The 72,089-nt window shown below is 38.4% G+C and overlaps 1 protein-coding gene across 2 annotated transcripts; it reads right to left on the reverse strand.

Annotated features, from left to right (window-relative positions):
- Positions 1–1,435: 1,435 nt before the first annotated feature.
- HPGD (15-hydroxyprostaglandin dehydrogenase) lies at positions 1,436–33,390 on the reverse strand. Of its 2 annotated transcripts, XM_045880118.3 has the most exons (7): positions 32,775–33,387; positions 32,357–32,480; positions 28,882–28,988; positions 20,689–20,785; positions 8,450–8,526; positions 5,552–5,715; positions 1,436–3,687 (listed from the first exon to the last, which is right to left on the reverse strand). In XM_045880118.3, exons 1-7 carry the CDS (start codon positions 32,865–32,867, stop codon positions 3,549–3,551), a joined length of 801 nt encoding a protein of 266 aa, XP_045736074.2. In that variant the 5' UTR covers positions 32,868–33,387; the 3' UTR covers positions 1,436–3,548. The 2 variants fall into 2 exon arrangements, with proteins under 2 accessions (XP_045736074.2, XP_045736075.1); XM_045880119.3 differs by lacking the exons at positions 1,436–3,687; positions 5,552–5,715 and having other exon boundaries at positions 7,983–10,073; positions 32,775–33,390.
- Between the last annotated feature and the right edge of the window lie 38,699 nt (positions 33,391–72,089).

The raw sequence follows: 72,089 nt of genomic DNA on the forward strand, positions 1-72,089 counted from the left end.
CTGCCCCTCCGCCTGCTTGTGCTATCTTTGTGTGTCTCTAAAAAAAAAATCTGTTAAAATTTAGTGTAACTATATGTTGATGATGAAATTTTAGTAAGAATTAGAGGTGGTGCTGAAACATTTGAATGGAACCATAGAATTAAAATGGTAGTATAGTCAGAAATTCAAAAATAAAGTCTAAGGGCAATGATTGTAGTCTATTTATTTATTTATTTATTTATTTATTTATTTATTTATTTATTTATTTTTAAGATTTTATTTATTTGACAGAGAGAGACACACCGAGAGAGGGAACACAAGCAGGGAGAGTGGGAGGTGCAGAAGCAGGCTTCCCGCAGAGCAGGGAGCCCGATGTGGGGCTGGATCCCAGAACCCTGGGATCATGACCTGAGCCGAAGGCAGACGCTTAACGACTGAGCCACCCAGGTGCCCCTGTAGTCAATTTATTAAATTAGCTTTTGAACCTTTTTGAACCTTATTGTGATTCACAATAGTAAAGATCTTAGATTGAGAATGAGTACAGTTATATATGCATGCGATAACTGCTGTATTTTCTACTCACTTTCTTCCCTTCTCTTTCATCACATCTTATTCAATGTGACACAGAGTTTTGAAACATGGTTTAGGTATGTTAGAGGAACCATAATAGTCTTCGCAAATTTATCCAAGAGATTAAGATATTACTAATCCTCGCTCACTCTGTCTTCCACTATAGTGGCTATCTATTGCTTTTGTTAGCTCAGTATGTTCACCCATGTGCTGGTAATGGCAGCATAATTTTCCTCTTGGAATTATTCCTTTCCTTGTCTTAGTCCAGAGGGTTCAGGTCAACTTCCCGCCCACCTCTCCTGTCCCCCACCACTTTTTTCACTACCTCTGGGGGAGGCATGTCATCTGGTTCTGGTCAAGGAGAATGATCTTTGAACACAAGGACCATCTCGGTACTTAGTACATAACCTAAGCAAAGCCAATGAGCTCTGCTGTCAGCGCCTGGATGGCTCAGTCGTTTAAGCATCTGCCTTCGGCTCAGTTCTTGATCTCAGGGTCCTAGGATCAAGCCCCATGTGGGGATCCCTGTTCAGTGGGGACTCTATTTCTCCCTCTCCCTCTGCGCCTCACCCCCCCACCCCCTGGCACATGCTCTCTCTCTCTCAAATAAATAAATAAAATCTTTAAAAAAAAAAAGAAAAGAAAGAAACAAGTTCTTTTGCCAGACTGGAAGCTGGTGAAAATCAGCCTGTTGATCCCAAAGCCATCGTATGGACAGAGCTGCCTAGGAGGGAAGCTAACAAAAGGAAAGAGATGGAAGACTTAGGCCAGACTTTGTGACCCTGAAGCCAGTCACCTTTTCCCGTGCACGAGTAATTTCACCTTTAGAAATTCAAATGTAAGAAAGAAGCTCCACTTCAAATGATAGTATATGAAATGACTTGAATTTTATTAAAAATTTACATTATTCAGACCTCTTCAGTATCCTAAACTTATGAACAGATAGAACAAAAATAGAAATCATCACATAATCACTTACATTTTAAATGGCACAAGTGTCTAAAATTATTTGGATACAAAATTTAAGTTTGTTGGACATTTCAATGCCATTGTCAAGTCTTAATCTTATTTCAGTGTCCACATACTTTTAGTTTGGCTGTTCTGGGAGCCCCCCCCCCCCAATTATTAAGAAAAGAACATTTGAAAAAAAAATATTATTTACATTAGGATTTTCACTGAAAAAATGCAATTAAAGAAATTAAAGCTTCCTCTCCCCCAAATTTAATGTTTATTTTTTTCCCAACCAGTATACAGAGATATCGTATAACATTATAGATTTATTTAAAGCTATTTATAGCAGATACATTTTAATGTAAGATAAACTTTTACAATGTAGGTCACTTTTTTTCAGTTCTACTCAATATTTGATTTTAAATGTCTTCAGAGTTCACTGATTTGAAACAAATTCCACTCAAAGCACAAAGTATACTGAAGGCTGCCAGTTTACAAAAAATGATCCATAAATGAGAAGTTTTAGCTACAGCATTGAACATTACAGTAGGAAAATATGTAAGATAAGTGACATTTCCACATGCCTGTATTATTCCCCGACTAGTTACTGCTGCAATGTATGAACAAGTTGGTGCACGATTACAACTCTTCTCTATCAGACATTCACAGATGCTCATTTCTTGTTGTTTTTCAAATACGTTATGTGAAACTCTGGACAAGAATTATTCATATTAAAATTATTCCTTAAAAGTGAAGGCAATAGTTCTCTATGGCAGAATTAAAACAGAGCAAGATATAACACTCCAGTGTCTCTAGAAAGATCCTCATCAATCTCTCACATGGATGGCATTTGCTCCAAGCTGGGAGCTTTGGACTTAGCAGGCAGAGTGAATCACTTATACAATATTCTACGAAAAAATGATTGATTTGGAAATCTTGTGCTTTCACTATCAGTGGCATTAATTATTGCTTGCAAATAATGTTACCCAAAGCAGTTGCATTTACTGATCCTATCTTAAAACACTTGACAGGGAAAATAGCAAAACATCACAGGCTAACTTTACCTCTTGTTATTACGACTTTGCGCACACAGAAACATTTACAACTGAGGCTGTGACAAAACTAGTTTTTGTCCTCAATAGCTATACATAGAACACTAAATAAATTCTGGAGATTAGAAAAAGAAAAGTTTTATTAAAAACCAGGCACTATGGAAATTGGTACAAATGAAGTAACCTGAAAAATGTTATATTTGTATTTTTTTTCCTTAATGAGGTGATCTTAAATATAATATTTTAGGAACACTATCATTTTTGCTATAACTGTTAAATGTTTCATTCCTGAGATTTCTGGAGGAAATTAAATTTCTTAAAATAAGCAAAAAAGAAAGAAATGGCTTTCCTAGATGGGAGGCTGAACTATGGATCAATATCTCAGTCAGTTACTTTCTGTCATTTTCCCATACATCAGATTTTTCATTTGGGATATAGTCACACTGTAGTTTATTCTTTTAACTACTGGCCCCAAAATATGCCACATCTTTAAAGAGCTGAAATGTTCAGCTGAAAGATGGCATATAAGTAAAAGTTATTGTTACTAAAAATTTGCCATTGTAGGTAGCTTCTCTTTTTTCAAGTGAGAACATAAAAACAAAATGAGATTTTTACATCTGGTTTGATTTAAATAACAATTCAAGTATCTCCTTTAATATGATATTCTGAAAAACATTAATATTTATGTACCACAAATTTAAATACATTTTTCTGAAAGGCAGAATATTCCTTGAATATCCTTTGTTTTAATCATTACATAGACTATAAAGATCAAAAGTTAGCTTTGGTTCACATCCCTGTTTTTGATAGTTCCTGATCGTTTTTATCCAAATACCTAACTAATCATTTAGAGATAAAGTTAATATCAAATGCATGGAGGAAAGCTTCAGACAATAACACAATTACATTTGGTTTAAAAAGCTATATTCAAATGAAGATATGGTCTAATAGAAGTCATTTGTTCTTATTTTCAGTTATAGTTGATATATAAGATGTTCACTGAGTTTCTGCATGAAATGGAGTTGTTTCATAGTCTTGAAAATGAATTCCCTTAGAAGTTGTGATCTTCATAATAGCACCATTCAAAGCATCATCTTCAATGAGTGTTATTAATCCACTTGCAATCATTGGTGGGCTAAAAATAAAGGAAACATTGGTTTTTTAAAACTAAATATGAGGCATAATTATCACTACACTTTGAATTGTTTTTGAAAAATCTATTACCTTTACATGTTAGTAATAGGGAAATGGATATCATGAAGCTATGGCTACTTCCATATTTTAGTCAGTTAGATATCAACTAAATCATATGTCATTCTGACAGGAAGAATTTATGAATTTATATTTATTGTTCAGGAAATGATTATCTTCTCATCTTTATCTTACAGTAGATCTTAGACTCACCAGATAAAAACTGTATTAAAGTAGAAATGTGAGGAATTACAGATAAAGTTTACTGAACATCTATTATCTACTTGTTGCTGTTTTAAGAACCTTCCACGTAGCAATGTATTCATGGACTTTCCAAAAACCCTATTTTAGCATTATTTCTATTTTACAGGTGAGAAAATTGAGGTACCCAAAGGTTGACAGATAAGTTTATGGTCAGGGGTAGAGGCAGGATTTGATCCCAAGTGGTCTGATTCCTTCGTCATGACGGTTATGTCTCTGGGCTGTGAGACCAACTGCTTGAACTCAAACACTGTTCACCAACCATGTGTGTTGATCAACTGTTTCTTATGAAAACGGTCGAAGCTACGGGGCCATATGAAATTTTGCAAAAGGTAAATGTGAATATCGCTTGGAATTTAGTCAAATTAGGTATCATAGTTTCCACTAACTAAACACCACGTTTTAAAAAAAAAAAAAATCTGATGATTTTTTCTGATCTGATGCACTGCTTCTCAGAATTCATAATGTATAAACATTCTATCTGGAAACCCAGAAAAAAATATTTTTTTAGAGAGTTTGCCAAAATGTCCACAACAGCCAAACTATGGAAAGGGCCAAGATGTCCATCGACAGATGAATGGATAAAGAAGATGTGGTATATATATATACAATGGAATATTATGCAGCCATCAAAAGGAATGAAATCTTGCCATTTGCAAAGACGTGGATGGAACTGGAGGGTATTATGCTGAGCGAAATAAGTCAGAGAAAGACATGTATCATATGATCTCACTGATATGAGGAATTCTTAATCTCAGGAAACAAACAGAGGGTTACTGGAGTGGTGGGGGGTGGGAGGGATGGGGTGGCTGGGTGATAGACATTGGGGAGGGTATGTGCTACGGTGAGCACTGTGAATTGTGTAAGACTGCTGAATCACAGACCTCTACCTCTGAAACAAATAATACATTATATGTTAAAAAAAAAAAAGAAGAAGAAGAAGAAAATAGCAGGAAGGGAAAAATGAAGGGGGGGAATCAGAGGGGGAGACAAACCATGAGAGACTATGGACTCTGAGAAACAAACTGAGGGTTCTAGAGGGGAGGGGGGTGGGAGGATGGGTTAGCCTGGTGATGGGTATTAAAGAAGGCACGTACTGAATGGAGTGTTATACGCAAACAACGAATCATGGAACACTACATCAAAAATTAATGATGTAGGGCGTCTGGGTGGCTCAGTTGGTTAAGCGATTGCCTTCGGCTCAGGTCATGATCCTGGAGTCCCTGGATCGAGTCCCGCATCGGGCTCCCTGCTCACCAGGGGGTCTGCTTCTCCCTCTGACCCTCCCCCCTCTCATGCTCACTCTATCTCATTCTTTCTCTCAAATAAATAAATAAAATCTTTAAAAAAAAATTAATGATGTAATGTATGGTGATTAACATAACATGATAAAATAAAAAAAAATGAGAAAGAGAGAGTCTGCTAAACCAACACTTTGAAGCACCCTTAGTTTCTCAAATTTAAAGGGTTTTTTCCCTTTTTATGACTTATGTTTAGATAGTACTTTGCTCCATCCTATAAAGGAAGATCAGTATAGTTTTACTTACTCCAAAATTCCATAGAACTTCATCATATCCTTAATATGATCCTTATATTCTATATATTGTCCCATGTTTTCTTCTTTCTCAATGGATTCGAGGATGGGTGTATTAACAAAGCCTGGGCAAATGGCATTCAGTCTAACACCACTGTTCATGAGATTAGCTGCCATCTGTGGATTAGAAGTAGAAGGTTGCAGGTTTCAGTTGCTTTGTAAATGTATACCATGGGACACACTGATAATTAAAACCATTTCAAAGACTCTGGTGTGAAAAATACTAGTCAGATATCCTTCTAGTGATCTAACAATGACAATGTTAAGGTTGACTGGTAGCAGAAAATGAAAGAATAGGGCGCCTGGGTGGCTCAGTCGTTAAGCGTCTGCCTTCAGCTCAGGTCATGATCCCAGGGTCCTGGGATTGAGCCCCGCATTGGGCTCCCTGCCCAGCAGGAAGGCTGTTTCTCCCTCTCCCACTCCCCCTGCTTGTGTTCCTGCTCTCGCTATCCCTCTCTCTGTCAAATAAATAAATAAAATCTTAAAAAAAAAAAAAAAGAAAAAAGAAAAGAAAAGAATACATACCTAAAGTATCAAATTAATTCTGGAAAGCCTCAGCTAATTAATTCTTTAAAAATCAATATTGCTGGGAAACTCCTGAAAATACTTGATTATCTAAGCTGCTCTTATCTACTGAACTCTGCAGGAAGCTAAACGTAAAAAGCCGAGGCTCAGAATCAATATCTCTCAAGTTTGCTTTTAAAGATTAGGATTGTATATCAAGAGACTATTTCTTTAAAAAATACTGTTAGTGGAACGTTTGGGACTCTGATTGATTATAAAGATACTCTTGATAATATGCACTATGTGGAAGGCAATTTAAGTATTTTCAGACTAGCATTCTTTGGCATAATTTCAATCTATTGATTTTATTTGAACTGTTTATAAAACAAAATGTAGTCAATTATTTTTGGATTCCATTAACTTACTGCTAAAGTTCATTTGTAACCCCCAAAATCAACAATCATGGATCTTTTGTGGTCATTTATGGACAAGCACAGAGCAAATGTTCCAATTAAGATCAAAAAGATGTTCTTGTTTCAGCTCTTATACTATAAACAAATGTCCTCTTCGTGATATATTTAGTCTATGTTTTTCCCATTTTTGTGCCTTTTGTTGGTGACTTTGCTATGTAAAACACCTCCCAAGCATAGTGGTGAAGTGCTGTTCAGTGTTCCTAAGTGAGGGAAGGCTGTGATGTACCTTACAGAGAAAATTCATATATTAGATAAGCTTCATGCAGGCATGAGGTGTAAATGCTGTTGGTCATGTTAATACATATCAAATACAATACATATTAAATGGGCTGTCTTTACATAGAAATATATATAAGACTAGACTATGTATGGATTGGTTGCTCAAAATGCTGTAACCAGAGGCTCAAAAGAACTAAACCCCGTATTTCCCCGAGGAGCAACAGTTCAATATTCTCTACTGCAGTGTTGGCAAGTGATTTGATAGAGCTAACTACCACAAATAATGAGAATTGACTGTACAGATTTACATTCTTGTCATTGTAAATAGGAGATTTTTGGTATTTAAAAATTATTTATTTTTTTTATTTAAATTCAATTAGCCAACGTATGGTAGATCATTAGTTTTTGGTGTAATGTTCAATGATTCATTAGTTGCATATAACCCTCAGTGTTCATCAGAATTATTTTGTTTTGTAATAGCTTTATGTGTTCCTTAAAAGTTGAATTAAAGATTAAATCTCTGCAAAGTAAATAAAAATTTCCAATCAACTTGAATTAAGAGCATGAGAGCTGCTTATCTTCCTTTTTGACTGAACATTTACCGTTCATGCATCTACTTTCTTTCTCCCCATCTCTTCTCTATCTTTTTCTGTCTGGTCCCTCTCTTTGTCTCACCTAGATTAATCACAGCAGAGATTCCCCCAACTCTTTTATCCCCTTCTACACCTGTCCTCTCTAATACATTCTCTTAACAGCAGCCAGAATGGTCTTCTGAAAATGGAAACCTGATCTTGTCACTCCTTTGCATAAAAGACCCACTGATGCTTGCATTTCGAATCAAAGCTCATTTCTGGGGCCCATAAGCTGCTTTTTGTCTGGCTCTGGCTTCTGACTTTCCCCTTGCTCCTCAGGTTCCATTCAGAATGCCTCCTTTCGGTTAATAAAAAGGCAAGCATTCCTCTGTACACCTGTCACCCGAGGCCCCGTGGAGACGTCATCCTTGACTACTCTCTCTGGTAAATTCTGGTCCCATCCCTCTGTGCTCGCCTTTTTATGATATCTCCAGTGATAAGGGATACCTAAAACACACTACATGTTCTACTCAAGGAGGCCTAAAGTTAATAAATTTTTAAATTTGGAGTCAATTTTAAAAATAAAGAATGTCTTACCCCCCCCTTTTTTTTTACCCTTAGGATATTTTTCCATAATGCATCTGTGTTTAGGACCAACTTAATTTTTACTTATTTTTATTTTTTAAGATTTTATTTATTTGACAGAGAGAGACACAGCGAGAGAGAGGGAACACAGGCAGGGGGATTGGGAGAGAGAGAAACAGGCTTCCCGCGGAGCAGGGAGCCCGATGCGGGGCTCGATCCCAGGACCCCGGGATCATGACCCGAGCCGAAGGCAGACGCTTAACGACTGAGCCACCCAGGCGCCCCTTCCAACTTCATTTTTAAAAGATCTCTTCTTCACTTGCTCCTTGATGTGATCTGAAAACCATCTTTTATAACAAAGATTAAAGGAAAATGTACTTTTCTCTCTTTAACCCAGATGTACGGAATTCTGAATTTCTTCCCCTCTGCTTTATAGAACTCATGTTTCATATATGCACCGAAAGAAAACAAGAGATACTGTGGTTGTTAGGTCCTCACCGCTGCTGAGCGTGTGAATCCAATTATGCCGTGCTTTGAAGCACAATAAACAGGCTGTTGGGCCACAGGCATGAGCCCTGAAACAAACAAAACATTTACACAATTTCACTAAAAAGTAAGCAGATAAAAATCCAATAATTGCTATGCGACTGAGCAATTCAGGCCTATTCCATTTGAAGCTTATTCTACAAAATACACTACGATAATTACCAGACATTTTTCCTTCCATGATCTCTACTATACTGGCCAGAATTGATGTTATGTGAGTTACAGCCCAGGAATGAAGCCGAGAGTGATATGTAAGTCCTTCTGTCTCCCTGACCCTCTGTCAAGAGAAGTAAATATTATCTGGAACATAAACAGAATCACCTTTAAACCCAGTAAGTTACCACCAATTTTCAGTTGTTAAGTCTTGATTTTAAAAAGTGTCTAGTCTTCATTTTGTAAGACTTCCAAATGGCTTCCAAGTTTCTGAAGGGAGTCTTGGAGATGACTTGTCTTTGCTATAAATTAGTATGCGTTTCCCCATCGCCTATTGTACTGAATGGTGCCTCTAAAGTGTTTAAGAAAAGTCAAAGTAACTTCTTTTGATTTTGAGCTGTAGGAGATGCCTAGATCTTCCTGCCCATGACTTAGGTAAAGAAAGCCAGAAATTAAAAAAAGAAAAGAAAAGAAAACCAGAAATAAGAATGTATGATCCTATTTTATTTCATTTCATAATTATGTACTCTAACAGAATTCAAGCAATTTTAGAATTGGTTTAATTTTCCACATATACACAATAGTAACTGCTCGGATGTATGATTAAATTCATGGCTTGCAGAAACACTAGTATTGTAGTACACACAGCATCTTTTCTCCCCTACCTCCTGGCCCAACCCCCCAAAAGAAACAAAACAACAGGAAAAACCTTTTACTGAACTGTTACTATCAAGTTCATTTCTCATCATTATCAATTCTCTAATCAACAGTGACACTTTAAACCAGAGCCATGCGTATATTTCAGTTTTTAACAAATTTCCCCCATTAACTCATTTTAACATTTTTTAAATTTGTGATATCTGAGTCAAGCAACAGTGATCTCTGATTACTATAATGTTATTAATATCAAATGTCATGTTAATAATACTAAATTATTCTGCTGAGACACGTTCATCTCCACCCAGCTAACTAGTCCCAGAGCACCACCAATCAGTCGAGCGTGTTGTGCCAAAGTTCAGCAATACATGCAGACCTTAACCACTCCCTGGGTGCCTGCCAGGTCTCAATTTATAAAGTATGTTTGCTCAAGAGCAGTTTAAATCCCTGAGGATGGTAGATCACACATAGTGCGTCCACCCGGTGATTTCAAAGTACTGTACCGTGTGGCTCTCTTGTTGTTGTCGTGCTTGTTGTTTCTTAGCTTAAGTAAAATGTGTAAGTTAATTAAGTTCATCGGTGTCAGTCAACAAGAATTTATGATGCCTCCACAGGGTACACAGGTGTGTTAGGGGTTGGGGACAAAGGGAATAAGTAGGTGCAGCCAGACATTGCTGCTGCTTGCTCTTCTAAGTTAGTCGTTGCTTTGCCTCTCCTTAAAGGTTTACGAGACACAGGCAGTTGGTTGGAGGATGGTGTTCACGGACTGCAGGAAATGCAGAATGAACCTTAGTTAGAGATAAGCTGACGCAGCCACAGAAACAACAAAGCACAAGGACACCGTTCATAAATGTTGTCAAAGATGAATTCGGAATGAATTTCTGTCACTTGTGCGAAGGTACTGAACTTCTGAACCCAAGCTAGTTCAAAGTGTCACAGAAGTGAAATAAATCAAATAGTGTTAGGTCGGTTCCATCTAAGAAGCAAGCACAAAACACAGACGTTCCTCTAAAGACACAATTGTAAAGGCGACCAGAATGTGAAAAATTTGTTTGCATTTTTAAAGTGGCATTCGGTTTTATGAATCTTGTTAACATTATAATGACATTTTCACTGCTATCCTGCAAAATGTCTGTTTATGCATTGCTTTCACTTTCTGATATTAGATCAAAGCCTGTATAAATCAGTATCAGACATTCAGAAATCGTGTCCTTTTCTATTTTTTTACAGCTTTATTGAGGTATAACGGACACACAATAAACCACATATATTTAAAGCGTACAGTTTGATAAGTTCTGACATATGTATACACCCATGAAACCATGACCACAATCAAGATAATGAACATATCCATCACCTAAAAGTCTCCTCGTGCCCCTTTGTCATCTCTTCCTTCTGCTTTTCCCCTCCCTCTAGGCAAACACTGATCTGCTTTGTGTCACTGTAGTTTGCCTTTTCTAGAAGTTTATACAAATGTAATCATATATTGTAAACTCTTTTGGTCTGACTTCTTTCACTCGGGATAATTATCATGAGCTTTATCCATGCTGTAGTGTGTATCAATAGCTCATTTTTCCTTTCTTTTTTTTCTGAATAGTATTCCACTGTACGGATATACCCATCAGTTACATATACATTCACCTGTTGATAGATACCTGGATTGTTTCCACTTTTAGGGTATTACAGATTAAGGGAATTCTTTTTTTTCAATTACTTAAGCAAGTCGTAGTTAACTTAGTTAAATACAGATTTTTTTCTTTGTCTTCCCATACATATAGATTTTCACTGTTGCTTCTTATGTTTCAAACAGGTAGGGTGGGTTAGTGATCCGCACTGCTTTCCCCCCAGCTTGCCAATGGACAGTCCAGGTGGAAATTTACTATCTGTAGCTCAGCTTGCTATTGTGAAAAGAAGACTAAATGGGTAGAGAAAGGCTTTTTTTTTTTTTTTAAGGCTTTTGTTTTTCTTCTTAACAATGATTTTGTTCTGAATATTTCAGAAATCCAACATTTTCTACTGGATCTCAAAAGCCACTTTTCTTTTACACACAATGCTATTGCTATTGTGGTCCAGCTTCAGCATTTTTAGCTGTACTTCTGTTACTTACCTTAGCCCTAAAACACTAATATATGTTGTTTCTGTGTGTTTCAAATAAAAATGTATATTCTGAGGCTGGGAATCAGGGTCAGCAGGTAGAATTGTGCAGGGTGTGTACGTTATGACTCTGGAAACACCATTAACAGGGTAGTGTAAATTCTGCCCTTCCCCGCCCCCAAATTCCTGCAGTTTACAACCTGCACAACCAGACATGGCAGCCGTCTCTGGTAGAGGAGGACGACCAAACAAAAGAGACTGCGAAGGAAGAGCCAGTAGAGGTAGGAAGAAGACAAGCTAAGCACTGTATCATAGAAACTAAAGGTAGTATTCTAAGAAGCCTACAGTGGTCACTGTGATCAAGTGCAGAATCAAATGAGAATCATTCCTCTTGAGATATGAACATGTCTCAGTATCACTTATCTAAAAGTAATACCCTTGGTCTCACATTTTCCTCCAGCTACAATTCCCTATCTCTTGACAACACAAAGTACTGAGAAGAGTTACTCTATTCACGATCTCAACTCTCCTTGCTTCCCATTTGCTGAACAACTCACTCTACTTGGGCTTCCATCTCACTGCTCCAATCAAACATCTCATGACCAACACTTTCTTATACTATTTAACCACTCAAAATGTCCTTTTAATCAGAGTGGTCAAGAGGGATGATATACCATAGTAGTTTGGACTTTGGGTGCCGTGATGGCTGAATTAAAAAAAAAAAAATTTTTTTTTTCAGGGAGGACTTTTTTTTAAATCTTTTTAAAAATTTATTTGAGAAACAGAATGCGTGCAAGCACAAGCAGGGGGGCGGCAGAGGGAGAGGAAGAGGCAGACTCCCTGCTGAGCAGGGAGCCTGATGCGGGGCTCGATCCCAGGACCCCGGGATCATGAGCTGAGGTGAAGGCAGACCCTTAACTGACTGAGCCACCCAAGCGCCCCCCGAGTTCAAATTTTGAATCCACCACAATGAGCTATGTGACCTTTGAAGAAGTGCTGGCTACCAAGGTGTTTTTCTTCTGTGAACCAGAGCCATCAGAGTAACTGCTGAGTCTCCAATGAGCTAATTTACATAAAATACTTCAAGTAGCGCCTGGCACATAATAAACTCTACTATTTGCTATTATTTTATGTAAATATTTTCCTTAAGAGGAAACATCCCCAAATCTTGTTTTATAGACTTATTTATCCACATTATGTCTTTTTGTGAGAATGTACATTTTGAACTAAAATGCCACAAATCTGGTCCAGTGTCCTAACTTTCTTTGGTTTCTGAACTGTGGCAAACTGTGGGCTATTAATCCTAATTGAAGAGGATTTACAGAAGTACATTCATTTAAGATCTGTGTGTTTAGTACCTTTCAAGTACAAGGTATAGGGAAGTAGTCTTTAAAATATACTCTATTGAGGGGCACCTGGGTGGCTCAGTTGGTTAAGCGTCTGCCTTCGGCTCAGGTCATGATCCCAGCGTCCTGGGATCGAGCCCCTCATTGGGCTCCCTGCTCAGTGGGGAGCCTGCTTCTCCCTCTGCCTCTGCCCCTGCTTGTGTTCACTCACTCTCTCTCTCAAATAAATAAAATAATATATACTCTATTGAAACGTGTCAGACTAATGGGAAGACCCCTGGTGCAGTGGGAGAGTAGAAATTCATTGGCTGAACTGCTAGATCAGTGCCCGTCATCCAACTTCAAGGGACTTTTGCCTGTATTAGGACTACAGGACCAGCTGCTGTACTTAATTTGGGTTTTTAACATCTTGCAAATTAATACCTATATGCAAAGGGTCTTCATGTTAAAGGACTTAAGAACAACAACAAAACAAAGGATTGTGGCAACGAGACGGCAGTCTCCAAAGAAATGACATTTTGTTTAATATTGTGAGACATTTCTTATTAGTGTTTAAAAATGGATACCTTATATTTAAAATTTAAGGTCAAGAATAGAGTTTTTATCTCTAAAACTCTCTACCTCTAAACCCTCTAAAACTTTTATCTCTAATACTCTAGACCCAGCATGGTGCAAAGTTCACTTACAGAATCCCAAAATGACTTTCTCTAAAATATAACATGTCTAGTTAGTTACAGGATTATGTTTATCATAACAATAGATTTAGAAAAAAAATCAATAGGAGAAATTCTAGCCACAAAATAGAGAAATCGTTCCTACAACTGCTCAGGATAATACCACCAAATAGCCACTGACTGATGAGATAATTACAAAGAAAAATTTAAATACCTGAAAATTACATATGCAATTACAGAACATACAAGGAAGTCATTTAGAAAAATATAATTTCCATTTCCACATTTGTTCTTCCATCTTTAATATTCTTTCTGGCCATATTTGCAACAGATAGCTTTAATCTCTACATCTTGTAGGATGTAAAAAAATCCAAAAGGATTTTGTGCAAAAAACTGAAATCTGTTCGGACAGGAATTGTACTGGATCCCCAAACCGATTTTCTTTTAAGTGGATAGAAGCCATATGAAATAGATTACAGAGAAGCACTAAAGAAATTCAACTTAGGAAAATAAATTGAGAATCTAAGGATACCAATCTTTGTATGATAAATTGTAGTTCAGCAGCTATGCCAAAAAGCAGGAATCTGAACCCCTCGCATTTTCTTTACAATCAAAAAGGAAACCATGTACCCACCTTTCTGTTTTTAACTATCACATCTCTAAGACAAAGGAAAAGGGAGAACTAGTGAGAAATCTGTTTATCTATATTTGTGCAGAAAGCTGACCAAAGTAATGGAGGCACTTCCTCATTATGTGATGTTCCACATAACAGAACACCTTATCTGATGCTGCTTTTTTCCCCCTAGGTATCATGTTTACCATTAACAAATCATGTTTTATTTATTTACCTATTTTATTTATTTTATTTTATTTTGTTTTTTTAAAGATTTTTTATTTATTTATCTGAGAGAGAGAATGGGAGACAGAGAGCATGAGAGGGGGAGGAACAGAGGGAGAAGCAGACTCCCCACTGAGCAGGGAGTCCGATGCGGGACTCGATCCCGGGACTCCAGGATCATGACCTGAGCTGAAGGCAGTTGCTTAACCGACTGAGCCACCCAGGTGCCCTGTATTTTACTTATTTTAAAGATTTATTTATTTACTTTAGAAAGAGAGAGAGAGCACGAGCAAGGAGGGGGAGGGGGAGAGGGGGAGAGGTGGAGGGAGAAGGAGGGGAAAGAATCCCAAGCAGACTCCCAGCTCAGCGGGGAGCCCTCCGCGGGAGTCGACTTCACCAGTCGAAGATCATGACCTGAGCTGAAATCAAGAGGCAGATGCTTAACCGATTGACACACCCAGGCACCCCCAAATCATGTTTTAAAGTGTGACATGACATAAAAAGTGGTCTAAGCCCTCCTAAAACCATGACATCTTCTATAATAAAAATCTTTCCAGAAAGGTAATTTTGTTTGTTAAGAATTAACTTTATTAATTCTTAGAAAGTGGCTTCTAAAGTTGCACCAAAATTCTCCTTCCTAAAAGTTCAGGCATTGCCTGTGCTGTGATCAAAAGAAACAGAGATGGGCTTCTGTAGCCACTCAGTGAATCTCCCTCTGCAAACTGGAAGCTAGCTGCTCAAAGTGTGGTCCAAGGACCAGCACCACAATTTCAGGACCCCTCCCAGACCTACTGAGTTGGAATTTACATCTAAACAAAATCCCTAGGTAATATCTATGCATATTAGATTCCAGAAGACTTATTCATTTCCTAATCTGGCTAGGAAGCCCTAAGTCTTTTTATCCATTCCTCAAAAGGCCAACTTATCAATATTTCATCTTTCTTATTGATCCTTCTAGTCTGTGCCTTCTTAATAATTTTAAGCCATAAGACAGCAAAATGGACACCATGAAGAACGTTGCCAGTACAAAACGAGAAATGTGGCTCACATATTCCTAACAGCTGACATCTGACCAATAAAGATCCAGATACTGTAGGATCACCTAATCTATGACATACACTAATAACGGCAAAATAAAAGTTGTTGTTATTACTACTGCTAATTCTCACCACATTTTCCAAGTTATATATAGTTGTTCGACTATAAGTTGTAGGGACTTGGTAAAAGGTAAATGTGACATCATATAGCCAATAGTTGAGCACAATGCCTGTGACTTGGAAGTTGCTAAATATGTTAGGCCCCCTTCCTTGTATCAGGAATACTTGCAGAAGGTGGTACCACGTGATTCTTTTTACTTTCAGCCTAGAGATGAAAGAAGGTGATGAATATTTTAGCTCATCTGAAATTTCTGCTCTCTTGTGACATTCCAGTCCAACTACCGTTCTTCAGGCCATGGGAGACCCAGTGCCTTGAAATTCAGTATCATGTTTCTGTTTAAAAAGTCTATGTCACGCTAACCATTTGGTTCTGCCATGCTGATAAGAGATACTGATGTACAGCTCTTCAGGTAGAAATTTTGCCTAGTTACATCCATATCCCCCTTTTCCTTTCTGTACATGCTCAATGTATGCTTGATTAAGTTGAATCTGTTAGTTAAAGCGGTATCTTTAGGACATCCACCTTAACACAAACTACGAGCTAATTATATCAGCTTAGATGAAACATATAGCTCAAGTAAGTATGATCCTGGGTTGATATTTAAGACATGCTAAAAAAAAAATCTATGATTGTTTTCTTGAGACCCTACTGTTTTCAGAAAATAAGTTTTCTTATATACGGTTTTTAATCTCAGTAAATAAGACCCTAATGGGATCTCTCACAAAATGCCCCTGAGTGCCTGTCTCGGAGGCACAGAGAATGCTCCCAGTGAACACCAGGACCTCAGCAGCTGGGTATGTAGGCAGGTAGAGGCAGGATTAGCAGGCAGATTGCTTTTCCTGTGACAACTACTTCGTCCTTCCCACTGTTTGAAGGAACGAACTATATAAGAAGCACACTTGACTCTCACCGGATGTCTTGTGCTCAGAGCACAGCTGTTGAATGACCCGCCTTAAACCAGGCTTCATGCTGATCTGTTGTTGTTTCTCTCAACTATTTTTTTTAATAGTTAAGGATGAATATGTCAACACGAGCACAGCTTTATATACTGTGTTTATAGACAGAAACTCCTAGAGAAGAGTCTAGGTTGTTAACAGTGCTCAGAACATCTTCTGGAGCTCCCAGCTGGCGCACACCCTTCCCTCAATACGCGGAGGAATCACTCTCTGCTTGACTCCTGTTTGTTAAACTTATTAATTGCATTTGATACTTGGTCTGCGTCAGTGGTCATTACTCATTAACTTCTCTGCCCAAACCAGTGTTTCAACTTAAGGTTTTACTGACAGTGAAGGACTCCAGTGAATCTACGTAAGAGATCGTGAGGGAAGGCTGGTGGAGTTCAACAGCACCCACAGCTAGTCCTTTAATAGAGGGACCAGGAGGGGGGAGATAGGAACAAATCTGAGCGAAGGAAGTTCGGAAAACACCTCTGGAAAACACAGAGGAAGCAAGCATTAGAAATATCTTTCCTAGATTTTGTCCTTTATACCTCAATAAAGCTGGGGGAAAAATACTTTGACTCTGGTAACTCCTCAAAGACTTTTTTGGTCATCTGGCCTCTCCCAACAGGCCATGACTTCAAGGGTTTAAAACTGTTGGTAACATTTCTGAGGAAAATGTGAAGCCAGAGAGGTTCTCACTGATCTTTTTCTACTATTACAAAATCCCAAGTGTTTATCAAACCAATCTTATTGTGGGAAGAAGAGACGCTCTTGGGGACTGGATCGAATACAAGGCAATGCATCTTCATCCTCTTTGTGAGATGAAAGGACATAAGTGCCAAAGCCCAGGGTGGGAAGAGAGGTGGCAGGGCCTGCCTAGGTTGGCCAGTGACAGCAAAGAAACAGTACAAAGGCATCAGGTATAGAGGTCAGGCATTATGGAGGGAGGGTACGTCTCTACATAAGGATGAAGGCACCACATTAAACAGAATGGACAAAGATGAGCTACGTAACCATTATACGTAGAGTTACCCTGCTGGTTGGGAGGAATGTCAGGTGGAGAAGCAGCCTGGAATGCTATGATATTCATTAAATTGTAAGAGTGCCAGAAAGGTAATTTGAGACCAAAACGATCTTATCACTGAATTTGTATTTATTCACCGTTTCATCTGCATGATTAGAGAAAGATCCACATACGGTTCCAAATGTTGACTCTGAAACAGGTAAGAAGAGAATGAATACCCAGGGGTGGGTAGTGTGATAAAGCAAGCTCTTAGCCAAGAAAGCAAAGTGGACGTCTAATTGTAATCCTTAAATTGTGCTTCTCAATGACGTGTTTTGACTTGTGACTTTGGTAACCTCCTCGGACATTTTCAGGGCTTTACTCTGTGTGTCAAATGGGGCAAAAGCTTAAGATATCACTGAGGTTTAGTTATGTGGTCTTGAGATTAAAGCGGTGCCCAGAAGGCCTGAAGATAACTAGCACATTTCACTGGTTTCATGGAGTTATAGGAAGTCAGTTTCTTTTACCTCACAGTTGGGCTAAACTAGTCACGGATGGAGAGCCAGATTAACAATCTCACGGACAGAAGAGTTAGATCACCTGGTGATTAAGACAGAAGAGGTCCTGTATCAGGTTGCTTGCATGGGAATTTCAGCTTTACTGCTGCCTTGCTGTGTAAGCTTGTGCAAGATACTCAAATTCTCCTACCCTGATTTCCTTCTCTGTGAAATGGAGATTACAGAATCTACTTCATGGGGTGGTTGTATTAAATGAGGTAATATACACACGATGCTTAAAATAGTATTGTGTAAACAGTAAGTGCTCAATGAATGTTGAGTGTGATGACATCTTTAAATATTTTTATTGGCCAAAAGGCAGTAGTACATTGCATTTTTTAATTATGCTCTGAGGCAAGTAAGCCCCCCGCCTTTTTTTTAAGCCTCCTCTTATGGTACAGAATGTCTCAAACAGAGTCCAAAATTGATCTAGCCCTAAGGCTTCCAGACTTCCTGGGAATGAAAGAAATGCCTCCAGTGACAGAAGGGCAAGGGGCCCCCTGGGCAGGGTTCATGCTTCTTCAATCCTTGTTAGCCCTTTAGCTTCAAGACACAACCCATGGGATTATCTCTTGATCACCACCCCACGTTTTTCTACATTTCTACTTTTATTAAGATATCAAATATTTCTTGTTAATTCTCCAATCATTTATGTATTTTTTCCCTTGTAATTTCATTTCAAAATGGTGCAGATATAGCCTTGGCAATTTGCCTCTAGGGTTTCAGACTCCCAGAATCTACAATGTGGCTCTCTCTTGGGCCAAATATCTAAGCCTTGCCCATGCTCTCACCTTTTACCACATCCTCAGAATTGAAATGTTATCATTTATAAGTAGACGTAACATTAGGAAAAATAACCAAGTTACCGTGAAAAACTTGTAGAATTGGTTCTATAATAACTTTAGGGATGTCATTTTGTCTTTAAGCAACCCAGAAACCAAAATGCTAGTCTGTTTTCTGAGAACCTCTCAAGAAGGAGATTTCTAAGCCTCCCTTGGTTTGAAGAGTTTAAAGAGGATCATCTGACAATGAAGCCCAGAGGAAGGAGAAAGAACAAAGCTGAGAATCAGAGCTCTGATGTGGTCACAGGTGCTTGCACACCTGACCCCTGAAATACAACTGGAACTGGGAGGTGGGGCACAGGGGAGAGGTGGGGAACACCTGTTCTGAACACCTGTTCTGAAATTACGACGTGACCGAAACCAGATAATGTAAGGAAGTCTCCCTACTTTGGGACGTGCAGAGTTTAGACGACTCACTGTCAATACCAGTCAGACTTCGAAAACTTCATAATTTCATTTGAACTACTGAAGAAGCACTGGTGATTTTTTTTTTTCCCCCTAGAATTTTAGAAGTCAAGTCATCTGGTTAAGTTGCTCCAAAAGTTTCTGCCAAAGATTTATAGCCACTATTGAGTAATATGGTACCGGGTGGTATTAAATCCTACTGCCCTGAACAAAACAGAGTTTGGATTACACGTTGTGGCAAAGACTGTTAGCCGTCTAGGAATCCATTCTTTCCTTAGGCACAGAGCTAGGTGACATTCTCAGACCCTCTTGTAGTTAGGTGAGCCATGAGGTCAAATTCTGTTCTGGAACCTGAACACAAGTGAGGCTGGGGGTAGAGGGGTTTAGAAAGGCAGCTTTGCCCCCCTACCCCGTGCTCTCTATTTTTGTTGCAGAGAAAGGAGTCCCCACCCCATCGTACCCCACCCCCACCAGCATAACTATGGAAGCTCCATGTCAAAGAGCTCAGACAGCTAGTTTTCCCAATGACTGCATGTAGAAGAGGCTCCTGGCAACAAGGATCTTGCCCGGGACTGATATATGAGTGAGAAATAAGCTTATACTATATTTAGGCCATTACATGTTTGGCTGTAAACTGTCAATGCAGGTTAGCATTGAAGGGTGGCAGAATAGGTCACCCCAAAATGTGTCATTTTGGCATAAGAATTATTTGGAGCTAAAGGCACTTGAAAAACAGCAGGTACAAGAAGGGCACTCCGACCTCTCCTTTTCCTCCTGAAAGCAGGTGATAAAACTTCCATGTAAAATATGTCCTTCCTATACCGGTAGGAAAGAAACATTCTTATCACCAGAGATGGGGAGTTGAGGCCAACGGAAATCTGTACAGACCTTGTTAAAATAACTCTCATCTTCCTTTAGGCCCCCTAAATATTTTAGTGGCTTTCCCACAATTACCTCTCTTTGTTCAACCTTGTTTATAAACGCTTAGGCCTAGCCATTCTTGGGGCTTGGTTTTCCTATGGGGGCTCTCACATACACGTAAAAATCTATACCCTTTTTTCCTGTTCATCTGTCTTATGTCGATTTAATTCTCAGGCCCAGCCAGAGACCCTAAGAAACTATAGGTAAAGCCTGGCCTCCCCTACAACAGATCCCAACTACTATATATGCCATATTTTTAAATTATATACTCCTTCTAAAATCACATGGGAGTAGAGATACCGTACTGTGTTTTAGCACTTTTTTACTTTGTCAAAGATGCTTTCATATGCATTACTGCTCAGTGCCACAGTAAGGGAGCTTAAAAAGTCACAATTTAAAGTAATAGAAGTAAACATATACTTCAAACTTCTGATATTATGCAATAGAAAATTCCACAGAGGCAGTAAAAACAAAACAAAACAAAGCAACTAAATGAATTTTCAATTCCCAACCTGAGTTGATAATAAATATACTCAGAAGATTTACCTTTGTGGTCCAAATTACCAATAGGAAATTGTTATGAATGTCATACTTGTCCTTACCTGCTAAAGAGGACATATTGATAATGATGCCGCCTTCACCTCCATTTTGCTTACTCATATAGTCCAAGCCAAGGTAGGTCCCACTGATAACAGAAACCTAAGCCAGAAGCATAAACAGGAAAAACAACATAGCCGTTATACTTTATGATATATCCCAGAGTGAAGCTTTTATGGCGATTGCAGACACCCAGGGAGATTTCTGCAAATACTATCACCGAAAGGCTTTCAAGCAGCTGCCTGCTTTTTTTTAAAGCGAGTCATTGACTAGCTTCTCTTTTGTTTGCCTACAGTTGCAGAGCTCTCACATCTCTGCAAAACTTCACTTAGTTGCCCAATCTGAGACTTCATGAAAAAAAGTTGTATTCCTACAGTGTTTGTCACTTGACCTCAAATCTCGGCATCTTAGAGAATTGTCCATGCAGTATTCTTTTTCTTCTCTAAATATTGGGTAAAAACTTATTTACCCTCCTTAGCATATGGTTCTCAGATCCAGGTCTTTCACATTTTAATTCTCTTGGATCTTGGAATATATAAAAGTGGAAACCCTTGATTTCCTACACGGTTTTCATGTCCCTTTTTTTTTTTTTTTTAATTTCTAATAAAAAGTCTATTTGGCATTTGTATCTACTTCTTCCCCAAGTAACTCATGGGGAAGGTGATCTCCCCAGGTTTAGTGTGGACACTGATTAATTTCATTCCGTCACAGAAATCCCATTCTCTTTGCTAGTGACTGGTTTAGGAGGCCGCATGTGACCCATTGCCAGCCAGTGAGACCTGAGGAGCAGTCAGCTAGAGGGGGTCCGGGTCAGGGCAGGGCAGTGGAAGAGGATGTGGCCGGAAAGACTGTTGCTTTTAAGAAAACCAGAAAGAAATGATTACATTAGTCCTTTTCCATCCCTCTGTATGGGTGTGGTGGCTGGAATACACAGTTACACTGCCAGGACCCTTAAGATGAAAGCTCCGTGAAGGAAGGCAGACCGGAGAGATGAAAAGAAACTGGGTTCTGGGGTCACAGTGTGGCAGTATCATGCTCTCATGACCTCTGTGTTGTGTGAGATCACGTAATTCTCTTACTCAGTTTCAGGACCCCGACTTTCCGGCCAGTTGGACACAGGGTCTTCTGTAATATCTGTCACTTAATCTTGTTCATCACTCTCGCACTGTCTTTTTGAGACTTTACTCTGATTGGTTACTCACCTCCCTGCGTAGGCAACTTTTTTGTTGTATTCTTTTTTTTTTTTTTTTTTAAGATTTTATTTGTTTATTTGTCAGAGAGAAAGAGAGAGAGCACAAGCAGGGGGAGCGGCAGGCAGAGCAAGAAGCTGAGCGAGGAGCCTGATACGAGGCTCGATCCCAGGACCCTGGGACCATGACCTGAGCCGAAGGCAGATGCTTCACCGACTGAGCCGCCCAGGCGTCCCTGTTGTATTCTAACATTGGAGAATTTGCCACTACCAAAAACAACCTGTGGTACAGAACTTCTACTTGAAGCCTTATTTTCCCTTTTAGATTTAAGAACTCCTCTCCCTTCCAACTCAGACTTTGAGAAGGTGAACATTTTCTTTTGATATCTTAATTCCTACTTTTTGCATTCTTTACGATACTGCAAAGAAAATGACACAACAGTCATGAGTCTGAAACGGAGAGCATATAGTGGTGGTTACCTTCTTTTTATTTTAAAAAGTCCATTTGGAGTTTTCTTGACACACATTCAACGTTGCCACTCTACCTAATAGTAGTTCTAGAACAAAAAAGTAAATTGAAGATTCTATTCACTTAAGCCATGTGTCAGTTTGATATTAAGTAGGCTTAGGGAGAATGAGGAAAATCTCCACATGATTCCCTTTACAAAGAAAAAATACAAAACATTAAATGGTTTATATAAGAAGGAAAAAATGTACATGGCTGAAATAACTGAAGTCAGTTAGATTCTGGTAGTTTCTGCCTAAGTCTCTAGCAAGTCTGGACAGAATTTCTGTTTATGCATATTGGTGCTATGCTTTTATTCTCAGGTATTTATAGCTTTGCTGACACCCTGCTTTTGTGTTTTCAACATCTACTAGATGCCGCCAGATAGAAAGTTTGGGAATATTTAAGCTTTAATTTTTTAAAAAAGGAAGATTTATTTCCAGGTCTTTGGTGGAGGAGGACAAAAGATTATTTTCCCATCCATTACCAAGTTAAGAACTGAGGAACTTTTCAAATGAAAGTGTTCTCAGAATAAATCTACAAAACAGGGTTTAATGCTTTGGCTGGGGCATATGTCGTCCTCTCCTACAACAATCTCTTCCTTATCCCAGGTAATAGATGCAAGGAAATGTTAAGAAACCACAGAATAAAATGTTTTTGTTAATATTCTATTTCTTGTCTCTTGGCAATATTTATGTATCACATAGAGTGAGTGGGTCACTAAAATATCAAGCATCTAGGGGAAGAAAATGAAAATTATAGACGTATTCTAGCTACAAACACAGAATAGCAGGGATCCATAGTATTATTTTAGTCTATCACAAAGGTACTCTCAATTTTGTATTTGCCCTTCAAAAGATGGTGTACTCGACTCTCAAAAGAGAAAAAGAAAATCCCATGGCTAATTTCACATAGTGCAAGTAAAAATCCACTTACTGACAAAATGATCTAATTAACACATGCTTACTCAATAGTTTTGGTTATGAATAATATTTATATGTAATACCAAAATTATAACTGTGCTGTATTCCAAATCTTAAATTAGTTTTTTCCACAGATTAAAGTACCTTATAAGTTAAAAACCACTCAAATTCCCCTGTCCTGGGAATAATTCTTAAGTAGCAAAGATAAATAGATAAATGGTAATAGCGTATTTGTTTAACTCTTATCAGGCATCATGTCTTCTTACTGTATATATGTAATATAATATATATTATTATATATAATATACAATATGTTATATATCATATATATTTCCATAACCTATATACAAAAAGCACACATGCATGTATTCCTTACTGAAATTTCCTAATCTGTCATTTTCCTTATCTTATCTTCCTCCCCTCTGAGGTTCCTTTTAGTTTCTGGTTCTTGTGCTACACTCTAATTTTAAAAATCCTGTCATCTAAATTATGAAACGTTGCCTTTCAGGTTTCTTGTCTTTTCTCCAGCCCAATTCTCGAGGACCACTTTTTTTTTCTGAAATCCTTTTCTATCTTTTGTTTCTCTGTGTTCAGTCTTTTCCCATTTTTGCTTGTTTATGTGATGAATATTATTGTATTCCCCCTTGCGAAGCTACTTAAAATTTGGCAAGTTCTGCCTAACATAACAGTTCAACTAGATCTTTAAATATTATGGAGTGGGAGTAACAAAACAGAGAGAAGTTACTAATTTAATTTGTAATCAACATCCTTGGGAGCCAAGAAAAGGGCGTACATTTGACAACATTTCTACCCATCTCCACAACTCTTCCTTATAGGCAGAGTAGGGCAGAAGAATCCACTTCATATAGAAATGAGATTGTGAGAATGAAAAAATGTAAGTTTTGACATTCTGGATGAGAAATGTAATTTATTGAGTGATACTATGTAGTAGCACTATGCTGGATACTTCATGGAAGTTAGGCTTTATTTAAGCTTAACCATTCTTCCAGGTAAGGAAATTATCTTCATCCTTTTACAACTGGGAAATTCAAGACCAGAGAAATGAAATAAAAGTTCATGCATTCTAAATTCAGGACTGTCATCTAGTTTTGATGGAATCTAAATGTATATCCTTACCAGTGCAAATCTTTAGTGAACCCTTGTATTTCTGAAAAAAATAATCAACCACAATAAGCCATCTATTTTTTTAGTTTTTATTTGAGTACACTAAGGGATTCAATATGTTATTTACATGTCCAAATTAGATTATAAATCCCACCTGAATGGGAATGAATTATTTAGTCTTATTAAAGATCAGAAAGTAAAAGAAGTATATTACAGAATGGCCTTATCAATATTCAAAGTTAAGTCTACCTCCACCCGCCGAGTTGCCAGAGGAACCTTTGACAGCTATTCAAAGATTCAGTCTTTCCTGAACATTCCTAATGAGCTCTGGGTAGCTATAAATAAAGCTACTGCAGTTGGTTTCAGACTAAGGAGGAAGCACAGAATAGCCTAATGGAAACAAAAGAATGGGAAGAGGTTTAATGTATCTCTTGTGTGGGAAGAATGGTGAGATCTGCTGAGTTAAGGATAAGGAAATGGTAAGTTTGGTAAGGAGTAAAAGTAGGACAGATGATACAGCTTGGCAACACTGATGTATTTGGAAATAATCCAAACATTGTATTAAAACACAAAAATGAATATCCATGTATGTAAAATATCATAGAATGGCAGTTTATGTATCCAATAAATATAAATTGAACATCTACTCTGTACACAAAACAAAAATTTTATGCCTTGAAAGAGCTTATAGCATACTGGCATAAATTGCACAGGTCTAAAAATAATTCTAATATAATTTTAAAATTTGTAAGCCCTATAAGAATGGTATCATTATGATATACAAGATTCCAGAAGAGGAAAAAATATGTGGTGAGGTCCTTTAACTAGGTGGTTACTCTGATAGGGACAGGAACATAGAAGAACATGCATGGTATCATAAAAGGAGGCAAATTACATCCAGAGTATAAAAAATATATAAACCAAACACAAATATTTGCATTATACTAACAGAGATAATCAAGTCGGAAGGATAGTGATAGGTCAGACTCTAATCTACTCTTGAACTGAACTGGGTGTTGCAGGGAGGAGGGGAAGTAACATGTTTTCAACTTATATATAGGTAATAAAGTTAGAGCTTGCTCTCTAGATGTAAAATTAAATAAATGTCATTAGTTCCTGAGTTAAGCTAAGGAGTGGCCTACGTCAGCAGAGTCCAAAGAAAAATAAAGGCCAGATAATTTCAATGAGGAAGGATCTAAGAGAGTGAGTTGTAACCAAAGGAGTCAAATAAAATTCTCCTGGTCTTCTAGAATTTTCTATTTGCAGTAAGAATTTCTAGCCTGCAGCAAGTGTTTACTCGCCCAGGCCATGTGAAAGCAAACATGCCCTCTCAGCCAGCCTGGCGAAAATTGATAATTCTAATCCTATTACCTTTGTGATAATCTTGTCATTATTTTTATGTTCTTAAAATTAACTCTAATCATTGCACAGTTTTCTGAGAGCTGATTTCTGTCTTTTTTTTTTTTTTAAGATTTTATTTATTTATTTCAGAGGGAGAGAGAGAGCATGAGTGCAGAGAGGGGCAGTGGGAGGGGGGAGAAGCAGACTCCCCGCTGAGCAGGGAGCCCAATGCGGGGCTGGATCCCAGGACCCCGGGATCATGACCTGAGCCGAAGGCAGACGCTTAACCGCTTAACCGACTGAGCCACATAGGCGTCCTGACAGCTGATTTCTTAGAGAAAAGACACAGTAGGTGTCCATTATGAATGCAATGAATATAAGAACTTTATAACCTAGTGATCTTTGTCTATAAAATATCTGTAGATATTACTGAGGAAACTATTAAAAATACCAGTAGTGAGAAAATTGCTGTGTGATTTGTGCTTTTTCACTAGCAGAGCTTGATGCAAAGAAATTCTCGTCACTTTATGTGGTTGTGGAAAGTGCCATTAAGTTTATAAAAATATATTCTTAAATATTCCTGAAGCTCTCAATTGGTTATACATTCATTTTTTTCCCATCTGGCAATCAAAGGATGCAATGAAATATGGTTCATAATAAGTCAGGGACAACCACCAAAGATTAATAAAATGTATAATTTTCAGGGCACTTGGGTGGTTCAGTCGGTTAAGCATCTGCCTTTGGCTCAGGTCATGATCCCAGAGTCCTGGGATCCAGCCCTGAGTCAGGCTCCCTGCTCAGTGGGGAGTCTGCTTCTTCCTCTCCCTCTCGCCCCACCAACTCCTGTGCATGATCTCAAATAAATAAAATCTTAAATAAATAAAATCTTAAAAAAATAAATAAATTTTTATTTATTTCTCTCTCTCAAATAGCATCTTTAAAAAAATAAATAAAATGTACAATTTTCTTAACAGCATAGAAGAATTAAAGGTATCCAATGGAATTTAAGAAAAGAATGGAAAAAGGTCAAAAGCAAAAAAAAAAAAAAAACTTAGTAAATTCAAAATATGAACTAAAGCCTGGGTGGCTCAGTCGGTTAAGCATTCGACTCATGATTTCAGCTCAGGTCATGATCTCACGGGTCATGAGATTAAGCCCTACATCGAGCTCTGCACTCAGCAGGGAGTTTGCTTCTCTTTCTCTCTCCCTCTGCTGCTGCCTCTCCCTCTACTCACTCTCTTTCTAAAATAAATCTTTAAAAAATTAATTAAAAAATAAAATATGAACAAAAATATAAGACATAAATCCCAATAAAGCGTAATGATAAATGTAAGTGGCTTAAATTCACAAATATAAAATGCAGATATGCTCAGATGTGACTTAAAAAGCTCACGCTATACTGTCAGCAAGAGACAAATTTAACATAAATGTTGACAGGTCAGGTCTCTAAACACACATACATATCCCAGAAAAACTTTGGGGGAAACTTGACAAATAAATTTTAAAGTTATTTTGAAATCTGATTCTATCTAGGAACACTTGAGACAAATTTTATTATTTTATTATTTTTTAAGATTTTTATTTATTTGACAGAGAGAGTGAATGAGTGGAGTGAGAGAGAGAGAGAGCACAAGGAGGGGGAGAGGGAGAAGCAAACTCTCCACTGGGCAGGGAGCCCAACGTGGGGCTTGATTCCCAGGACACTGGAATCAGGACCTGAGCCAAAGGCAGATGTTTAACCGACTGAGCCACCCAGGTGCCCCGAGACAAATTTTAAAAAGAACTGGAAGGAATACCTTTCATTCTCGATTAAAGGACTTCAGGCATCTGTGAAGTTTGGGGAGAATCTCTGTACCCTTATCAAAGTGATTCAACTCTTTCGTGAGGTAGTGTAATTCTCATTACTCCCATAAAGTTATTACAGTTAAGAAATTATTCATGGGAATGTAGATTCAAGTCAAACATTTATTGACTAAGCACTATCTTCAAGATATTGTGTTGATTACTGAGAAAGAAAGAAATTTTCTTTCTCTCAAAACATAACACATCCTGTTTTTAAGGAGTTTATCATCTCCCGGGAGGATATCATGAAGTAGGGGGCCACTCCCTGTATGTTTATACACACAAGTGGTCCTTCTGTACTTGACACATATCTGCTCTGCGAGACTAGTAGAATGACCTTACCAAGCGCAGGGTGACCCCATGCAGAGCCTAGCTCTTACAGTTTCCTTTGGCTAAGGTTTAAGTTTTACAGAACCCCAAGATCTTATGTGAAGCGTGTTTATAAAATGGGATAACCAATAAACTTGTGATATGGAGGCTCAAAAAGAAATTTTATTTCCTAATTCTACAGTTTTGTAATTTAAGAGCTAAATGATCATCAAACATTGTAGAAATTATACATAAACACACACACACACACACACACCCCAACTCTCAGGATAACAATCCTAATAATTACAAAGTCCAACAGTCACTTTAGCCTTGCTTTCTGTTACATTTCTGGAATTAAATTAAGACTTAGTTTTTAAATAAACAAGTTAAGCCAGGATTGACAAATATTTTTCTGTAAAGGGCCAGACGGTAAAGAGCTCAGTCAGTGCACATCGTAGGGTCGTTGTCACGATTCAACTCTGCTGCTACAGCAAAAAGTAGCCACAGGTAATATGCAGATGAATGACTGGAGCTGTGCTCCAGTAAAACCCTAGACACTGAAATGTGAATTCCATATATTGATATATTTCATATTCTTTTTACATTTTTTCAACCATTAAAAAATGTAAGACCCGTTCTTAGCTTGTAAGTCACACAAAACAGGTGGCAGGCTAGTTTTACCTGTGGACCATAGTTTGCTAACTCCTAAGTTATGCAATGAACTATGAGTTTTTTTCATATTTCCTTTGAAGATTTTTAAGACAGAATTATTTGCATAATTAGAAGCCTCAAATGTCTTCCCATTTGTAAAAGGAAATGCTTTTTTCTAGCTTTCTGCAACGTCCCTTTTTCTAGGTTATAGGTCATTATATTGATTCCATGAATGTAAGAACTTTTTCTTCTTTAAAAGCATCAGTTTATTAAATAAGTTTAGACAATAAACATGGTGAAAATAGCTTACCAAATTAATTTGCACAGTTTTTTCCCAGTTTTTCTCATTATTCACGCCAGCATTATTGACCAAAATGTCCAATCTTCCAAAGTGGTCTACAACTTTTCTAAAGGTATCTAAGTAAAAAAAAGAAGACATTATAGATACCGTCTTGTATTCCATGGGTACATTTCAATCCTACCCTGTGCCCTGAAATTAATTTTCATTTATCTACTTTTATAATGAAAATTATACTCTTAGACTGCGACTTAATGCCTTGCTTCTCAAAGCGTGGTTTGTGAGCATCAAGAGCATTACCTCGAAACTTGCTAGAAATGCATAATGTGGGGCGCCTGGGTGGCTCGGCTGGTTGAACATCCGACTCTTGGTTTGGGTTCAGGTCATGTGAGATTGAGCCCCACTGGGGGTTCTGCACTCAGAGGGGAGTCTGATGGAAGATTCTCTCCCTCCGCCGCTCGTGCGCGCTCGCACACTCTAAAATTCTGTCCTTAAGAGATGACTGAAGTTCTGTGGCTTAGACTATGACAAACATCCTTTTTTAATAAGCCATATTATCCTCATAAAGTGTATATTAAACACAAGTCATCTTGTGTATTCAGATCCATTATGATCATTTCAGGGAGTCTCATACTCCAGCAAGTTAAAGTGTACTTTTCATTCAGTTGATCTGGATACTGTAACTTCAATATTTACTATTCATTCTTTTCTTTTTGTCACTATTATTGCTACTTTGTATTACTAGTTTGTGTAAAAACTATGTTCAACCAGGGTAAAGTCTGCATAGATCCTGAGGCCTGAAGTTCATTCATTACATTGTCCAACCACATACCAAGTCCAGGCCTTGCAAACCCTCCTTAGCCAGTTTATACTTGGTTTTACCACTTTTGTATCAGGAAACACATTATTTTTCAAAGCAGCCTTTGACAAGAGTTCTATAGATTTAAGCTGTTTCCTTGGGCCCTTTACTATTGGTTCTAGCTCTGTTACTTGAGACTATAGATAACATTCATGGCTGTTCTTCCAAATGACAGAAATGTATTCTCTGGTCTTAGGGCCAATATATGAGTTCCTTGAAAACAGTAAATCCACACAAACTTTATTTTGATTGAATAAAATCTAGAATTATTAACAACCACCATATTGAAGACAGCATGGATTCATCAGTTCCCAAATGGATAAATTACTATGCAAGTTAATTGCCAAAAATATTGCAAAAGCCATTATTTACAGTACTTTACCATACTGGAATAGAAAACAACAAAATAAAAACTGTTTACTTTTTCATGGAATTTTTAAACTGCTTAAAATCTCAAATTGATTCCAGAAAGGTCCTCTAGCAGAAACCATCTAAGGAATACTTTTTTTTTTTTTTTTTGCATTCCACCTGAAACATGTTCTACTTTTCAAAACTCACACCCATTGTATAGGAAATTAGGTTGTTAAGTACATAAGTCTAATTGCTTTTTCAATTTTCTTTCCTCATTCTGGTCTCTGCTGCATTCCTTATACTCTGCCCTTATCAATATCTAATACATCATCTTCTCTCTGGCCTATCCTGAATTTTGGGCTCAAATGGCTTACAATTAAGCTCTTGCTGACATTTAGAAGCTTGGGGAACTCTATGATTTACCCAAACTCTCCATGTTGTATTTTTTTCATTTGTGATATGAATTATGTCTAGATCATCTCTAAGAAACTTTTCACTTCCATATTTATGTGATTTCAAAGAAGTCTCTCTTGGCCACAGCCTAGACAATTTCAAAAGCTGTAGATGGCATTAAATCCTGAAATTGTTAGAGTCAAGGCCATGTCTTCCTTAAATGCAAATAAATGCTGATGTTCAGACAACATGTGGATTTCTCATGACCAACATGCCTTCTTCTGGTCACCCATTATGTGTCTGAGTTTCCTCCTCCACAATCACTTATCCTTAAGGAATGTGTTTACAGCCAAGATACTAATTTTAAATACTGGGAAGCAAAACAATTAAGGTTAAATGTCACATGTGAAACTACATAAATTCAGGCAGAAATAGCTTTCAGATGATCTATACTGTTTCCTATTTCATCAGCATGGATGTTGGGATTTGGCATGACTTTATCCTTGATCCAAAATACCATGCACAATCAACAGAACTTTGTCCTCTGGCAAAATATGTTCCACTAGCACTGTGGTTCACAGATCTCTTCTAGTCGTGCTTGTAATTCATGTTATAGGTCTTTATTAGCATTTTCAGATTTAATTACATAATTTCCTTTAAAACAACTTCCTTTAGCTGTGGGGAAACACTCCCTTCTAAGGTACCACTCCATCTTTACCCTCTTACAGAATATCCCAACATTTCAAAGAAATTCACATGTTCAATGTTCGTTTAAGAACAGGAGTACTGGGCGCCTGGGTGGCTCAGTTGGTTAAGCGACTGCCTTCGGCTCAGGTCATGATCCTGGAGTCCCGGGATCGAGTCCCGCATCGGGCTCCCTGCTCAACAGGGAGTCTGCTTCTCCCTCTGACCCTCCTCCCTCTCATGCTCTCTGTCTCTCATTCTCTCTCTCGCAAATAAATAAAAAAAAAAAAAAATCTAAAAAAAAAAAAAGAAGAACAGGAGTACTAGCATGACTTTTATGGAAGATTTTTGGCTCCTTCATTAAAGATGTGCCTAACAATTTAGTCTTCCAATAAAACTTTGTGACATACATGTATTTTATTTTTCTACTTTTTTTCCAGAAAAAGGTGTTGTTTTTTTTTAATGCGAATCTATCAGGCCTCCATATGACCAAATCTGTTTATTGTACACACCAATATTGTCCTTGATATCTCACAAGTAGATTGTTCTATTTTAAGGGAGTAGACCGGAAACAGGAAAGCGTTGAGGAAAGTCTGATAGAAATTTTTTCTTCTGCAATTCTAACACTGCAGTACAGCTATTATTATTTTTAAAGTACCATTTCAGAGGGGAAAAACCAGAGAGAACATTTGGTTGAAAGCAGCTAGCATGTCTGTGATGATGATCCTTGATCTTGCATTCTAGTATGTTTAAAAGGAAACATTGCCACATTTGGTCGTCACTGGACTCTGCATCTTCCAGCGTTCTGGGAGAAGCTGTTTGCCACAGTCCCTTAGCCTACTTCCAACTTTCCAAGTTCCATCTGCAACTTCAATCATTTAATACTTACTGCAGCAGCACGGTCTTTGATTACACAAAGGAATTTTGATTACATTATGTGCTGCCAAATGACTAAAATAAAAGATTTCTCAAGCAGTCTCGGTTTTCCCCCCTTGGTCTTTATAGCTATCGGGATGTGGGTAGGAAACCTAACAGTCCAAGCTATCTACTGGAGCTTCTAAGTGGCTGCTCTCCAGGAGGCAGCCGATCTGCCTGCACCGAGGCTGGCTCTCTGGCCCGGGCTGCCTCCAGGTCGTTGCCTGTTCAAGGCATGTTCCGATGGATGGATCGGATTTGATGGATCGATCCCCCCTCTCTTACCTCTCAGTTGTTCCTGGTCCGCCACATCGCACTGGATGAAGAAAGTCTTCTGAGGTTCAAACTGCTCATCCAAGGCAGCTTTACACTTTACACCTGCTTCAAGATTCCAATCGACCAGCGCTACCTATAGACAAGAGGAGAGGCATCGAGGTCCTGAGCAGCTTGTGAAACAGACGAACAGTAAATAAACACCAGGACGCTCCCCTCTTGGACCTCAGATTCTGCATTTAAAGTTGGGGGTCTCTCCCCAGCAGCGTCGGAGGTCTGCTCGAGGCGGTCAGCCTCCGCAGCTTTTGAAAGCGGCAAGGTGGGCAGCCCGGGGTGCGGCGCCCTGGCTCCCCGCGGAGTCATGTGGCTGGGTGGGGGGACGAGGGTCGGGGTGGGAAGACAAGTTTCCGCGGCCGGGCGCCACGCTTACCTTGGCGCCCTTGTGCAGCAGCGCCTCGGCAAAGGCTCTGCCGATGCCCTGCGCCGCGCCGGTCACCAGCGCCACTTTGCCGTTCACGTGCATGGTGCGGCCGCTGCTCCGGGGCGGTGGGCGAGCTCGGCGTCTCGGCGCGGCCGCAGCTTTTATGGCCCCCTGCGCGCGCGCGTGCAGCCAGCCCGGCCGGGCGCTCTCCTGCGAGTGGGCGGGGATGAAACTGTCAAGCCCGCTCCGGGGAACCCACTGCTGTGTCACCTGGCCCTGAGCGCTCCGAGAAGCCAAGCTTCGCGATCTTTGCCTTCCTGACTCGCAGCCCGGGTCAGAGCCTCCCCTTGGCCTCTGACTGAGCGGCTGGCAGGGCTCTGACAGGAAAAACAAAACAAAACAAAACAAAACAGATTACCTTCAGTGCGCTAAAGACCACCGGGACAAGAGGAGGGCAGAGGAGGGGCTCGGGAGCTTGGTTTCCTCCTCCTGCCCGAACATCCTCCCCTCTCTCGCCCCCCCCGCCCCCACAATAAGACACAAAAACAAGCAAACAGAGCAAAATCTTAGGGGTGTTGCTCTTTGTCTCAATCTAAGTTTACGTCTGAATTCCCATGTCTTGGCGATCCGAGTGTCAATTGTGTGTCATCTTTACTTGCACAGGACTTCCAGAGTCGCTGTTAGCCTGGTGAACTGTTGGTTCAATGGAATGCTTACACGTTGAATCATACTAGCTTTGGAGGCTCTGAGTTGCCAGTATGGGAAAGAGGTTCTCAGTCCTCCAGGAACTTGCGTATAAGCTGTGTATCCAAGATGCATTCAGCCAGGGCTGTTCTTCTGACCTAATCACTTTTTTTTTTTCTTGTTATCACCTGCAGGCTTCAATTTTAGTTCTGTAAGCTTAATACCTGGTTGGCATGTATTATGAAACCTAAGCCTTTGGGGAGATGAAAGTCAGGCAAAAAGGCTTAACTAACAGCCGAATGAAGCCTTTGTGTACTTCCTTGCTGCTTAGTGGAGATACGGGCGCAGGTGACTGGGTCAGCACTGAAGGCGTTTGGGCGGGCTGTGTGAAATATATGTTGTCAGTAAGCCGGAAGAAAGACTTCCAAGTTGATTTGAAATTGGGTCTTCAAAAAATGTTGAGAAATTAATGCGAATCTATCTGGGTCATGATAATTAAAAGTCAAAATATGAAGAGTGCGTTGAGGGATCATATTGAAAGAACAGCAGAGGACAAAAAATAAATAAATAAAAAATAAACAAAACCCCAATACCTCTAGCGGCATGCACAGAACAGAGAAGAAAAGGAATGAGCTCCTCAGCAGGAAGGAACTACTAACAGAGAAGGAACCACTAGAGGAACATCGGACCATGTTGGGAGTGCGAAGTGTTACAGCACATATGGGGGAAAATAGATTCAAGAAGAAAGGAGTGGTTAATTATACAGACTACTCTAAGCACAGCACAAGGAAAAGACAGATAGAGAAATGCTTCGTATTTTTCAAGAAAAGAATTAGTGTGAATAAATTTACAAGGCACAGAAACCAAATGGCTGAAATTTAAGGAGAAAATGGGGAGAAATGGGTATCGCAGGAGTTCAAGATATTACATGGAAAGAAATGGATCAGACAGTAGTCAGAAAGATCAGAGGAAAAACCAGTTTTTCCTCTAAGGAAGGACAGGAGGACTGATTCAGCTTAAAAGTCCAGGAGTCTGTGAGAGTGAGAGGAACCGGAAGCAGTCTGCGGGTACAGAAGAGCGTTGGCTTCAGACTCACACAAAATGGGTTTGGATCTTACTTGACCAGCAGTCTGACCTTGGGCAAGTTTCTTCAACTCTCTGTGCCTCAGACTTCTTCTTAGGAGAGTAGCAGTTCCTATAAGAATTTGGTGAAAATTAAATTATGTAATACATATAAAGCACTCTTTCAGTGTCTGGCACAAAGTCATGCAATAAATATCTGTTCTAACTAATTACTTCTGGATTATTCATAAATAATACATGTGAGATAGAAAAGAAAAGGTGAGAAACAGTTTTTTGTTTGTTTGGGTTATTTATTTATTTATGTATTTATGTATTTATAGTACATAGGAAGAACTGGAATCTAGGGCAGTTAGTACCTTTTAATCCCTTTCCTCTCAGCTTCCACTGTCACCATCTTTGTTCAGACCCTTAACTTTCTCCTGTGATAGCAATTGAATTAACATCCTGAATTACTTTGCCCACAAATTTCCTAAATCCAATTCAGCTTCCACACTCCTCCCAGGAAAAGTTCTAACCTATTGATCTAATCATGTTTGGACATTCTCACTTTCAAAATCCATAAAATACCCAAACTCTCGGGCACTTCATGGGAAGAGGGCATAGCCTTCCACGCCCCGTGTCTTTCTTGTAGCCTCTCTTTAGAGTCTAGGAAGTGGAATCAGTTAAAACCTACCCCACTCGGGCGCCTGGGTGGCTCAGTCGGTTAAGCGACTGCCTTCGGCTCAGGTCATGATCCTGGAGTCCGGGGATCGAGTCCCGCATCAGGTTCCCTGCTTGGCAGGGAGTCTGCTTCTCTCTCTGACCCTCCTCCCTTTCGTACTCTCTGTCTCTCATTCTCTCTCACAAATAAATAAATAAAATCTTTAAAAAAAAAAAAAAAAAACCCTACCCCACTCACCAAGCCTCGGGCCCTCACCATCTTCTGTCTTCTCACCTGAGGATGCTTCCCTTCCTAATTTCTTCTCTTGTCTTTCAACTCAGCTATGAAAATTCTACAGTGAAAACACTGATCGCATTATTCTAATGATCTGACTAACTCTGTGTGTCAGTTTTCCTTGAAGGGAGAACTGGGTCTTTTTTTCGGGGTATCTCCAGCATCCAGCACAGGGCTACCCAAAGTGTGTGCTTATACATGTTGAATGAAGAAAAGTACAGATAAATACGAGATATGTGTTTGAGAGAAGATGGAAAATTTGAACTAGATGATGAGATCCCCCATATATTATGATTACCCTTTTTACACAACTTACAAGACTAGAAAAAATACATTGGTATGGTATTTTTTGAAGCAGAGTGTCTTGATACTTTTTTTCATATTTTGTATTAAATGTACATTTTGACTTAAAAATACCTATAGGACATTATATATGTATATTCTAAAACCAAAAAAAGTACTCTTTACCCAGTAAACACATCTCCCCGTGGTTTCTGATATACATTTCTCAGCTTCTGTGTTGATAGCATTATTTAGTTTCATTGACACTAGCTATATAATTTTATCATCAATGTAATTTGTGTAATTAAAAAAATAATTCTTAGGTGAAACTAAGTTAAATCTGGAACAAACCATCATTCACGTAATTTTGCAAAGCATTCCTATTTACAGGTTATACTTTATTTAGTAACTTCGAACAAAATTCTCTTTAAATGGAAACAGATAAAATGCAAAATTAAATAATAGATTAAAAGGGATGATTTTTCTCTCAATACAATTGCAGGTATTGGGTATTGAATATTTACTCATCTAATGAAGTCTAAAAGCATAGCCTCTGCAACAAACTGCCTGCCTCTGAATTGAGCTCCACTGCCTCCTAGCTGTGACCTTGAACTAGTTACTTAACTTCTCTGAATCTCAGCTTCTTCATCAGTTAAATGAGGATGAAAGAGTACCTATTTCACAAAGTTGTTGTAAAGACTATACTGAGTTAAATAAATTCAAGTGAAGTGCTTAGACCAGTGACTGGCACATAGCAAATGCTCTGAAAATGCTATTATCATTAAGCACTATACATATATAATTGCATTTATTATTTACAACCAAACAGTGACGTAGTTATTATTGTGGTCATTTTACAGATGAGGAAAATAGGTTTAAGGACATTAGGGAATTTGGCCAAGGTCACTTATCTAGAAAATTGAAGGAGATGGTTTTGAGTCAAGGTGTGGTACTAAGTGGTACTTCTCTTTATTTTTTTTTAATTAAACTTTTTGAGATGATTGTAGCTGAGCAGTAGTTTTAGCCATGATTGAATAGTGATTTCTTTAAGAAAGGCAAATTAAAAATAAACTTAACTTCAAGTCAGAATTCCTAATCAAATATATATTTTCATACACACACTAGTCTTTCTTTGTTGGCTCAGTTCTGACCTGCTAAAACCAACCAGCCTTCACTTGATTTTCCTTCAACCCATGCCCAGGTTGCGCATAGATATCCCAAGATGCAACTAGTCATGCGCCAGGTTAAAGATAGAGACAAGTCAGTCATCTGATAGATATCAGCTTATTTAATTTTTAATTGATCGCATATGAATCAATATAGAAATAGACTTTTTCTTTGTGAAACCAAAAAGCACTGCTGAAATAAGGCGGTTTCTGGAAATGCTGGGGTCAAGGATTCTTGTTTTAACTTTCCCTGCACGAGCTAGAATAGAGGAGCTGACTATGTTTGAATCTATACTATGTTCTTATTCTTTTGTGTATCACATTTAATCCTACAAGATACATAGTATTATCCTCGTTTTACAGTTGAAGACACTGAGGCTCATGGAAGGCAAATGACCTGTCCCCAAGTCACACTCTGCCATTTAGCAACAAACCCGAGTTCAAACCCATCATGCAGCTCCCAAAGCCTTTGCTCTTTCAGGACCACTCGGCTGTCTTGGACAGATGTATATTCAAATGCAGTCTCTTCCTCTTTGCGAATTGTATGATCTTAGGTTGATTACGATTACTCAGCCTCTGCAGTCCTGAGTTCCCTGAGCTGTTAGGTGGAGAAAAGGTTGGCAGGCCATGGAGCGCCTGGTACAGTGCCTGGCACATACTTGGTGACCCAAGAATTATTACTATTAGGTTCTTCTTCCTTAATGTTCATATTTCTTTCTGGACTTAGATATAAAGACCTAGTTCAAAATGGAAAAACAATGACGATAAGGGCAGAGTTTCAGCTAGTCTGTGAGGGCTGCCATAAGAAAATACCACAGACTCTGTGACTTAGATGAGAGAAATTCAATTTCTCACAGTTCTGGGGGCTGGAAGTCCAAGATCAAGGTGTCGGCACATTTGGTTCCCCGAGATCTCTCTCCTTGGCTTGCAGATGGCTGCCTTCTCCCTGTGTCTTCACCTGGTCTTCCCTCTGTGCAGGAGCCCCTGGTGTCTCCCTGCCTATTCAAATTTCCTCTTCTGACAAGGATACAAGTCAGATTGGATTAGGGGCAACCCTGAACGCCTCCTTTAAAGTAATCACATATCTAAAGACCCTATCTCCAAATACAGTCACTTTCTGAGATACTGGGGGATTCAACAGATGCATTTGGGAGGCAGGTGGTGACACAATTCAGCCCACAACAGATAGGTTTTCCAATTTGGAAATGGAAGTCTGCTTATTGACTAAACTATATTGGGGAGCCCTATAGATGCAGTAAGGATTGAGCCAGTTTTGTGGCGTGTGATTGACAAGGCATCACACATTCCTGTGACTGATAAGAACTGGGAGGCAAGAGACATGGGAGAAGAGTGGTCAAGATTATACCTATGTCGGTAATCTGTGACAAGGAGGGAGAGGAAAAGAAATTTGGTTGTTGTAAATAACTGCTCTGAAGTAACTTCTACTTAATATGCTGTGCTTATACGATTTGTATGATTTATTCAACAAATGTGTCTTAGGCACCAAAGATATGTCCTGCACTAGGACAAAAGGACATGCAGTCAATAAAACACATGGTCCTACCCTCCATGGAGTTTGTAACCTAACCTGGCTGGGGAGGCAGACGATCATTTGGGCACAAGCAGGTGTGTGGGAGCAGAGGGAGTCAGAGAGACTTAACATAGTAAGGTGATTGGGGAGAGGCAAGTCTTCTGGAGAAAATGCTAGTTCTCCCGAAACCTCTCCTTCTCAGACAGCAGGACAAAGGGTAGTGTAAACAGGGGAGAGCTGAAGATTCTAGGGCCTAGAAGGAAGGGGAAGGCTATGTATTCAAAGAGTCAGAAGAAAGATAAGAGTTTGGGATGGTGGTGGGGATGCAGAAGATGAGGCTGGAGAAAAAGGCAAGAGCCAGACCCTGAGAACCTTTGAACCCATTTTTAGGTTGTGCTTGGAGAATGAGTTGTAGTCAGGGGCAAGGGAAACTGATCAACTGTATTTATCCTGCTTTACTGTTATAGAATTTAGGGGTTTGGGAAGAAGAGGGGAGTTAGAGCACTGGTAAGACACCATCATGAACCACAAGAACCAACCTGACAGGACAGAATCGAGTGGAAGAACGTCAGTGAAACCTCTGGGGACATCACCCATTCACATTTGCATTGGATTGTTTCCTGTTTTGAGTTGGCAGTACTCTGTATAACAATGAAAAAAAATTGTATATAATTCTGGATGTCAGCGCTTGTACATTTGGGTTTTAAATTTAGGGAAGGGAATTTTTTTGTACTTGGCTGAGCTGTTCACCTGTGGGAGGTTATTTATTCTTGCTGAATTTTTGGGTAGTGTTCTAGAAAATCTTTTAGGACTGGCCCTGTGGCAAGTTAACCATCTTGGTCAGAGAAGAGTAATCACATTTCACAGTATGGTGAGGAGAATGAAATTCAAGTTTCCCCCATGTAAGGGATTCCTTATCATTTTTAGATCCTCCTAAACATAGGGGAGAGAACAACTTGATTCATTTTCGTGGTTGTGTAATAGGAGGTCTTATCAGACAGGGAGACTTCTGAAAACTACCGGCACAACTGACCTAAGTCTCAATACACTCAAATGTACAACCAAAGTCCTTTGTTGGCGGGGGGGTGGGATTTGGAGTCTAGAATGTGCATATGTTGCTGATGTGCCATTAGTGATGAGAATTTTTTCAGGTGATGCCACCACAAGTCCTGGTCTTCACTACCTGGTAACAATAGAGGACACTTTTCAGAATCCCATTGCCTAAACTTTGAAGAGACTCTTTTAATATGTGATTTCCTATGTTTCATAAATTCTTAGAGTTTTTAAGGTAGTAAACGTAATGGACTTCATAGATTAAAGTGAAGAAACCATCAGTGAATCTATTTTTGGTACTGAGAGATAGAATATACAATAGAAATCCAGACTTGGAAACTTTAAGGATTTGTGACTTGGAAGTCAAGAGAATATGCCCTCTTATAGGCTGATATGAATAAGCTGCATGAGAATTTGCAAGTCAAATGCTCAGTGTTCTCACCTGTAACATTATGGCTTGGATAAAGTGGAGAGCTCCTCTAAGGGAGCTGCCTGTCCTCTGTTCCCTAATCTCCTGCCTCCCTCCTTTTTTCTGTCTCTCTCCTCCTCCTTCTCTCCCGTATTCTTTCTAACCCAGGATTAGACATGTTTGTAAACAAGAAACAAAGAGTGGGAGTAGGACAGGGAAGAGGTGATTGTTGCAGGTGATTTCTTCCTTGGTTAGGAGCCTCTGTGTGTGAGGGCACAGGACCCAACTCTCAGAGCTACTTGAACCCTGGATGAAGCGGGAAATGAGAGGAGGCTACATGGATAGCAGGACAGAGGAGGAGAGAGCTAAGACCATAGGCTACAGTGGTTCACATCTGTCCACCCCACTTATCACATGCTCTCTGCTCTTGAAATATTGCTAGAGAGCACTGTTGCTTTATAACAGCATAATTAAAATCATTAGAAAGAAAACAATATGGAGGTTAGATATAACACTTGCTAATACTGTGAAATTTACAATGTAGATCTCTGCTATATTAGATCTAATAAAAGAAACTGCAACAAACAATGTATGTTAGGATGTAGGATTTGAACTGGCCATCTTTATGTCAGAAGCCTATGAATAGACAGACACATTTATTTCAAATGGGGACTACTAGGTTAACTTTTAGGTTGAAAAAAATTATGTTCAAGTTATTGTCATTGACCTGGGACTATCTTATATTTATGAACTGACTTCTTCAAGATAATCTAAAAATAGTAAGTAGCAATAGTTAAGTGCTTTACAATTTATTGAGTACATTTCATGAACATTCTCTAGTTGATCAGGGAACACACTAGAACTTCTGGAGCTATAGCTAATCAATGCAGCCTTTCACCCTTTCATTTGCTCCATGACTTACAAAAGACCACAAATAATCAAGGAAGTTAGGATAAGTGTATTTTTCCAGATACTCCTTTTAAGAAATGTTATAGTTTGTTTTATTTTGATTTAAAATGTCTTTGGACATATCGAGAGAATTCAAACTATCAGGCTTTTTAACTGAATCCTGACACCGAAGTTGTCTTTTCATGATTTTTACTTTTGTATAAATATGCTAGCTTGCTTGCACTCTGCTTTGGAATTTAGTTTTCCTAATTGCTGTCAACTTTTGAACCTACAAGGTGAGATCTTATATAACACTGTGTAAATGACAGTACAAGCTAACTATAGAAAAATTCCTACTGATAGGCCCTATGGGTTTTAACTATAACTATGCAAGTAACCTAAGTATCCTGTGAAATTAAGGGAATAGTCTGGCTTAGAAAGAAGAGTTTAAGAGAGAGGACAGAGACAGAGACAAAGACTGAGGAAGGAAGGAAGGAAGGAAGGAAGGAAGGAAGGAAGGAAGGAAGGAAGGAAGGGAGGGAGGAAGGAAGGAAGGGAGAGAGGGAAGATGGAGAGAGAAAGAAGGGAGGAAGGAGGGAAGGAGGAGGAAGGAAGGGAAGGAGGGAAGCATTAGCACAGAGCTGCCTGAACGGGTGTCTCAGCCCCTTGCTTGGGAATCAAGGTCTCTCTGTAAAGCACAGTCACTGTCTGGGAAGGGCAGCCCTCAGTAATGGGAGCAATACAAATGACTAGCTTAATAGTCAGATAAGATCAGATGTCTTCCCAGTGACTCACTGTGAAGAAAAATTCAGTTTTTGCAGTTTCATTGTATGAAGAGAATAGCACTATTAGTAAACTTTTTTTAGAAGATTGGACACTTTGGAAATTTGCCTCATCTGGGTTTGGGGTCAGTCCAGACTTGAATAAAGGAAGGAAAAAGATTTTTCCTTTCCCTATATTTCTCATCTATTTATCTCACTATTTCTCATCTTTCTTAGGCCCGCTGGAATGGAAGTTCACAAATTCAGTTTCTTCTTCTAGATTTCTCCTCAATGTTATGAGAAAATTGGGGCAAAATATGCAAATTCCTCATTTTACTTACAGGTAGGTTTTATTTTTCTCCTTCTGAAACAAAAATGTTTTTGCTACATACTACTTAAGTAATTTATAAGGGTTTTGTAAAAGTTAATGAGTTAACAGATCATGGCAGGTGACTATATTATTCCAGAGAATGCACTACTATGTCTAGTTGGCATTGCATTGATTTTTGGGGGGTAAATACTTTATTAATCTCTACTAGAGAGAAATGCTTTTATGTCTTGTTATTTTTGGAGTTAAAATGATGTAATAACTCTCTCCGAGAGCTAGAAATGAATTTAGTGAACTGGAACTGGAGAATAATTTATTCTTTGCTACCACAGATGTTAACTATTTATCATAAAATGGAGCAGGCCAAGAGATAATCTCTTTGGTTTGGATGGAGTCTTTGCTATTTATTACATGTTCCAATTCCTTTATTATATATGGGTAGATTAAAGCAATAAGGTAAGTGTCTTTTCTTCAATCACACAGTTCTTTTTCTTTTTTTAAAGATTTTTATTTATTTATTTGTCACAGAGAGAGAGAGCACAAGCAGGGGGAGTGGCAAGCAGAGGGAGAAGCAGGCTCCCCGCTGAGCAAGGAGCCAGATGTTGGACTCGATCCCAGGACCCTGGGATCATGACCTGAGCCGAAGGCAGGCGCTCAACCAACTGAGCCACCCAGACATCCCAGATCACATAGTTCTTATTGGTTGGGTCATATCTGAAAGCTAGATCAACTGTTCCAGTGAGTACATTTTGTGCTATATAGCTATCTTCCTGAAGAAGACAATTACAGGATTTACAGGCACTGAAAATTACCCAGAACCTCACATTAGAATAAGAGGCATTTGTTACAATGTTTAGGGTTACAGTGGTTTGTTTTGGTTAAATAGATGTGCATTGTTTTCTTGGTGCATGTTTCCAAAATAGTGATGAGGATGATGATGATGATGATGATGATGATGATGATGATGATGATGATAGTTAACATTCATCAAGTTAATAAATTAACTTTTCTCATTAATGGCATTATACTTAGAGGTTCACACAGATTATTTCATTTATTCCCTAAAATGGTGCTGTGAGGTTGGAACCTATTATTTCTTCTGATTTACAGAAGAGGAAAGTGAGACTTAGAGATGTTTAGTAAATTGTATGACTTGACACCATTAGAAATGGCATAGCTGACCATATGACACCATCCCATGCCTTGTCACTGTATTGTTCTGATACCCATTTGAAAGTCTGCCAGATTTCATGAAGATCATTATATTCTACCATTTTTTTCTGACTTGTGTTGAAATGAATGACATTTCTAGCGGGCACTGTTGACATATTTAGGCAAATTTTAGAATTGTAGAATAGGAATAAGATAGTGGGCATTGAATAACTGCATGGTTAGGTGGTGCTGAGTACCAAGATCCTTCTGGACCGAGTTTTAGAAAGAAGAGTGGTAGGGAAGCCTTCCGAAGTGGAAAAAGCAGTAGACACGTATCCCCCTTTACCACTTACCAGCTGTTCAACCAGTGGCAAGTTACTTAGTCTTTCTCAGGTCAGTTATATAAAATCTGAGATGAGGATAATTGTTTTTCTAATGATATCAACAGGAAAGTCAAGTGATACGATATATGTGAAATGATCCAGCACAGTACTAGGCAGATCATTAAATGTTACTTGATCCCACGGAGTTCCTGGCAAAGTTGGAACACGTTTCAAGGGACTGGATTTTAGCAAAACATTTAGAGGAAGGGGGAAATGATTAGATAAAATAAAAACCCAGATACTTTGAAATGGTTTCCTGGTAATTCTTAAATGAAAACAGGAGGAGAAAGAATTAGGAAATGTTAAGTGATTGTGAATAATGAATAAAATGAAATTTAAATTTAACCATAAATAGGTGAACATGATCTTAATTGTTACTATGCAGTGAGATGGCAGAAATAGGTCTGAGAGCAGGGACAGAGGAGTAGAAAGCATATGTATCATTGCAATTCCAAGACTCTAAAAGAGAAATTGAGCCAAGCAAGAAGGAAAAAGAGAAGCATGACATTATTAATTTTATGTAGTGCATACTGAATCCAGCTTGTATGAATAAAAATGTATATTCAATTCTATTTAACTTGAAGTTACTCCCGCTACTTCTAGTCAAAGTCTGGTGCTGGATTTTGAAGGGATTTTTAAAAATGAAGAAATGGGTCTTGACTTTAAATAATTTATTACCCAATGGATGTGAATAGAGCAGGTGGACATCACTTGGCACACAGGGAAGGCTCGATAGTGATAAGACTGGTATATTTTGTCTATTTTCAACAGAAAGAGCAAAGATTGTGAAAAATACTTGAGCTTCTTTATTGTCAGTTTGGAGTTTCTGAAGATAAATGAAACGCAAAGAGGAAAGTACAACTGTGCTGAATTCTAATCCAAGAGGAATAACTGGTTTGTATCCTGAGACTTTTATAATAAATTCCACATCTCGGTATTCAAATTGGCCGAAGGAAGAAATGCTGGAATTAGTCTTTCAAAAGCCAGCTTATGGAACATGGAGAAAACATGAGAGAGATCCCATGGCTAAAGCTCAGTATAAAGAAATATTGTTGGACATATTCATGAGGCTTGCAATAATCAAGTTCTGCTTTACCACCCAGAGTGATCACTGTGAGAGGCACGGATTTGGAAGGTGTTCTTAAGAAGGTGACAGGGAAAGTAGTGGTAAGTTCCTGACAGGGGGCGGATGACATAAGCTTAGATTCACTTATTCATTTAACTAAGGCTAATATTCAGTCCGTACACTGGGGGGAGCAACTCCAGTTATTCACATCTGGCATCTGTTTTAATTGTTGCTTTTCCTACTATGCCAGTTGATGCTTTGAGTATTAGCCCTGTATTCAACAGCTTATTTAATATTTGCTCTGTGTGTGGGTCTGTAATAAGCCCTTGGGTGACAGTCTTATTCCTGCCTTCACGGGGCTCACCTTTTAGTTGAAGTAGATAGAAAATATTATTACAGGTAGTGACGAGGGATACAAAAAACAATAAAGCAGGTCTGGGGTAGAGTGACATGGGGGGGGGTGCGGAGGAAGGATTCTGCAAGATCCAGTGGTGAAGGGAGGCCTCTGAAGAAGCCACACTGGAGCTGAGAGAGGAAAGGTCCACTATGTGAAGATCTGTCGAAGAATGAAAAGAAAGCATGAGATTTGAAGAAGAGAATTAAGATCAAAGCTTTCTAATGGCCTGAGCTTTCTAAATCATGGGGGCAGTAATAAAATTTTTTTTAAAATATGTGAAACAGGGAATGCAAGCTGGTGAATCCACTCTGGAAAACAGTATGGAGGTTCCTCAGAAAGTTGAAAATAGAGCTGCCCTATGACCCAGCAATTGCACTACTGGGGTATTTTCCCCAAAGATACAAATGTAGTGATCCAAAGGGGCACCTGCACCCCAATGTTTATAGCAACAATGTCCACAAAAGCCAAACTATGGAAAGAGCCCAGATGTCCATCAACAGATAAATGGATAAAGAAGATGTGGTATATATACACAATGGAATATTATGCAGCCACCAAAAAATTAAATCTTGCCATTTGCAACTATGTGGATGGGACTAGAGGGTATTATGCTAAGCGAAATAAGTCGATCAGAGGAAGATAATTGCCATATGATCTCACTGATAGGTGGAATTTGAGAAACAAGACAGAGGATCATAGGGGAAGAGAGGAAAAAATGAAACAAGATGAAACCAGACAAGCCATATGAGACTCTTAATCTTAGGAAACAAACGGTTGCTGGAATGGAGTGGGGTGGGGGGATGGGATGGCTGGGGAATGGACATTGGGAAAGGTATGTACTATGGTGATCGTTTTGTGTTGTGTAAGACAGATGAATCACAGACCTGTACCCCTGAAACAAATAATACATTATATGTTAATAGAGAAAAAAAAACTTGATATTGACAGACAAAAAAAAATAAAATATGTGAAACAAGGGGCATCTGGGTGGCTGAGTCAGCTAAGCATCTGCTTTCAGCTCAGGTCATGATCCCAGGGTCCTGGGGTTGAGCCCCACGTTGGGCTATCTGCTCAGTGGGGGGACTGCTTCTCCCTCTCCCTTTGCTGCTCCCCCCTGCTTGTGGTCTCTCTAAAATAAATAAATAAATAAAATCTTAAAAAAATAAAATATGTGAAACAAAACAGTAACATATATATTTATATATAGAGAGATGAATATAAATTCATCTCTCTATATTAATATAATATACTATATGTATACTATATACTATGTAAATATTGTATATAGAGATGAATTTATATTCATGTCCCATGTATATAATATATACAAATAAAAAAATATAAATATATACATAAAGGTAGAGAGGAGCTAGAGTAGCTGATGTAACAGATGATAGCGAATACCTGCCTATTCATAGCTTCTGTGATGCTATTTTGTTGTATTCTTCTTTATCCAGGAGAACACTACTTGAATTAGAAAGAACAAAGTAAACACGGTCTGAAGATCACAAGTGTCTTAGAAGATTGAAAGGCATCACCTGAACACTTCTAACATGAGTTAATTATTAATCCAAATACTGATGTTCTTCAGTGTCTAAGCATTTTCTTTTGTGATTGAAGACCTGCCATGTGACATGTGAGAGAAGACCAGAAATGCACAAATGGCTATGTTTTCACAAGACAAGTCAAGATGAGGGTTGGGGGGGTGGGGTTGGGGAAGGGGTTAGCCCAGATAAATTCCAGAAGTTGTGCTGGGATGACTCTGACATCCATCTCAGCATAATTTTATGCTTGAATATTGAACCAATTATTTGGGGGCTCTTAATGAGGCAAGATGGTTACTACTAGGAGCCAGCCCCGATTCAATTAGAATTTCTCATGCCAAACTAACCTCGTGGATTTTCCCAACTAAAAAGGCAAGTAGTAAAATAATTCTAGATTTGAGAAAGGCATATGAGGAAAAAGTCTGGCTTAACTTGCTTTTTCAAGTTCGTATTTTACAAATTCCATTCCAATTCAAAAAACACACAACTCCCTTAGAAGTGGCAAATGTATTTCTTGATAGTCAAATGCCATTCTTCATTATTAATAATTCTCTCTCAATCCCCCTTTTTTTTAGAAATTTACATTCCAAGTAAAATGCATAAAATAAATGACAAAATTTTTTAGTAAACAAAATATCCATTTTTGTTTTTTAATAAACTAACAAATTCTAACTTTGTCTGTGGAGTGTATAAGATAGGATAAATCTATTCATAATGAATATATGGTTATATTTACATCTGGTAAAACAGTATGTGACCTAAACCCTGAGTTTATTCATTCTTTGAAAGTGAAAATATAATGACAAGTTGTGGAGTAAAATAATATACTTAAAAAAAATACATATATATATATATATATATACTTCAGGCTTCAGTCTGTTATAAATAAAACTATGTACAGAGGTGTAATCTGCCAATTGCACTAGTGAGCTGTAATGTTATATGTGTGATTTATGAGTGAGTTCACTTGGGAAGATTTTAAAATTACTTTTTAGTTTGAATAATTTCAAACTTAGAGAAATGTCCAAAAAAATAGTACAAGGAACTTTTTTCAACAGAACCATTTGAGAGTTGTCAACATGATGCCCCATCATCCCATATTTCATGCCAACAAGCAAAGACATTCTCCTACCTAAGTACAATATCACCATCGTATTTAAAATTTAAGAGGACTAAGGGATAATGGATCAGTTGCAGAATAATGTCAGCAAATGCTTCCTGTTGCTCCATGTTATAAATAGTGTATTGTCCTTGTTGTTGTTGTTATTCTTACCAATTTAGTTTTATGCCTGTTTTGGTACATATAAATTTGTAATTTATTTTTTGACCACAGTTGTGTAAACTTATATTTCAAATGTCTTTCTGTTCTATTAAATTCATGAGGTCTACAAAGAGGATATAATAACTGAATATCGATTGCTTGAATTATACTGTCATTGACAAAATGGCACATGTGCATGACTTCGCTAACAATATGAAACAAATTGTTCACATTTAAACATGTAAATAAATCAGTCTCAATTGCATTTACATAATGATGTGATCCATAATAAAATATTCATATATTACTCTTTTTATCATTCTTGTCTATAGTGAGTAAGGTTATTTATAAGATTTGTAAAATTTGGCACATGAACTGGAATGCTATCCTATTTGCTCTCCTATTAACAACATTATTTTAAATGACAAAATATTTTGCCATATTGTGGATATGGCAAAATTTACTTTTACTTGCTAATATCTTCTTGTTGGGTATTTACATTACTTGCATTTTTACTTTGTTTTTACTTCTTAAGTTATTTCCTTAGGTTAAATTCTTAAAAGTAAAATTTCTAGATTAAGAGGATATGCCAGATTAATGTTCCAAAAATGTGATACCAATGTACACTCCTACCACCAATATGAGACCATTTCCTTGCTAACTAATATTGTTACACATTTAAACCTTTGCCAAATGTGGGCAAACAAAATTAGACAATTGTTTTTATTTGAATTTGTAAATCTTTATTGTTAGTGAGATTAGATATTTTTCATGGTTTTTTTTGGATCATTTTTAGTCTTTTTGTTATTTAGTCTGTGAATTGTTTACCCATTTACCTTATCCAATTTTTGTCTTTTTTTAAAAATTTATTTATTTGAGAGAGAGAGAAAATGCACATGAGCATGGGGGAGGGGGAGAGGGAGAGGGAGAGAGAAAATCTCAAGCAGACTCCCTGTTGAGTGTGGAGCCCAACATGGGGCTTGATCTCATGACCCCGAGATCATGACCTGAGTTGAAATCAAAAGTTGGACACTTAACCTACTGTGCCACCCAGGTACCCCCAATTTTTGTCATATTTTAAATAGTTTATTTTGTGTGATGTTACTAATTTTATGAAATTACATTTTAGAAATGCATTCTCTTGAAGAGGTTATGCATTAATTAATATGATATCTTGGATTATAGGTAAAATAATCCAGTAATGTGGTAGAGACAGATGCAATGAAGAGTGGTCATGAGCTGACAGATAATGTGGGAAAACTGGGGAAGACTTCAGGGAGCTTCACAGGGCATTCTTCTCCATTCATATATACATACAAAAATATCCATTCCAAAAGGTAGGATATGTCCTTATATTAATAAATTTATATGTCAGAAGGGATGTATTTAAAAGGGCAAAAAGAAACTTTCGATTTCAAGGGTTTAAGCATGTATCAAGACATCAAATTGTATGCTTTAAATATGCAGCTTTATTTGTAATAGCCCCAAGGTGGAAAAAGCCCAAATGTCCTTTAACAGATAAATGGATAAGCAGATACTCTATCTATCCATACAATAGGACAATATTCAGCAATAAAAATAATGAACTATGACATTTAGGAATCTGAAAGTAATTATGTAGCATGAAGGAAACCAGAATAAAACAAAAAGCAAACAGTCTATGACTCTGATCATATGAAATTCTAGAAAATACAGACTAATTCATTGTCAAGGAAAGTAAATCAATCATTGTCCGGAGGGCTGGTAAGGGCAGGGAGAGATGATAAAAAAGTACAAGGTAAATATAAGGGTGATGGGTATGTTCATTAACATGATTACGATGATTTCATGGGTTCATACGTATGTCAAAGGTAACCCAACTGCACACTTGAAAATATGTGAGTTTATGGCATGTCAGGTATACCTCAACAAAACTTAAAAATAAAGTTTCCATAAAAGTTTAGGTCTCTTATATTCCACGTATGAGTGAAACTATATGATAATTGTCTTTCTCTGAGGGGAAGGAAGGGAAAAGTGAATGGGAAGAAATCAGAGAGGGAGACAAACCATGAGAGACTCTGGACTCCGGGGAACAAACTGAGGGTTGTGGAAGGGGAGGGTGGTGGGGGGATGGGATAGTGGGGTGACGGGCATTGAGGAGGGCATGTGGTGTGATGAGCACTGGGTGTTACATGAAACTAATAAATCACTGAACACTACATCAAAAACTAATGATGTACTACTATATGTTGGCTAATTGAATTTTAAAAAAAAGTTTAGATCTCTTTTTTTTCCTCCCAGAAACCAGAAAGTTTGGCAACTCTATATTTATTTAACCATCTCTCTCTTCATGCCTTGCAAAGGACAGCCCTCTTTTAGTGACAAGTAATATTGGCAAGCAATAAAGATCATTTCTGTGGGTCAACAACTCTAGCTGAGTGAGAAAAGTCACATTTCTGGACTATGGGATTCCCCTTTTCTCTATTTTTGCTTTCCTGGACAACAATGGCCTTGAGGTGAGCAATCCAGAGGCTACAGGAGACAATAAACCCTTATTTGCTCTGACAATACCCTTGAGTCCTGGAAACACACCAGTATGAAGTGGACACACTCATGTCATGCAGCTGTAGTCACTAGAACATCTGGGTACGCATTCCAGAAGCACATTCTCTCTGCTGTGGTGCAGTCTTCTCCAGACCCTATTACACACACTGCTTCAGTCTGGCCCCTGTAGTCTTAATGGCAAGTGCCACCAGCAAATGGAAATCTGGACATCAGGGGACATGCTTCCTTTGCAGTACCCGGGGAACAGCTGGGTGTTATATGATGTGCCCTGGGTACAAAGGAACTGATTTTTCTTTTTCCCCAAAGCACTGAAGGTTGTCACCACAACCTCCCCTTCCTCAAGGTGACTTCTGGAACTGCAAAAAAAAAAAAAAAAGAAAAAAAAGAAATCCTGGGATCCAGGCCACAAAAGAGGACCACAAACTGTTCCTAGGTGGTCTTTGTCAGCTTTGCAAATTAAATCAAAACTGAAAGGACTAAGAGGTTTTGCTAGTTGCCAGTGTTATCCAGACTGGGTCTTCTTGGCCAAAATCATGTCAGAACTATGCGTTAACTGGTCAGAGAGAAGAGAAGGAGGCCCCCTAAAGGCTCAGACTATTCATGGTTTTCTCCAGGGTATGGGAGGGAGAAAAGAAATATCTGCCTTTCCCTATTACACTGGAGTGACTACAATACACATCGGGGACCTGCTAGGTGGGAGAGGTGGAATGGCATAAGCCACAGAAACTCTGTGACATTCATCTGGCAAGTGCCCTGGCCTGGGCAGTTTAGAAAGTAAGGTGCCGCTCATTAAAGCTTCCCAGATTCCTAGAATTTACGGGGAATCTCCCATTATGGATGTTCAGATATATGGAGTTCGATTCAGGTAGATGGCTCTCTCACAAAGGCTCTCCTCCTGTGTTCTTTTTTTTTTTTTTAAGATTTTATTTATTTATTTGAGAGAGAGAATAAGATAAAGCACGAGAGGGAAGAGGGTCAGAGGGAGAAGCAGAACCCCCGCTGAGCAGGGAGCCCGATGTGGGACTCGATCCCAGAACTCCAGGATCATGACCTGAGCTGAAGGCAGTCGCTTAACCAACTGAGCCACCCAGGCGCCCTCCTCTTGTGTTCTTACACTGAACAAGGAAGCTTTTCTCTAGTGTGAACTCTGTTGTTGAATGAAGTCAAATTTATGGTTAGAAGATTTCCCATATTCGTAATATATATATATTTTTAATTTATTTATTCGACAGAGAGAGAGAAGCGAGAGAGGGAACACAAGCAGGGGGAGTGGGAGAGGGAGAAGCAGGCCTCCCGCTGAGCAGGGAGCCCGATGCGGGGCTCGATCCCAGGACCCTGGGATCATGACCCAAGCCGAAGGCAGCCGCTCAACAACTGAGCCACCCAGGCGCCCCGATTTCCCATATTCAATACGTGTATAAAGCCTTTCTCAAATACGAACTCTGCAGCGTCAAATGAGGCCACGGTTGGTCTAAAGGATTTCGTACTTTTGGCACGTTCATAAGGCCTTGCTCCATGGAACCCTCTGGTGATTGCTCAGGATGGAGCCAAAGCTAAAAGATTCCCCACATTCACTATAGTTGTAAGCCCTGGCTCAGGGTGATGCATGACGTTGGAGCTTTAGCTGAAGAATTTCGCACACTCACGAGAACTTTTCTCCGTTGTGAATTCGTGGATGCCAAACAAGCTTGTATTTGTAGCCAAAAACTTGCCCCAGTTTGCTGCACTTGTAATGACTTCTTCCATTGTGAAAGGCCTCTTCACACTGGGGCTGCCGTGTGGCATCTGTCCAGCTGGGAGCAGCTGACACTAGAGAAAGCTGGTGTTGTTCGGGAAGCCCTTCCCACAGATGAGGGGCAGCCCTTCTCAAGGCAGGACCTGTCCACGTCCTATCTACACTATGCTCCTTCTGGTGCTGGTAAAGATGTGTGCTGAACCAGAATTGTTTTCCACATCTTCACAAGTGTTCAGCTGTGCTACAGAATGTGTCTTACCACCTGGACACACATCTCACAGAGATGAGCCTTTTGGAAGGATGGACCTAGCTGTGTCATTCTGCCCTGTGAAACACTCTATATTGAAGGTGCCCCCTCACCCTCTGGTCCACACCAACCATCTAGGGAGCTTATGAGTGCAAAATTTTCTGGCATCACATGGCACGGCATCTCAGACCCTCCTCAAGGAAACCCCATTGCTCTTAAGAGATGTCACTGAAGTTCAGCCACACGCTTAAAATAGTCACACGGAGGCAGTTCCTGCTATGGGATTCGGTGGATGCAGCAGGCTGGTAGCTGTGCTAACCAGGGAGGGGACCCCGGAACCAGAACCTCTGTCCCCACCTGGCCCGGAAGTATGGTCACTGCAGAGGGGAGAGGCAAAAGATCCAGAACAGCCAACACAATTTTGAAGAAGAACAAAGTTGGAGGACCGACATTATCCAACTTCAAAATTTACTATAAAGCTACACTAATCAAGACAGTGTAGTATTAATGAAAGAAAGACAAATAAAATCAATAGAACAGGAAAGAGAGACCTGAAATAGACCCACATACATATAGTTAACCGGTATTTGACAAAGGAACAAAGACAAGACAATAAAGCAAGGAAATAATTTCAACAAATGGTGCTAGAACAACTAGACAGCCACATTAAAAAAAAAAAAAAATCTAGACACAGTCCTTCACAGCCCCTTTCACAAAAAATTAACTCAAAATGGGTGACAGACCTAAATGTAAGATGCAAAATTATAAAATTCCTGGAAGATAACATGGGAACAAATCTAGATGAATTTGGGTTTGGCAAAGACTTTGTAGATCCAACACCAAAGGTACAATCCATGAAAGAAAGAATTGATATGCTGGATTTGATTAAAATTAAAAATTACTCCTCTATACAAGACACTTTCAAGAAAATGAGAATATAAGTCACAAACTGGGAGAAAATATTTGCAAAAGACACCTCTGATAAAGTGTTGTTACTGGTCAAAAGAACTCTTAAAACTCAACAATAAGAAAACAAACAACCTGAATTAAAAATGGGCCAAAGTCCTTACTGGACACCTTACCAAAAGAGATAGATGGATGGAAAATAAACATATATTGCTCTACATCACATATCATTAGAGATATGCAAATTAAAATAACAATGAGATAACCACTGCATACCTATTAGATTGGCCAAAATCCAGAATGCTGACACCACCAAATGCTTGTAAAGATGTGTGGCAACTGAAACTCTAATTCGTTGTTGGAATGCAAAATGGTACAGCCACTTTGGGAGATAGTTTGATGCTTTTGCACAAAACTAAACATACTCTTACCATAAGATCCGGTAATAGTGCTTCTTGGTATTTACCCGAAGGAGTTGAAAACGGGTTCACACAAAAACCTGCACACAGATGTTTATAGTAGCTTTATTCATAATTGCCGAAACTTGAAAGCGATCGAGATGTCCTTTAGTAGGTGAATGGATAGACAATCTGTTGGAATCTAGGCAATGGGACATTACCAGGGCCGAAAAGAAAGGAGCTATGAAGCCAGGAAAAGACATGGAGGAAGCTTGAATACATGTTACTAAGTAAAAGTAACCAATCTGAAAAGGCTACATACTGCATAATTCCAACTGCAGGACACTCTAGAAAAGGCAAAACTCTGGAAACAGTAGACACATCAGTGGTTGCTAGGGCTTAAGTGGGGAGAGAGGATGAGTAAGGCAGTATGAAGCATTTTTCAGGGCAGTGAAACTATTCTGTATGGTATTATAATGGTGGAGACTTGTCATCGTATATTTGTTCAAAGACACAGAGTGTACAACCCCAGGAGTGAACCCTGATGTGAACTGTGGCTTTGGTTTATAATAATGTGTCCACGTAGTTTCATCATCACCGCTTGCTTTTTGTTTGTTTTGGTATGAACTTAAAATTACTCTAAAAAATAAAGACTATTTTTCTTTAAGGATCCTTTCCTCATCTCCCTTTATCTCCCTGAGAATTACTGGTAACTATGAAACCAATGCCTCCCTAGCACATGTCTGCACTGCATTTGACTTTGCTCCTAAAGATCTGCTTTTATGTCTCTGCCCCAACAAATGAGCAAACGAGAGTCTGTACCACTACCATATACAGTTATCATTCTGACTTTTTCTATAAAACTTCACTTAAACCAGCAGATCAAAAATCTTCTAAATCTTCTAAATCTAAATCTTCAGCACGTCCAAATAAGCCCACCATTTGCTCTCTGCATACCTAAATTCCTGGGCAAATTAATTTCAAAAACCTAATAAAATGTTGGAAATTATTTAAGATATAATAGAAGAGAGTTAAATCAATATTTGTCTGCTATAAAACTATTTTTTCAAGTAAATATTCAGATGTTTGTATTTTTGAAATTTTCCCATTACTTAGGCATTCATTATTCAAAATGTATTTTTATAATCTTTTGAGACTTTCAGACATTGGACTTTCAGATCTTTGGCCATTCTACTTTTTGCCTCACAGGTCTCTCTTGCCTTTTCTCTATTTGTCATCTTTTCTAGATTCTACAGCCCATTACTTATATTACTTTCTTGCCAATTACCTTAGTGCCATTGTCCATCTATTGGCTCTATACTGACAAATCTGTCCCACTTCTTCATTTTCAAATTCAGGCTGCTAGGGTACCATGAGGGCAGGCAAATCATAAACTGTCATGGTGAGTGGCTCTCTCTGTTGCTCTCCCTCTCATGCCCTAGCGTGGCTAACGTAAGCATTAGAACTACCTTCTAACCCCTTTATCTCTATACTTCCCCTTCATCAGGTGGGATGCCCTCTCTTCTCTCTTTACTACCAACACACCTGTGACTCTATGTCCTCTCTCCCTGCTTCCAGATCATGCTCGCAATGGCACTTTGGCATAATTCTGATCTCCCCATTTGCAGTTCGAAATCTAGTCCTTTCCCTCTTCCCAAAAGTACTATTTCACCATTTATCTGTTTTCCTTTCCCCCTACTTTTGGTTCCTCTTTTTCTACCAGCATCAGTCCCATGGCATGTAAACATTTGTCAATTTGCTTTTCTGTTGAATTTTTAAAAAAAGAGAAAGAGATCCCTTGCTGTCATGGTTAGCTAATTTATTTTGATATGATTTCACATTTTCTAATTCATCTGACATTTATTTGGATATTTTGTGCATTCATTACCTCAAATTCATCATTCATAGGCATTCTTCAATCCACTGAAATTTGGCTTCCCTTCACTTATTCTTTATCGTCTGTTTTCCCTACTTTTGGACCGAATGCCCCACAAGGGCAGAGGTTTTGATCTGTTTTGTTTTTTATGTATCCCAAGCACCTAAAAGAATTCCCCTTGTCTTTCTAAAGAACTCCGTTTCCTGAGACAGTATAGGCCCTCAGTAAATATTTTTTGAATGAGTCAATGGATGTTGGACACTGAGCAAGGCCCTGAGAGTAGGGGGAGGAAGCAGAGCCATCTTAACTTTCTCTTAAGATGATGACAATATCCATGCTGACATGTCCAAGTACACATGGACATTTTGGTCTTTATCATTCTTTACTTCTCTTCCCCACCTGACCCTCTTCATCTCTTACTTCTTGAAACAGTTTCTTGCCTTGAGTTTCATGACCTTGCACTCTATGTGTTTTGGTCTCTAATTTTTTAGTCTTTTCAGGATTCTTTGCAAGGTCCTCTTCTGTTAACCTGTGGGGGTCAGCTTCTAAGTGTTAATGCCTTCTCTTATCTTCAGGCATTATACAGACCCTTGAATATGCACATTCACTCCCATGGCATCAACTTTATCTAAATGCAGAGCATAGAGCATTCTTAAATTTAAAGCCCAGTTCTTGAACCTAAAGTTCTATCCGTACTTGTCAATCTCCCCTTCTGTGCAACTGCCCACAGAATCATGTCCTTGTCTCATGCTCTGCATCTCTGTGGATTGTGGCACTATCCCTTCACTTTCCCAAATCAGAGACCATGCTGATAGCCTTAGTCTTCCTTCATCTTCTCTTTTCTTTTCTAATCATTTTTCCCTCCCAGTCTATTTCAACTCCACAATATCTTCACACTGACAATAAAAGCAATAGATTTGTGAACAATTCTATTCAACCAATAATCTTAAACTTACCCATTACTGTGGAAATAATTGCACTGTATTATAATTCTCTGTTCCTTTGTCCCTTTTACTCAAGAGAGTGTGAATTCCTTAATAAGAAGAATATTCTGTTACATTTCCAGCTTTTCACACATGGCCTGATGGTCCCTGTGTAGTTAAAAAGCGTTTGTTGACCAGTTGACGATAGATCACTCAGCTTAGAATATAGGGCAAGAAAAGGGGGAGGGCGGTAAAAAAAATAATAAATGTAAAAACCTGTTTCCAACAAATGGAAGGATAAGAGAGTCTAGATAAATTATAATCTTTAATGATTTAATTGTGTCAGTTGGAGTTTCATAGTATTGAGTACATAAGAACAGCAAGTGTATATTGGGGCAATATTTTAAAACTTGGTTTTGAAAGAGGAGCTAGACTAGGCTTACAGATTTGAGATTAAAGTACACTATTTGAGGGGTGCCTGGGTGGCTCAGTCGGTTAAGCGTGGGACTCTCTTGATTTTGGCTCAGGTCATGATCCCATGAGATGGAACGCTGCGACAGTCTCTGTGCGAGGCGTGAAGCCCACTTAAGAAAGAATCTCTCCCTCCCTCTCCTTCCCCTGCCCCCAAAATAAAATAAAATAAAATAAAAATAAAGTATACTACTTGAATACAATTTATTAGTGTAAGAAATTAATGTGATAAAATTCCACGTAGAATTCTCAAATAATTACTACTACTCTTACTAAACATGAAACCTGCCCTTTGTATGTACATGTACTCTAAACATTAGCAGATAGAGGATATATGGCTGCTGACAACTAGAATAGCATGTTTAGATCCAGGGAAGATTCCCTAAGGAGATACTTGCCTTGCCAAGTAATAATTATTGGCAGTGTGTCAGCAATGTAAAGAATCTGAGAAATTCAAACTACAGCTTGGCCAAATTAATCTTAATATGCTGACGTTAGAGTTTAAAAAAAAAACAAAACTCTATTGCAGTTGAGAAAAAAATTAACCTGGAGACAAAATTGTATGACCCCTAAACATTTTGTTTCTCAACACCTTGTTAAGTGCATAGACCTTAATTTTAGGATAGTTTTTAGGTTTATAGAAAAATTGAGCAGAAAGTACAGAGCTCCCATGCACCCTTCCCCTCATCTAGCTTGCACATTTCTCTTTTTATTACCTTGCACTAGTGTGATACATTTGTTACAATTGATGTTCCAGTATTGATATATTATTATTAACTGAGGGCCATAGTTTCCGCTGGGCTCATTCTTTGTATGGAACAATTCTATGTGTTTTGACAAATGCATGTCATATACCCACCATTATAATGTCATAGAGAATAGTCTCATTGCCCTAAAAATCTCCTGTCCTCCACTTATTAATTCCTCCCCTGACTCCACCCAAATGCCTAGCAACCATTGATCTTTTTATTATCTCTAAAGTTTTGCCTTTTCTAGAATGTCATGTATTTGGGATCATACAATATGTAAACTTATCAAACTGGCTTCTTTCACATAGTGATAGGCGTAAACACATTTTCAATGAATGCTTTCCATGTACAAAGCATTAAGCTAGAAGCTGAAGAAATAAGAATTTCTCCATATAATGAGCTCATGATCTAATAGGGCGAGCATATATGTAAATAAATAAAATACAATAGGTGGGGATAAAGTACAGGAGTCTTATTAAAAACACATGAAGGGGGGATTCTGGGTGACTCAGTTGGTTAAGTGGCTGCCTTCCACTCGAGTCATGATCCCAGGGTACAGGGATCGAGCCCCATGTCAGACTCCTTGCTGGGTGGGGAGCCTGCTTCTCCCTCTCTCTCTGCTGCTCCCCCTGCTTGTGCTCTCTCTCTCTCAAATAAATAAATAAAATCTTTAAAAAAACCCTCAGACATATAAAGGTAGTGGTGCCTGGGTGGCTCGGTCAGTTAAGTGTCCAACTCTTAATTTCAGCTCAGGTCTTGATCTCGGGGTCGTGAGTTCAAGCCCCGCATAAAATATATATATAGCACACTGGGAAAAAAAAAAAGAGCAAATTATCTATAGATGGGAGCAAATAGAAGGCAATTTAGTTAAGCTTCCCAGAGGAAGTGATTTCTTAGCTGTGTTCTGAGAAATGGGTAAGGTTTTGCCAGAACAAAGGAGTCATCTTTCTTGAGTTTCTTTGTTTTTCTAATTAGCTGAAGCCATTTACTCTAAATACATTTCATATATAACCACTTGAAAACCACCCCATTCCATATATTATTTATATGATATAGGATTATATTGGTAATATAATCTGGGTACACGACAAATAGATATAAGTGAGCACATTTTAAAAGAGCTGCTATTCACATGGGAGAAATGATGTTACTGGCCCAATCTGCTTGTACTTTGAGTTGTTTTTCCGTCAGCGATAATAAATTTGTGACCAATATGGCTGGAATTAAGGGTGTTGTCAGGGACTGTAAAAGAAAGTTATCTGTCACACACTGAAACTAAACATATGATCTTCAGTTCTAGGCCAGAATAAACCATCAGGATGGTTTACTTGTTCAAACATAAATATATGTACATAGGTATATAATATTTGTCTGAAAATCTTGTTGATTTTTCCTTTGGGCAAATTTCTATTCTGATAAAATGCATACATTAAAATGATTCTGGATTATTTGAGGTTTTTTTTTTTTTAATTTCATGCCCTTTTAGAATTTTGAGGTATTTATAATTATAAATGTGAATTGGATAAAAAACACTGAATAAATATTTTATGGATGAAAACATAAATATGAGGTTTATAATCCAGAGAATGAAATATGTGAAACTAAGTATCATATTGAGATATTTAAATTTTTTTTATGTTTTCCTTAATTGCTTATTCATACCCTATAAATTAGACCATATAGTCTGGATCACTGCAAATAACTTTGAAAGCATGAGGGGGTCTTATCATCAACTTATTGCCTTGGGTAATTGATGTCATAACTTTGGGTTACTGGGCGCAGTAATCTCAGAGAGAAATTTGCAGATGATGGGTAGAGCTCTAATTGGCTATTTGCCTCAGATCTTCTGAAAGACTCAACCTTTAGTCATGCCTTAAATAAAAAGAAATACAGAGTAGCTCAAGTTATTTCCTGTACTTAAAACATTTGGCAAAAGTGAGTTCCAGGGTTGTTAAAACTGATGTGTTCAATTTTGGCAGCTTCTTTTGTCCTTAGGGTACATTATAACATCTGCTCTTCCATAGTACATATGCTAATCAGGAGAGGCCTTGTTTTATTATTGTTTTTTTTTTTTTTTTCCCCCAATCCTTAAATACATACGAAAAAGAAAACTCATATAAGCCTCTTAGGGTGAATGATATTGTAAAATTATTTTTTGTGGCCAAGTTTGGGGGGAAAAAAACCCTCACATTTCTCTCTTCATTTAAATCCAAAACATATGAATTGTACACTTACAGAATAAAATGCCTTTTTTAAATCCACTCAAAGACCTTAATAAAATAAAGGAATACATTTCCTGAATTGCAATACTGAAGAAGCCTTGAAGGGTAGCAGAATATGCCATCCCAAAATATGCCCCTTTGGCACAAGGATTATTTTGAGCTGAAGGTAACTGAGAACAAGTAGACATAAGAAAAACTATGTCCTTTATTTGCCTAAAACAAGACATAAATTTATAAAGGTGTCTTCTCTTCCTTTCTACCAGGAAGAACAGAAGTTAACCACCGAAGACAACTCTAGACCCTTGGGAGCCCAGAGGCAGCACCAGATGCAGAAACACAACGAACTTTGCGAACACCACACCTTTTCTCTTATTACTTTCCCATATATTTGCTTTCCACAATTTGCTACCCCTAGAAGTTCAAAGTCTTTTTCTTTTGTCTTGCCGCTTCCCTACAAATGACTATTCTTTTGTTAAGGTGTCGCATAAAACCCATTCTAACTGCCCCTGTAAGTTACTCCTCACTGGGTGCTCCCAAGTGTATGTACAATACACGTGATCATAAACTTCTCGTTCTTCTCTTGCTCATTTCTCCTTGTCAGAACCAATTTACAGGTCCCCAGACAATCAGCCTAAAATGGATAGAGGGAAAAGAATTTTTTTTCTTCTCCTACTCTCCTTAACTCCCACGGACATGCATGGAGTAACAGTTCTTGTGAAATTTCTCGCCAGTCCTGGGCATTTCGTGGTATCTCTTGCTTGCAAAGAGAAGTCTCACAAGGCACAGGTGATCGAGCCTTTGTGCAGCTTTCTGTGATTATAAAACAACAGCTTCTCCAGTCTCAGTCTCCAGAGCCATGAACTTATGTTGAAGAAAAATTACAAGCCATTCTTTTGTTAATAAAAAGTCTTAGGGTTTAACAAGCAACTTCTCTCGGGCGCCTGGGTGGCTCAGTTGGTTAAGCGACTGCCTTCGGCTCAGGTCACGATCCTGGAGTCCAGGGATCGAGTCCCGCATTGGGCTCCCTGCTCAGCAGGGGGTCTGCTTCCCCCTCTGGCCCTCCTCCCTCTCATGCTCTCTGTCTCTCATTCTCTCTCTCGCAAATAAATAAAAATAAAAATAAAAATCTTAAAAAAAAAAAAAAAAGCAACTTCTCTCATACCCTAGGAAACAATTGGGCATTCTCTAACCCAAGCATCTCACAGCCCTGGTGTGTGCACGCATGTGTGCATGTGTGTGTGTGCGTGCGCACGTGCGCGCGTATGTTATATGAATTGAATGTCACATAAGTAAGACTTTGGATGCATAGTTTGCTGTACTGTCATATATGCATATATATATATATATATATATATAAAACAGTTGCACAATTTTTTAAAATAAATTTCATTTTTTCAAACCGTTTTAGATTTACAGGAAGATGGCGATAGTACAGAGAGTTTCCCTATACTCTGCACCCAGTCTCCCCTATTATTGACACCTTACATTAGTATGGTACATTTGTTATAGCCAATGTGCCAATATTGTCCACAGTTATTCATAAAATCTCTGTTATGCAGATTGTCTTAGCTTTTAACCTAATGCCCTTTTTCTGTTCCAGGATCTCATCTAAGATATTACATTACATTTGACTGTCATGTCAGTTTAGGCTTCTCTTGGCTGTGATGGTGTCTTAGAATTTCCTTGTTTTTGATGACTGTGAGAGTTTTGAGGAGTACTAGTCAGGTGTCTTACATATTTTTTTCATTAATCACTCTCTTAAAAAATTACTTAAGCCACAGCCAACAGGGAAATTTCCCTTTTAATACATTTAGGGATGCAAAATAGTGATACTAATTTCCTTAAGGTGAACTCAATATCCCCATTGCCAGATCTCATCATCAAAAACTTCGTTGGTATAAAAGACTAGATATTTTCTCATGATTCCTGTTGTATGAAACAATATTCTCAAATTTGGGGGGCCCCTCTTTTTAAAATACATTTAGTGTATGTGTCTCTGTAAAGTGTGAGGGTACTTTTGTGACGATCTAAGTGACTATTGAGAGAATGCTGAGCATTTCAGTTGCTAACATTCAGGTATTAGCAAGTGCTATTCCGAAATGAAAGTCTGGCTCTTCTGGGGTTCTCCCATCTGATCGAAACACTGCATTTTAACCAGTCCTAGGAACCGTAGTGTGGGTGTATATGTGTGTGTGTGTGTGTGTGTGTGTGTGTGTGGTTATGTATGTATTTTCAGCAGAGTACTTATACTCATTCAACAAATAGTTCCTGAGCCCTAATACTATGTCAGGCATGGGGTTATTTGCACTGATGACTTAGTTCATGAGCCATTGACACGTCTTATTCTGGTGAGTAATCAACCTCTCTGTTCCCTATTCCCTGACTGAATCTCCCCATAAACCCTTGAAGATCAAACTTAAAGAAATCAAATTCAGTTGACTTTACATTGTAAGCAAGTTAGATCAGAAGTAAATATTTTAAAACTGTAAGTGAAAGAAGTATATCCTATAGAAAGCTAGCTTTGTACCCAGACAAGGCTTACCAGGCATGAAGGCAATACCATGTGATCACAAAGGTAAATCATTAAATTGGGAACAAAGACTGCATATTAGGTGGGGTTACCTCATTTTCTTTCTTATTTCCAAGTCATTTGTTTTTCAAATATTTTGTAAAGCAAGATTTTTTTTTTTTAATTTTGTAAGTCAGCCAATATTTTTAGTTCCATAGTTTTGGCAAGTAGCTTGCCTTCATACTGATATCCCTTATAATCAGTGAACTCTCTATACTAATAAAAAGGACAAAATTGGAGGATTCATTTCTACATACAATTTTTTCTTAAAATATTTTATTCTTACTATGGCATTTAGTTTCAATTATTTTGAAAATTCCAAGGGTTAATTTATTCTGTTTTTATCATGCCTTTTGATAGATACCAAAATCAGTTATTGAGGCATAGCATTAGAAATAGGCCTTACACAATATCATGTTCAAAAGATGATACACGTCTTGAGTGCATGGAAAGCAAACAGGAAAATTTGCTGTTTTCTTGGGTTTCTTTGTTTCTTATGTTTTAAAAAAAAATGTATCATGTGCTGCAAGGCCAATTATTTGCAGGAGTCTTGGAAAGAATATAATTTAAATATACAATGTCAACATAAAATACAGAAAACATTAGCTTTTGATTTTAGAAGTATTTTATTTTATTTTATTTTATTTTTTTAAGATTTTATTTATTTGAAGAGAGAGACACAGCGAGAGAGGGAACACAAGCAGGGGGAGTGGAGAGGGAGAAGCAGGCTTCCCGTGGAGCAGGGAGCCCAATGTGGGGCTCGATCCCAGGACCCTGGGATCACGACCTGAGCTGAAGGCAGTTGCTTAATGACTGAGCCACCCAGGTGCCCCGATTTTAGAAGTATTTTAAAATTAAAATTAAGTAATTTCTGCAGAGGTCCAACAGTTTTGTTTTTCATTTCTCTAAATTGGAAATGTTGTGGCATCTTGTGTAGCATGAATCTTAAATTAGATCCTGCTTATTTTGAAGTGTGTTTCTAAGATACAAAGTTATCATTAATAGGTCCGAAACTTAAATAGAAGGTTATAAATTAAGTGTTCTGTGGAATTTGGCATATGGAAAGGGAAAGCTTCCAGTCCTTCTCTGCTTACCATTCATGTGATATTTTTCCTTCTTATGGGAAAAGGAAATTTTTAAAAATTTACTAGTTTCAGGTGTACAGAATAGTGATTCACAGATCTACCACCTTATGTTATGCTCACCAGAAGCACAGCTAACATCTGTCACCATGGAACACTGTTATAAATACCACTGAGCATATTCCCTATGCTCTACCTTTCATCCCTTCTGTGGAAGAAGGAATATTGATATATTTATGTGCTCAGTGTTTAAGTATGCTATGACAAACTTTTCCTCATCTTTTATTATAAATATCTGCATTTTTGTGTCAAGGAAGGATACACATATTTGTAGATTCCTGTGATTGAAGTTCTTTAGCTCAGGGACTAAGCAAGCTCATTCTAATCCTCCCTGAAATACTTATGAAGAAATTTGTACCTCTTTTTCATGATTCACCTAAGACTTTATCCCATACAAGAGCTGACTATATTAAGCCCTAAGGAGACGAGTAATTTCCTTTTCATCAAGTATACATTTGCCACTCTGTCTCCTAAGAAAGTGGTAAAAGTTCAGAACATTCATTTTTCTGGAGTAGAGTCTAGAAATTCTCCAAAGTTATTTCACTGCAGGATATCCCACCAAAGCCCTCAAAATTATCCACTCTCCTGGGGTACCTGGGTGGCTCAGTCAGTTAAGCGTCTGCCTTCGGCTCGGGTCATGATCCCAGGGTCCTGGGATTGAGTCCCGCGTTGGGTTCCCAGCTCAAAGGGGAGTCTGCCTCTCCCTCTCCCTCTGCCTGCCGCTCTGCCTACTTGTGCCCTCTCTATCTCTCTGTCAAATAAATAAATAAAATCTTTAAAAAAAAATTATCCACTCTCTGACCTGAGCAAAAAATGCCAGTTTGAGATATAAGACTCTTCAGACACTTACATTTTCCACTTCAAACCGAAGGCTAGAAACACTGCGGATAAAATATCAATAGTCATAGATCATGGCACTTATAAGTGTGTAATAAGAAGTGAATGAGCATGTAAAACCCTTGACCAGTTTCTTTCTGTACCATGAAAGTGCTATCTCCTTGAGATTACAAGAATGAAAGTGTTGTCTAACTCAGAGAAGGGAACTTCCCCTCATATTGTGCAACTCCCAGTTAGTAGCAACTGTATTTCTTGAACTCAAACAACCACAGAAGAAAGAAAGAATGAATGAAAAACACCATCTAATTGATTTCTTCCTTTATTCTGATGCCAGAAAATTAATAAAAGCACGCAAATTTTGACCTTGGCCCTAAATGATTAGGCACAGTGTTTAATAATAATAGCTTATTGTATGAGTTTGCTAGGGTTGCCATAGCAAAGTGCCACAGACTGTGCAATTTAAAACACCCCATGTTGGGGTGCCTGGGTGGCTCAGTCGGTTAAGTGGCTGCCTTTGGCTCAGGTCGTGATCTCGGGGTCCTGGGGTCAAGCCCCACGTCGGGCTCCCTGCTCAGCAGGGAGTCTGCTTCTCCCTCTGCCCCTCCTCCGCTCATGCTCTCTGTCTCTTTCTCAAATAAATAAATAAAAGATTTAAAACAAAATAAAATAAAACACCCCATGTTTATTGTCTCACGGTTCTGGAGGCTTGAAGTCTGAAATTGAGCGGTGGGCAGGCCATGCTCCTTCTGGAACCTGAAAGTGAATCTTTCCTTGTCTCCTCCTAGCTTCCGGTGGTTTGCTGGTTATCTTTGGTGTTCCTTGATTTATAGCCGTATAACTCCAATCTCTGCTTTTGTGCCCACCTGGCATTCTCCCTATGTGTCTCTGTCTTCTCGGGGCCATCTTCTTATAAGGACAGCAGTTGATTTGGATTAGGAGCCCACCCTGCTCTAGTATGACTTCATGTGAACTTAACTAATTACATCTGCAGGGACCCCATTACTAAATAAGGTCACATTTGGAGGTACAGACAGAACCTCAGCTTTTTTTTTTTTTTTTGGTGGCATGGGCATACAGATCCAATTCAACCCATAACACTTAATCTCTTATTTTTTGTCAATGATACATGACATGGTCATGATTTGCTTTGAAAAGTGGAGTCACGTTTACAATGGTAATATTCATTTAGAAAATCTGAGCAGGCAATGTCTGGAGATTCCTATCCTTAGAAGCTTCCTATCCTTAAGAAGATTAGAATCTAGTCGAGGAAACAGACCATTTACAGCTGTGATAATTCCTATAATAGCAATGGGGACAAAGTACTGTGAGAGCAGTTGATGAAGTGACACATTTTTCTTGTATTGAAATGATTTTTATGTTCTTTATGTTTTCATGTTGTCCAAGTTTTTTACAATGAGCATTTATAAGTTCAAGAAGACATTACAGCAAAGGGAATAGATAAAGGAATATGGTTCAAGGCATGTATATAAATGCCCAAATCAAGTTATCCACCACTGTGGAGGGAGATTATATGGGGATTCCATTCTGTACAGGAACACTCATGCATTCATTCATTCAACAAATACCTAATGAATATAGTAGTCCCCCCCTCATCCTTGGGGAGTACGTTCCAAGACCCCCAGTCGATGCCTGAAACTGAGGAAAATATCCAACTCTATATATAACTCTGATTTTTTCCCCTATACATACATGCCTGTTATGAAGTTTAATTTATAAATTAGGCTCAGTAAGAGATTAACAACGATAACTAATAGTAAAATAGAACAATTAGAGCAATATACATAATAAAAATTACTGTAGATCTTAGCAACCTTAGCATACAATCTTTTTCTTTCCTTATCAAGAACTTTCAACTTTTCACTTAAAAAAAGCATTTTTTAGCTTCTCCTTGGCATATCCAAATTGTCAGCATCATTACTCTTGTGCTTTGAGGCCATTATGAACTAAAATTAGCATTACTTGAATAAGCCCTGCAATAGCATGACTCCCAATCTCATAAGCAAGATGGCTACTAAGGGACTAACGGGCAGGTAGCATTTATATTGTGGGTACACTGGACAGAGGGATGATTCGCATCCTGCGCTGGGTGGAACGGGTGGGTGTGAGATCTCAGAATGACATGCAATTTAAAACTTATGAATTGTTTATTTCTGGAATTTTTCATTTAATATTTTCAGACCACAACTGATCACAGGTAACAGAAACCGCGAAAGGTGAAACAGAGAATAAGGGGGGAGTACAGCACCTGCCAGGCACTATTTCAGGTGCTGAAGATATAATGTTGAACGAGATAGATTATATTCTTGCTTTCAAGAAGTGTATGGTTTAGTGGGGAAGTAGACAAAAAAACAGTGAGATACAAATAAATTAAAATCATTACACTTTGGGGCGCCTGGGTGGCTCAGTCGTTAAGCGTCTGCCTTCGGCTCAGGTCATGATCCCAGGGTCCTGGGATCGAGTCCCGCATCAGGCTCCCTGCTCCGCGGGAAGCCTGCTTCTCCCTCTCCCACTCCCCCTGCTTGTGTTCCCTCTCTCGCTGTCTCTCTCTGTCAAATAAATAAAATCTTTAAAAAAAAAAAAAATCATTACACTTTGTAATGAAGAAAACAAACTGGGGATAAGAAAGCAGGAAAAATCTCCATTAGGAGGGAATATTTAAGCTCTGAATCCTAAAGGATGAGAAGGTGTTGACCATGCAAAGAGTAAGAGAGTTTTGAATGGGACTTTTGTTGGAGAGACTCAGTAGAAAATTGGAGGGAAAGACTAAGTGCTTGAACAAGTTTTAGAGAAATGATCTACATTTAAAAGTTATCTAGAAAAAGGGGAAATGGGAGTGGATATTGAAGGTCAAGTACAACAACTTGCAAAACCCTTTATGGAAGTGTCAGGTATAGGCAGAGGAAATAAAAAGGGAACTTTAGAGAAGCAAACAGATGAAAGAGATTGAGGAAAGGTGAAAAGAGAGGACAGTGCGTTGTCAGTAATGCTGAATTACAGAGAGTTCTTGAAAGGATGCTGACAATGGTGCTAGGGAAAATATCAAGTTTTGTCTATACTTACATATAAATGTATATAAACTTACAAGTGTATAAGTGTATACCTCTTCAGCAATTCTACTGCTATGCGTGCATCTTAAATAATCAGAAATGTGTACAAAGGTGTCTGTACTAAGAACTCATTTTCAGCGAGCTTTAAAGTGAAAAATAGAAGCAACCCAAAAATCCAATGATAGAAAATTGGTTTAATAAATGGTCATGTATCTGTACAATGGAATAGTATGCCACTGTTTAAAAAGTATATTAAAAAGTAGCAAGTCTCAAAGTTTGGGTCTCAAGACTCTTTTACCATCTTAAACATTATGGAGCACTCCAAGGAGCTTCTCTTTTTGGGAGGTATACCTATCTATTCAATCAATCTTACTATGCAAATGGTACCGTTCAACTCTGGTTCCGCTTCACTATGCACTGGGACCAAGACCACCAGACACAAAGCAATGGCTTCTTGCACATGCAGACAAGCACAGAAACATACTAACATATGCTTCCTAGAATGAGAAGGAAGAAAATGAATGCAAAGGTTAAAAACATTTCCTATATGACTTACCACCAAAAGTTGACTCTTGAGAATTCCAAGCAGGCTGTATGATAATACAGCAGCCTCTGAACTTTAAAATCAAAATCTAAAACCTATACTGTCTTTTCTTCTAGAAGCCATCGAGGTGGTTCTGAGGACTGTGTACGTGAGTTTCTATAGGAGAACCTATTTCTGTATAAGGACAAATTGTTATGAGCCTCGTGTGTTTGTTACTTTATAATGGTTGTCCCTGTTTCTTGTTTAGCAACAGCTTAAACAGGCTCTGCAGGATGCTCAGAAAATGGTTTCATGGGTGTAGCTACAGGCTAAACAGGAATGCAGAGAAAAGAACTAACAGGCCCTGCTGGTTTCTCAGAAGCAACGCTGTGTATTGCAAGAGGCCTTCATTAGGAGAAATGCACCTCCAAGCCAATCAGCGCCCTGGAGTGTCAAACCTGCTTCCAGCTCACCCCTCTACTTGTTAAGATGTAATCAAATAAGTCTTAGGGCTGTAAGGAATCTTCCTGCAATAAGCTCTCACCATTCTAATGCAATCATCTTGTCAGACTCCTCATCTAATGCTTGAATCCTTGGGCAGCATCCCTCATTATTATTGACCAGGCTCCGTTTAGTATCTTCAGTATTGTAAAACTAGCTACCCGAGGCAACCTTTCATTGAACAGCTCAAAATGCTATCAAGTTGTTGTGTTGAGCAGCAAAGTATTTTCGGAAATGGAAAAAGACCTATTGTTCTAATTATATCCCCTGGGATCGATCGCATAGACCAACCCTGCTCCCTCTTCTTCGAGTTATTCTTTCAAATCCTTGGAAGCTAGTAACATGTTGCCTAAATATTCTTGTTCTCATCATAGATATTTAGGGTTTGTTCATCACAAGGTTTCCAGGTTCTTTGCAATCCTAGCTGTTTTTCTCTGCCCATATTTCGAATTAAACAATTCCCCAGATGTCAACACATTTTAACAATATGTGCTATGTGTTATAATGCTCTGTGCATTCCTGTGGTGCTTAAAACTCAATGAAAGTTTCAAGTGCTTTGCAGATGCATTGTTATCTTACCTCTTTTTCAGTACTGTACAGCTGAAACATACTTCTTTTTAACTCAATATTTGAATTTTATTCCTAGTCCTGTGAGATCTAGCAGTTGATGCAATAACAAACCAAAGATCCTTTTGGATCTCAAATTTTTCACACAAAAACATGTCTATCTTGATCAGCTCATGGGAAAGGTGTTTTTTCCTTTGTATTTGAAAATGGTGGCACTGAAGGAATGCTCCATCCATTTGGCACAGGAAAAGCTGGGCTGTCGGTTACTAGCTACTGCAGGCTCGGATTTCTTGTTGCCCTTGCCTTACCAGTACCCAGATACTTTGAATGTTACCCACTCCTGCTTTTAGATATATGTGAGAGAGATTAAACATAGATTGAGGGATAGGTTTAATATAAAACATCACAATGATACCCATGGGTGCTCTCCTCTAATAGGCTGAAGAAAATAAACTTAAAAATGCTGTATTTATGGAGACATTCTTCTAATTAGCCAATTTCTCTATGTTGGAAATGATGATAGCTACAAAAAACAAATGTCAATCCAACCTTCAGGAGTACATCTGTTCGATTTTTTAAAAAAGTGAATCTCTTTTAAGCAAAATGTATTATTTGTAATGTTTAGTCCTTTCCGCGTAGCTTGGTCGAAATGTAAAATAATGCATTGTTCTCAGCTAAAAATGTTCTCTGTGACTATCTTCTTTCAATCTTTGCCCTTCATGCCGTTTTGAATCCGGATACAGAATCTTCCTGCCAGAAGTTCGTGCTTACTTCTCATTGGTTTTCATTTCCTGTTGCCTTCTGAACACCGCGGAGAGAAGGTGCTCGATCGGTGCTAAGACGTGAGGCTTTCCCAGGCACATTGTTCATTTAACGAAAGAGATAGCGGAGAGGTCCACTCCTTTTGTTTGGAGTTATATAAATATTTTTAAAAGGCAAGATTTCCTCATTTATTCCACTTTAGACTTCCTGTTCAGGGACAGTTTTAAATGCACGTTTAATCACTCTAAGATGACAACACAAGTTACGATTCTGTAATTACACTGAATACGTTCAAGGCATTGAAAATAAGAAGGTAAAATGGAATAGCAATTCTGAATTTCTCTCCACATATACTGTAAAGTAGGATTATCACATATGTACATATTCAGAACCAGTTTGTCATTATAAACCCCACGATAAAAACAGCAGACATGTGTTATAATAATTATAATAATAGCTGAATTTAGATGAAAATTATCAAAGAAAAGACTCATACATCATTGTTTCATATATTGAGTATTGTAATCTTTTTTTTTTTTTAAAGATTTTATTTATTTATTTGACAGAGAGACAGCGAGAGCAGGAACACAAGCAGGGGGAGTGGGAGAGGGAGAAGCAGGCCTCCCGCTGAGCAGGGAGCCCGATGCGGGGCTCGATCCCAGGACCCTGGGATCGTGACCTGAGCCGAAGGCAGACGCTTAACGACTGAGCCACCCAGGCGCCCGAGTATTGTAATCTTATTCCCCTTTATTTCAGTGTTCCTTGTATGGAGTTTGCTTACCAAGTGGTATTTGAAGTTGAAAAATTCTTAAAGTTACCGTAATGGAAGAATATTTTCAATCAGAAACAATTTAAGTTTAATGAATATAAAACTCACATAACAATAAACGTTGGAACATCTTACATGATTGCAAACACAATTAGTTCTTAATAATTAGTTCTTAGCCAATTTCTCTATGTTGGAAATGATGATAGCTACAAAAAACAAATGTCAATCCAACCTTCAGGAGTACATCTGTTCCATTTTTTTAAAAAGTGAATCTCTTTTAAGCAAAATGTATTATTTGTAATGTTTAGTCCTTTCCATGTAGCTTGGTCGAAATGTAAAATAATGCATTGTTCTCAGCTAAAAATGTTCTCTGTGACTATCTTCTTTCAATCTTTGCCCTTCATGCCGTTTTGAATCCGGGGTAGGTAGGTAGGTAACTAGGTAGGTAACTAGGACAGGACACATGGTACTACAGAGAGAAAAGAAATAGCAATGATTAAAATAACATTAAGAATAACATTTTACAATAAATATTTAATATAACATATATTTCTATAAACATACTGCCTATTATATATAACATACAATTAATATCATCTTTATAATACATAATTAAATTTTAATACATAATTTTTATAATGTATAACAGATAACATCTTAATACATATATATTTAATATAATAAAATCACATGATAATATTTTGGTTTTGATTATGTTTCAGGACCCATTTTATAGGCTTTATGTATCATCTCTTTAATGTTAGTGCCTCTCAGTGAGGTAGGTCTTACTTTACCTCCATTTTATACATGAGACAAGAGAAAAGATGTTCAGTAATGTGCTCACAGCAACAGAGATAATACATGGCATGGGTGAGGCAGAGCCCTACTTTTACTGGATTCCCATGTTCATCTATAACTCCATTATGTTAAAAAAAAAAAAGTTAAGAGAAGTATTATCCTGACTTCACAATTTGCCATGCGATTTTGATTTTTGTATTAGATTTACCTTAAAAACTGTATTTAGCCTGGTACAATATTGGAATGATTTTGTTATTCCAGAGCTCGCAACTTGCTGAGTGGCCATCACTAACTGGACTGGGCTTTTCTTATTTGCTGGGGCTAACCTATAAAGCAAATAATTGTGTAGATACAGGCAGCGACTCATGTTAAAGCCTGGGACAGAGGATACTTTGAAAGATTGTTTTGACAGGACTTCCTTGGTCCCTCTTAAAAAGTTAATATATGATTTTATTAGAAATGACAACAATAACAAAAACTTGTTCTAAATCATATTTATTGAGAGACTTGACTCAGGAAAACAAATTGAGGGTTGCAGAGGGAGAGGTGGGTGGGGAGATGGGGTAACTGGGTGATGGGCATTAAGGGGGGCACGTGATGTGATGAGCCCTGGGTGTTATAGGCAACTGACGAATCATTGAACACTACGTCTAAAACTAATGATGTACTATATGTTGGTTAATTGAATTTAAATTAAAAAAATAGATAAATCGTATTTATTATAATGTATATTACTACTACTAACCATGAGAAGAAAAACATACAGAAGAAAATAAAAATAATCAAGCAGAAGTT

This window comes from Mirounga angustirostris, unplaced genomic scaffold, assembly GCF_029215605.1.
Source record: "Mirounga angustirostris isolate CCGP_5_RB_7025 unplaced genomic scaffold, mMirAng1.0.hap1 SCAF_2, whole genome shotgun sequence".
Taxonomy (NCBI): Eukaryota; Metazoa; Chordata; class Mammalia; order Carnivora; family Phocidae; genus Mirounga; species Mirounga angustirostris.

What these genes read in the sequence shown, in the direction of transcription:
- HPGD (XM_045880118.3), bottom strand. Translation starts at nt 32,867, where the DNA reads ATGCACGTGAACGGCAAAGTGGCGCTGGTGACCGGCGCGGCGCAGGGC. An exon ending in AAACTGTGCAAATTAATTTG is followed by an intron (nt 20,786 to 28,881) that starts GTAAGCTATTTT and finishes CTTCTGGCTTAG; the next exon opens with GTTTCTGTTATCAGTGGGAC. An exon ending in AAGTTCTATGGAATTTTGGA is followed by an intron (nt 3,688 to 5,551) that starts GTAAGTAAAACT and finishes CTTTATTTTTAG; the next exon opens with CCCACCAATGATTGCAAGTG.